Source organism: Oncorhynchus keta, chromosome 31 (genome assembly GCF_023373465.1).
Source record: "Oncorhynchus keta strain PuntledgeMale-10-30-2019 chromosome 31, Oket_V2, whole genome shotgun sequence".
NCBI classification, from domain to species: domain Eukaryota; kingdom Metazoa; phylum Chordata; class Actinopteri; order Salmoniformes; family Salmonidae; genus Oncorhynchus; species Oncorhynchus keta.
In genome coordinates, this window is record NC_068451.1 from 7,705,464 (window position 1) to 7,777,306 (window position 71,843).

A 71,843-nucleotide genomic window follows, 5' to 3' on the forward strand; every position below is an offset into this window, starting at 1 on the left:
AACAGAACAATGACTCAAAACACATCTTCAGGTTGTGTGAGTGATATTTGACCAAGGAGGGTGATGAGTGCTGCATCAGATGACCTGGCCTCCACAATCAGCTGACCTCAACCCACTTGAGATGCCTTCGTATGAGTTGGACTGCAAAGTGAAGGAAAAGCAGCCAACAAGTGCTCAGCATACGTGGGAACTCCTTCAAGACTGTTGGAAAAGCAGTCCAGGTGAAGCTGGTTGAGAGAATGCTGATAGAGTGCAAAGCTGTCGTCAAGGCAAAGGGTGGCAACTTTGAAGAAACTCAAAATATATTTTGATTTGTTTAACACTTTTGTTTACTACATGATTTCATGTGTCATTTCATGTGTCATTATTCTACAATGTAGAAAATAGTACAAAATAAAGAAAAACCCTTGAATGAGTAGGTGTGTCAACTTTTGATTGGTACTGTAGGGTTGGTTGGTGGTGCATTTTTCTGTTTGTATCAATATGTAACATTATACACTACCGCACAATAGGTGGCGGCATGCACAAACAAAATGTGTGAATGCCATGATACTGAAGTGTCTTGTGTAGGCTTAGCGAGCCTATCTGTCCATGTGATGGTGTATGTGTGTGTGTGTGTGTGTGTGTGTGTCTTCAAACCAAACCATTAAAAAAATATGGAAATCAATGGTTTGAAAATGTCACAAGTGTCATTCATTTCATTAGTACTATTTCACAACTTGCCTGGTTGTTTCAGTTAGGTGTGCCTATGCAAAGTCACTCAAAGGTGGTACTGAAACCCAACTGTCTGATGGGTTTTGAAAATGTGATATCTTTCACTACCTTGGTTGTTAGTGAAAGTTGGACTTTAAAAGCCCCATCTAAGTAATCATTTCAAATGTGTAAGCATTCATCTCCCCTTCATTGTCTGTCATCTTGAATTGAATGAGTGCACACATTCATTTGAATCAGAATACAGATTTTCTTTTAGTCATGTACATGTTCTGTCAAGTATTTGATTGTGGATACTCCACCCCTTCCCTTCTTAGGAAGGTTTTTCATTTTGTGATAAGTGTGCACCCTAAATGTTTGTACATTTATTTTAAACATTGTTTAAAATGGTTCAGTGGTCTGTTTTACTGGAATGACTTGTTTAAAAATGTGTGGTTTCTAAAGTGGGGAACAAAATAATAATTTATGCACTTTTATGATTTTGGGTAGGCAAAAGCTCTGCTCATTCTATAATATACTGTATAATATGGGATTTTACATAGAATAAAACTCATGTCTGTCCCAGTGCAGTTGAACTAGGTGCCCTTCATGGTTTCAATGTTGTGCAAATGAAATGCTACAGACTGAGTTCTATAACTACTGAATGGTTACACCTTTTATTCTACATATTATTTTTCAGTCCAATACCAGGCTGAGAATATTTGGCCAATAGCTCGGTTTACTTGTATTCTCCTGTTAGTGTTTGTTGGCCTTCAGCACACCTTAAGCTGCATTTAGACATCTAGCCCAATTCTGATTTTTTTCTTCTTCTCTAATTGGTCTTTTAACCAATCAGATCAGCTCTGAAAAAGATCTGATGTGATTGGTCAAAATATGAATTAGTGCACCACACTCATTCCACAAAGGGCCAAGTGTCTGCGGGTTTTCGCTCCTCCTGTACCTGATTGATGAATTAAGGTCACTTATTAGATAGCAACTCCCTCACCTGGTTGTCTAAATCAAATCAAATCAAATTTTATTGGTCCCATACACATGGTTAGCAGATGTTAATGCGAGGTTAGCTAAATGCTTGTGCTTCTAGTTCCGACCATGCAGTAATATTTAATTAACAAGTAATCTAACAATTTCACAACAACTACCTTATACACACAAGTGTAAAGGAATTAATAAGAATATGTACATATAAATATATGGATGAGCGATGGCCGAACGGCATAGGCAAGATGCAGTAGATGGTATAGAGTACAGTATATACATGAGTAATGTAGGTTATATAAACATTATATAAAGTGGCATTGTTTAAAGTGACTAGTGACACATTTATTACATCCAATTTTTATTATTAAAAAGTGGCTAGAGATTTGAGTCAGTATGTTGGCAGCAGCCACTCAATGTTAGTGATCGCTGTTTAACAGTCTGATGGCCTTGAGATAGAAGCTGTTTTTCAGTCTCTCGGTCCCAACAACCCCCGATGCACCTGTACTGACCTCGCCTTCTGGATGATAATGCGGTGAACAGGCAGTGGCTCGGGTGGTTGTTGTCCTTGATCATCTTTTTGGCCTTCCTGTGACATCGGGTGATGTAGGTGTCCTGGAGGGCAGGTAGTTTGCCCCCGGTGATGCGTTGTGCAGATCTCTCTACCCTCTGGAGAGCCTTACGGTTGCCCTACCAGGCGGTGATACAGCCCGACAGGATGCTCTCGATTGTGCATCTGTAGATGTTTGTGAGTGTTTTTGGTGACAAGACACATTTCTTCAGCCTCCTGAGGTTGAAGCCTCCTGAGGTTGAAGAGGCGCTGTTACGCGTTCTTCACCACACTGTCTGTGTGGGTGGACCATTTCAGTTTGTCTGTGATGTGTACGCCCTCACCTCCTCCCTGTAGGCCATCTCGTCGTTGATGGTACTCAAGCCTATCACTGTTATGTCGGCTGCAAACTTGATGATTGAGTTGGAGGCGTGCATGGCCAGACAGTCATGGGTGAACGGGGAGTACAGGAGAGGGCTGAGAACGCACCCTTGTGGGGCCCCAGTGTTGAGGATAAGCGGGTTGGAGATGTTGTTTCCTACTCTCACCACCTGGGGGCATCCCGTCAAAGTCCAGGACCCAGTTGCACAGGGCATGGTCGAGATCCAGGGTCTCGAGCTTAATGACGAGTTTGGGGGGTACTATGGTGTTAAATGTTGAGCTGTTGTCGATGAACAGCATTCTTACATAGGTATTCCTCTTGTCCAGATGGGTTAGGGCAGTGTACATCTGTGGACCTATTGGGGTGGTAAGCAAATTGGAGTGGGTCTAGGGTGTCAGGTAGGGTGGAGGTGATATGATCCTTGACTAGTCTCTCAAAGCACTTCATGATGATGGAAGTGAATGCTACGGGTCTTAATTGAAAGGAAGAAAACAAAAACCAGCAGACACTAGGCCCTCCATGGAATGAGTTGGACATCCCTGTATTAGTGAGAAAAATATCAGAAGTGGGCTGCCTGTCTATACACATCCTGAGGTCTCTTGTCTAGCTGGAGGGTCCATTCGGAACGCCATCAACCGGGCAACATGGACCACAACCACTTGGGTCAGTCTGGTAGGTCCACTTTAAAGACAGGGTTTGAGAATATGTGTCTCTGGCGCCGATGCGTTACGGGATGACCATCACCACATGCATCGCAGCCTGGGTGTGTCACTCCCCGCACCGGAACACCAATGTAGGGCCACTTTCCTTATGTTGATTCTGTTGCAAATAACTTTGTCTGTTGCAAAACGTTTTGCAGCAGAAACCATTTACTCCAAACGGATGGTGTTCTTCGGCTTGCAAGCATCCCCCTTTTCCCTCCAAACATAACAATGATCATTATGGCCAACCAGTTCTATTTTTGTTTCATCAGACCAGAGGACATTTCTCCAAAAAGTACGATCTTTGTCCCCATGTGCAGTTGCAAACAGTCGTCTGACTTTTTTATGGCGGTTTTGGAACAGTGGCTTCTTTCTTGCTGAGCAGCCTTCAAGTTCTGTCAATTATAGAACTGGTTTTTACTGTGGATATAGATATGTTTGTACCTCTTTCCTCCACCATCTTCACAAGGTCTTTTGCTGTTGTTCTGGGATTGATTTGCACTTTTCGCACCAAAGTATGTTCATCTCTAGGAGACAGAACGCGTCTCCTTCCTGAGCGGTATGACGGCTGCGTGGTCCCATGGTGTTTATACTTGCGTACTATTGTTTGTACAGATGAACGTGATACCTTCAGGCTTTTGGAAATTGCTCCCAAGGATGAACCGGACTTGTGGAGGTCTACACATTTTTTCTGAGGTTTTGGCTGATTTCTTTTGATTCCCCCATGATGTCAAGCAAAGATGCACTGAGTTTGAAGGTAGGCCTAGAAATACATCCACAGGTACACCTCCAATTGACTCAAATTATGTCAATCAGAAGCCTCCAAAGCCATGACATAATTTTCTGGAATTTTCCAAGCTGTTAACAAGCACAGTGTGTAAACTTGGCACGTGAATTGTGATACAGTGAACTAATCTGTCTCTAAACAATTGTTGGGAAAATTACTTGTGTCATGCACATGGTAGATGTCCTAACCGACATGCCAAAACAATAGTTTGTTAACTATAAATTCGTGTAGTGGTTGAAAAACGAGTTTTATTGACTCCGACATAAGTCTATGTAAACTTCCGATGTTTTTGGGAGATGCGATGGATCATTGGGGGTCATTTGATATTTCCTTTCTTTTGTTGTTCAGTGAAATCCTCCCATGGGAAGAGTGAACTCATTTGATTAAAGTTTGCAATTTGTAACTACATTTATTTAGTTTTTTATATTGGAAGGATTTATTCATTTGAATTTGTCTACATATGATAAGGTAAAATGTTTGTTTCTGTCCCCATTTGATATGGTAAATATATCCAATGCAAAAAACATCTACATTTAAATGATATTAATATTAATTTGCATAGATTTCCGTTAATTCCCATATATTCCTGTTAATTCCCACGGAAAGTTTCCAGCTCTGAATATTCCCCAAAATGTGCAACCCTAGTCACGCCAGATACTAACTAGTTTTCTGATCCAACAGATGCAGATCTGTGACCAACAGATGCATGTCTGTATTCCCAGTCATGTGAAATCCATAGATACAGGTTCTTTTAGTTGTACATCTTGAATGTAAATTATGCATTAGCGATTCAGTGGTTTGTTTTACAATGTGAAATGAGTTGATGTACCCAACTTTGCTGTTTTGAGTGTGAATTATCACACTGTAGACCTATTCAGTATTTGAAAGGGCACTGTGAAATGATAGACTGTGTATTTTGAATCATATGTGAAATATATATTGAATACTTTTATATTATTCAATCAGTGTTCACTGTTTATTAAATGATGCACAGCAGCATGTTCACAGCACACATAATCAACCACACGTTTTATGTCAAGCAAGTTTATTTAAATAGCCAAGGACTGCCCCCTGCCTGCTACCATTCCAGGTTCACAACTTTTTGCTCCTCCTGATGAGTGACGTAGAGTCCACTGTCAGCGTCTGAAATGGGGGAGGTAGTGAAAAGTGTTTAGTTACTGTGGTCAGGTCACAATTATACAAATAAAACCACCTAAGGTAGAAATAGACAGCTTGTATGACCTGTGCCCCATATTTCACAACTGTATATGCTTATATTTGACACGCTGTACTGACAGATGTGTAGTGTGTTTTTTTTTCAGTGCTACCAACATTAGGTCAAATTACCTCAACCATCTCTCCTCCCTTGAGCTCCTGGACACTGGAGAATTTATCTGTGTTGCACATCAGCTTTCCTCCCTCCAGTCTGACAGTGCACTGTGGGGGCCAGAGAAGAGAGAGGTGATCAGTAATGCGTGGCAATAACGAGTGAAGAAGGAAAAGCTTAGAAACTTGGAAGAGTGTACAAGACATACACTAACTGCAGATACAAGACTATTGGACTTCAGTTCAAACCTGTCGATTTAACATTATATCAGTCAATCAATCAATACTTTCATAAGTATAGATTCAACACAGACAGGTAAATGTGGATTGCCTACCTTGAGCTTTTTGCCATCCATGGTGGTGATGTCGGCCTCTTTGCCGATGGTGAAGGAGTTGGTGACGGACTTGCCAGGGGTTTTGGAGGTGATGACAAAGTCATTGCCGTTCTGCTGGATCTCAGTGATGGGCTTGATGTCTTTGGCCAGCTTGATAACATCTTCTGGGAGGGCTGATAGATGGGCAGGAGGATAACTCATTAGCTTACCTTTTCATTTTGGGTCATAGTTGGGAATCTATAGTTCAATCTCTTGTATTTCCTTGATTCCTTACATCCTCTCTCCTTCTCAAAACTCATTGGATGAGAAGGTCAGAGGGGAGGAACCATTAATCTTCTCTACTCCAATGAGTTTTGAGAAAGAGGACACAAGGAATCAAGCAAATACATTTCAGATTTACCCCTAAACAACCCTATACATGCAATGCAATGGATCTTTAGGAAACTCACAGATGGCCCTGAGAAACTCCTCGTAGTTCTCCTGCGCATACACCTGCCACGTTCCACTGAAGGCCATTTTGTCTGTGTCTGTACCGGTCCGGTTTCTTCTCCTTCACCAAGATGGGCAATAAGAGCCTGAGACAGCTGTGCGAAGCTCAACACAAATGTAGCGATGGCACTGCGTCCCCCACAGCTACTTATATCAGCAGGTAGAGGGGGCTCCGCTCTGTGCATCTGTGTCTAATCAGTAACACAGCCTCTGAAGTAATGTCACCCATTGTTTGAACAACCCAGAGTTCGCTTACATCTCTGTCTGGCATGATCCCAACTTCCAGTTGTCTTGAGATGGGGAAGAGTACGTTATGTCTGAGCCATAAAATTACATATGCATGGGTTTTACTCATCCCAATAGATTGGCTTCTGAAACCTCTGACACGCAGATCTCAAGTTTGTTTCTGAGCACTTATTGCAATACTGTCCTAAATACAGACCTGTGTTTAAATTGCTATGTGAAATCATTTTGAATACTTTAGCTGGGCTTTATCGAGCTTGCCTAGCACAATGGAACCGATAAAATCAGCGCAAAAGTGCAAACCAGGCCACATGGCTCTCCGGGCAGGCTAAAGCAAACTCTGAAATTGTTTGATTAGTATTCGAACCCAGGTCTGATGTCCTGTGGAATCTTCCTAAAAAACAGTGTTCAAATCTACTCCACTGTTTAGCCAGGCAATGGGTGAATGACACCTTGGACAAGAGCTCCTCTATCAGTTCAGAAGACATATTGTAGCTACTCTTTGCTTGCATAATACTTTCCCGCACTTTTATGAGATGCTTCTAATAATCATTGAATTACGAATCCCTCTAGCAGACAATGACATCGGAAGCATGCTGAGGTGAATGAAACGGTGTGAAGCCACTAAGATCAAATTACTTTATTAGCAGCTTTCTTAGAAGCGATTGCAGAGACACATGATATGACAAACGCTCTTATGTGGAAAGCTAACAGGCGAATTAGACCGACTTGAGCTGCAGGTGCCGACTCTTGAGTTAGTGAGATTACAGCCTTAATACAGGGAGGTCAGAGCATAAATTAGGTTGATGTAGAAAAACGCACTTGATGTGTCGTGCACCTATGTAAATCTGCTCCGTGTACATGACTAACATGACACCTCTAGTGAAATACAACATGGGAGATAATTGCAATTGGCATCAAGTCTGCTGCTATCAAGACACGAAATGAACATTTAACGTGCTCGCCTTGGCCAATGAATCCTACCTCCGAGCTTTCTAGCCCCCTGCTCACATGTCCTATTATGAAATTGCTCCAGAAAGAAAGGGGCGACATCATACAATTGTAGCTGACACTCTTGGGTTATTTATTGGTAGTCCAATGACACAAGAAAACAGGTTGTTGTAGGTTTGACTGGACCTCACATTGTCCTAATTGACCGCATTCCGTCTAGCACAAGTAACTTCTTAGTCATTGCTTTACATCCCAATGCCACAAATTAACCGCTTCTAGCATTTCACTCCCCATTAACTCCAATTTAACCCCATGAAAACAAACTGTCTCAACCACACAAACACATCCCACTGGGCACACACTGGTTGAATCAACGTTGTTTTCATGTCATGTGGAACCAGCGTGGAAATTACATTGAATTGACATCTGTACCCAGTTGTAATCGTCTCTTAGTGCAACAAAACCAACACTCCTTCCTTCCCCCCTTTCTTACATCTCCACTGCATCGTGCGCGGGGGCTTCTCGCCATGCTTGTACACGCTCACCGTCACGTTGCGCACAAATATGCTGTAGTTGCCTGATTCCTCGCTAGTCACACTGTTGAGGGTCATAGTGCTGCGCTTGTTCTCGTTGGCGATGTTGAACTGGCCCCCTGAGACAATGCCTTTGTCGTTCCTCAGCCAGAACATCTCTGAGGCAGGTTCACCGTCAGCGAACCAGGTCAAGCACACAGACTGGGGAGGAGAGGGGAAATAGAGATGACATGATTCACAACAGTCAATGTAAATATGAACAATGACAAAACACCACTTGTCACTGTTGACTTGGGCAGGTAAGGCTATTTAAAGAAAAAAACGAATTGGAGAAGGTGCTGATCTATGATCAGTTCCCCCTGTCCATTTAATTGTATTCATTATGATCTAAAAGGCTAAACTGATCCTAGATCAGCACTTCTACTCGTTGGTCTAACAGTACAATTACAAAAATGGGACGTAAAAGGATATTGAAGTGCTAGTGAACATGGTAACCACGTAATAGGACAGTATTATTTAGTAGTTAGCCTACTTTATTCTCCATGATAGCCACCACATCTGGTAGCCCCTTGGTCACCCTGGCCCGATCTAAAGCAACGAGAAGGACATTTACTCCCTTGAATCATCCATAGGAAGCTCATTCAATCATTCCAGTGTACAGAAAATTAAGAAACAATGAAAGAGTATGCTACTCACTTTTCTCAGCAACCGCTCAGCAACCATTTGCAAATGGTTTCAGATCACCATACTATATGTCAACTCATTAATATTGAATATAGAACAGTTTTCTGTTTGTCCATGTGAGAATAGTGATAGAAAATAGTACCTGCAATTGTTTGTGTTAGTGTTTACCACTGCAAGCCATGCTGGGCGCTCACCATCAATATGGTAACGCACTTACTTCAACCTCTGGTATTCCAACAGAGCATCAGCAAAGGCTTTTCAAGAAAGTGATAATTAAATATAGATTACTGAAATGTATTTCGGAAGAATGTAATATTCACCAACTGCCTGTCTTGGAAGATACGAATGTAGATCAAGATTGCAGACAAATTCAATTTTATTTGAGTAATAATAGTCCGATTCTGAGGTTTACATTCTAGTGGTGAAGACATTGACATGAATCTGAAGCAGTAAAATCCCTGTATGAAGGCTATTTCGCTTAACTGCTTTGAGACAATAGTGCTTTTTGAGTGAATCAGACCGGTCAGGCTAACCTTGTCCAGATAGGTCTAGGGAGCGAGTGTGCTTTTCTTGACCATCAAACATCTCCAGAGTGTACTTCCCCTTATCGTTCTCCGTGGGCGCAAAGACCTCGACCCACAGCTTCTGCATACTGCTGCCAGGCGTACACCTCTCCAACTGGTCAATCCTACTCTCCCTGGTACACAATGAAATAGAATATGATAATATGATTCAATAGAATATAATATATTTTTTGTAAAAATCCAACAAAAGATACTTCCATACAAGGCCATGACTATTTATGTCTGATGGCTTTACTTGTTCAGTTTTAAATTTCTTTGTTAAAGCCTTTTACGTTTGTTCTTTTTCAATCCAGTGAGATGAGATGGGATTTGGGATTAAAAGGCTCAGACTGTCTCACTAAGGAAGCTGTGGGGCGATGTGAAGAAAAACAAAAATGCTAAAGCAATTGAGTTTAAATTGGACAACAATCTATGCTGCTTACAGACAAATCACATGATTTCACATGAAATTTCACATTTTCACGTGTAGTTTCATGTTATCACATATTGCGTAACATGTTATCGCATTAACTTAATATGAGATCACATGTGATCACATGAAAACGTGTTTTTGGAGCACCACCTGTGTTCACGTGTAAAATTCATGTGGTTTGTCTGTGTTGGTTTGTCACCAGCTCTCCTAATAGAGAGGTACAGGATGTGCAGGCTCTCCAGACAGGCACCAACACAGCTGATTCAATTAATCAAAGTCTTAATTAGTTAGTTGAATCAGGTGTGTTAATGCTGGACGAGAACAAAAGCCTGCCTGCGCCGTAACTCTGTAGAACCAGGGTTGGCGGTTGGTGCTAACCATAAAAGCTGCCAGCAGGTGGCGATAAAAGTCTAGGTCCCCGTACCATGCTCTGGTGTGAAGTGTCCCTTAGGTGCAGATTTAGGGTCAACTTCCCCTCCCCCAATCCTAGCCTTAACAATTAGTGGGGAAAATGCTAAACTGACCAAAAATCAGCACCTCGGGGCAACTATTCCTTATAGCAAAGGCTGACTGTATAATGTATACAAAGTAGAACCAATGGGCCTGGAGCACAGCCCGTGTGGCAGGGCAGAGTACAGAGGCCAGGCCAGGCAAGGGAACTCACTTGAAGTGCCAGCTGGTCTTCATGTAGCTGATATAGTACTTGAGAGAGCAGTAGAGCTTGAAGCCCATAGCAGTGCATTGAATCCTCACTGGGCCTGTAGACAGCGCTGTGCCACAGAGAGAGGAAAAAGTCAAACTCAGAGAGATGATACTCTGTGACAGAATGTCCTTGTTGGGATATTGACAGTTGACAGGGCATGCTGTCTACACTGTAGACACGGTCCAATACATTTGTATTTGATTCTAACCTGTAGTCAGGATAGGACTTCATCTTAAGTTGTCCCCATCCAAAAACTGTCCATAGAATGCTTGAGAAGTCACTCATGTTTCAGTACTGGACTGCAGCTCATTATCGTCATCCTGCCCGGAAAGACCCCCGTCTACGGTAGGCGGCACCCATAGACATACATATTCACATGATATTCATTGGAATCAATCACATTTATTCATAAAGCCCTTCTTACATCAGCTGATGTCACAAAGTGCTGAACAGAAACCCAGCGTAATAGTATTAGGAAATCTACGCTGAACTTACCCCACTGTTTGCTCAGGAGTTGGAAGAGCTTGTCATACTCTGTAAATAAAGACAGAATAATTATGTCTCCAGACAGTGGGCTTTACTTAAGCAATAAGGTCTGAGGAGGTGTGGTACATGGCAAATATACCACAGCCAAGGGCTGTTCCCCTACTGGCCCCTGGTTCACCTCTGACCTCTGGGCTGGGTCCCTAAGCGCTGTGATTGGCCCACAGTGTTCCTGCCAGGGCCAACAAGAGTCAACAAGAGTGTCTCCCATCTGGCTGACCAAAGTCCATATAGGACATTCTATGAACGCCTGGATATAGCCATTAGCAGTGGTATATTGGGCATATAACACAAACACCCAAGGTGCCTTATTGCTATTATAAACTGGTTACCAACGTAATCAGAACAGTAACAAGTCATTTTTTGTCATACCCCTGATAAATGGTCTGATATTCTACGGCTTTCAGCCAATCAGCATTCAGGGCTCAAACCACCCCGTTTATGATCATCATTAACCTCTATGAATCTTCATTCAAAGACTTAATCATGGACACTCTTACTGACAGTTGTGGCTGCTTTGTATGATGTATTGTTGTCTCTACCTTCTTGACCTTTGTGCTGTTGACTTTGCACAATAATGTTTGTACCATGTTTTTGTGCTGCTACCATGTTGTGCTGCTACCATGTTGTGTTGCTACCATGTTGTTGTCATGTTGTGTTGCTACCATGCTGTATTGTCATATACTGCTGCCTTGTTATGTTGTTGTCTTAGGTCTCTCTTTATGTAGTGTTGTCTCTCTTGTTGTGATGTATGTTTTGTCCTATATTTATATTGTATTAATTTTTTAAATATTTTTAAATCCCAGGCACCCTTCCCCGCAGGAGACCTTTTGCCTTTTGATAGGCTATCATTGTAAGTAAGCATTTGTTCGTGAAATGAAGGTGAAATAAAATAAATAAAAATAATACATGGATGATAATATTACATCATGTGCAGTCTCAGTTTCTGCACCTTCTGAATCATCATGACACATAAAACAATACTAAAACAAACAAATACTGCACAAACAAATACTGCACAAACAAATACTGCAAAAACAAATGCACTTTGAAATTGCCTCATAACAATATAAATTGAGGGACCACATACTGGAACATTTCACCAATATTTCTGTTAGACCGGGGACCGTATTGATAAAGCACTTCAGAGTAGGAGTGCTGATCTAGGATCAGGTCCCCCCAGTTCAAGTGATCATATTCATTAGGATCTACAAAGATAAACTGAGTACTTTACGAACATGGGCCCATGTCTGTGGTTGTCCATGACAGTGCCATGATGTCTCACCTTCATGTAGTAACTCCAGTGTGCTCACATCCTGTCCTCCACCATCAGACGCCACAGCTTTGTAGTGGCCTGCCTCCTCCTTAGTCACCTGAGATTCACCAGAGAGAAAACAAGTCAATCATTATGACACACACGCAGGCATGTCTGGTTCATGTCCACTGAACAAGGCAGTTAAACCCACTGTTCCTAGGCCGTCATTGAAACTAAGAATTTGTTCTTAATTAACTGACCTGCCTAGATAAATAAAGGTACAAAAATAAAAAAATAAAAAACAATGTCCGCACACACACAACCAGTGTGTGCCCAGTGGGTAATTATGCAATGATCTATAAATTCTCTCTCTCAGATTCTCTCTCTCTCTCTCTCTCTCTCTCTCTCTCTCTCTCTCTCTCTCTCTCTCTCTCTCTCTCTCTCTCTCTCTCTCTCTCTCTCTCTCTCTCTCTCTCTCTCTCTCTCTCTCTCTCTCTCTCTCTCTCTCTCTCTCTCTCTCTGTGTGTGTTCTCCTGGGCTTAACCCTATTCCCTCATCTGCCACCATCCCATGAATGTACACCCAGTACTACTGAACATTACTTTACATATTCATTACAATACTGTAAATATGAGGTGGTAGGCAGCTTAGTTAGAGCGGCGGATCTGTAGCCGGAAGGTCGCCAGGTCAAATCTCCACGGTCGCGCTAAATAGTGGGGTGGAGCATAAGTGATATGTGACATTTTGGGCCAGTTTCCTGGACCCAGATTCAGCCTAGTCCTGGATTAAAATCATTCACAATAGAGACTCTCCGTTGAAAGTGTGTTTTAGTCCAGGATTACGTTTAATCTGGGTTCAGGAAACCAGCCCTATGAGGACTGGATGTGGTATGTGTACTTGTTGCACAGTCATGGTGCTGACTCCAGTCTGCTGGTCATACACAGCTGGAGTCTCCACGCCGTCCTTGAACCACTTCAGAGTCGTATCCTTGCTTACGTTGGTCACCTGGACCCAGAATGACAGAGGATTCTAATGATACATCAACACTGTGCACGGAATACATTCATAACGACACACATGCATATTAGAACAGAATCCATGTGATTATTCCATAACGAAGATAACAACAAGATATTGGAGAAATGAATCTATAAATTATAAATAATCTACAAATGACCTTGCATTTGGTTATAAACTCACAGTCCTCTGTCATGGTCCATGACAAAAACTCCAGAAAATAGGGTCCTTGAAAAACAGAGCGATGATTAACTGCGCACACTGGACCAGAGATACAGCGGCCATCTTTGCTGGCACTCAATCAATGAAACTCTCTATATTCTGGTGTGTCAGCACAATATGTTCTAAAGACATAGCTGCCTGTTCAACACTGTTTGCACTCCATAAACGGTTGACGATAGATAGGAAACTAGGGCATTGAGGCGTATTGAATCTGTTTCAGCACATTGGGAACCTATTTTACACAGAAATGAGATATTTATCTACTATTTATCTACTATCTACTGAAAACACATCCTAAACTCTCTGAGAGGATCCGGCACCGTTTCAGATATGACTTTGTTTGTTCCGGCACCTATTTACCCTGACCCGGTACCTCTCGCGGCATGATTTATTCATTGTTTCACTGTTCGCACTGCAGACATTCGAATAAAAGCGATTGGAGTTAAATCAAGTTACCTCCTCATTATTTCTCCCGCCCCCCAAAAGCACCATCAAGTAAAAGCATGGCGATCCTTCTGTGTAATCATCCTATCCTGCCACACTGATTCCAGACCTGCTCTCTTATTTGTACATAGAGGTTATAGGGAGAGTGGGTGGGGTAAGTAACTGATTTGGACACTGGTCTTGGTAGTGGTGGTCAGCTGGTGAAGAAGTCCCTACGTAATCACATTACGTAGCCTAGGCTAGTCGTCTCCCTACTGAATTTGAATTGTGGGAAAGCTAAATAAAAAAAGCCCCCCCCCCCGCCGCGCTCACTATGTGTTCCAGGACCCCCGATTTACAAATGAGGCACTGGATCCAGCCCAGAGGTTAGAGGTGAACCAGGGGCCAATAGGGGAACACTTACCTGACTTTCTCTTGTAGTCCATTCTGTTGGCTATGGACTGAGCCAGTGTCTGACGAAACTCTGCCAAAGACACAACCACAGGGTTACTTCCCTACTAGCACACTGAGGATATACTGTATATATTAACTATCAATAATAAGACAGTAACATTGAATATAATAACCAAATTGATTGGAACAAATCCAGATATCAAGCCAAACACTTACTGCTCTTTAGAGTTCACAGCAATAATAAGCTGCCCTTTTCACACTACTGTGCCGATCTGAAGCAAACAGTGCTGGCTCACCACTTCCAGCAGCTACGGAGGATGAGAAAATAGGCTAGCTCATCACGGCTTGGTTTAGCTCAGCTCGGTTCGGTAGTATGAAAATCCCGGCAGTGAGTTAGGGTGACCAGATGGACTCACTCTCGTCCACGAGCACCAGGGCGAACTGGTTCTTGGCGCGGCCGTCGCAGAGCTGAGCTGTGTAGGGGCCGTCGTCCTCCTTAGACAGCTGGTCAAACAGGATCTCTATCAGCCCGATGGCCTTGTCAAACTTAATCTTACCGGCCGAGAGAGAGAGAGAGAGAGAGGACACACACAAGCACATGAATGTACATACATGTGGACACACACGCAGGCACGCATAACTCACAGTGTGACTTGGCAAGGGTTCTAAAATGAGGGAAATGTGGATTGGTTTATTCACAAAATCCTTATCTATCATTTAGTAATAAACCCTTATCAGTGTTGACGTACACGTATACACACGTGCATGAATGCAATCATGCTATTCCATACCGAGTAACCACATGCAAGACACTGAGTCCAAAAACATGCATGTTGGGTAATATTAGTTTAGCCCCATGGGAAATCCACATCTGTTGCAACAACCTCTGCCTACAGTAATCTTCCAACCTGTGGTTATTTTTTAGGTTGATTTCATAACAAATCAACATTGCTATCATATTGCTACGTACATTCTGGTGAAAATCTTTATGAAGGTGATTTGCGTTTAAATGAAATTGCAAATATGATGGCGAGGGTAACATGTTTGGATTGGGATTGTTTTGTGATTACTTTCTCTTTCTATACAGCCAATACCTCTTACTAATGCAAACTTGAATGAGAAAATATAAATCATTTAGCTATTTTGTGGCACATCTATATTTCACTGGATTTCACTGGAAATGGAAATGGATTCGGAAACACAATCATCTGCATATGTTCCCCAAAAAATGTGTGTACGCAAAATGCAGTAGCTTATGCTTTATGCACACCTCTGGGAGACAAGCTATAACTTGCCTGGACCAGTCTGTTTCTGTTTCAGCCAACTTGTCATCGTCTTCCTATTCATACATTACTTCACCATTGACTTAAGCAGGAACATTCTGACACCCAAGCTAGTTTTAGTAGTTCATTTGAGACATACACACTCTCCTGACAGACTAGTACACACAAGATTTAGTTCTGGGTTCTGAGATTACAACACATAGCCAGTGTTTTGAAGTGCTCCTTTACTGCAGCACCAGAGATCTCTCTGTCGCTGAGAATGAGGCGGAGCTCTGCAGCATTGCTCAGGCTCTCAGTCTGCATCCAAAGACTCACGTTCCCTTTCTCTGACATCTCCACCTGCCACTTGGAGCGCAAGGCTATCACTGTAGGGGGAGGGAACAATGAATAGGGAATAGGTTATGCATTCAGGTTGGCCTCCAAGCTTCAGCAAACTAAAATAATCTAGGAAGGGCGCAATGACAGGAATCATAAAATAGGATTTACCCAACAAAACATCTGAGTGAATAGGTTGTTGAAATTGTGATGTTGAACAATGTATTATAATGCCTGTTTCGATTTGAAACGGAGTACTATCAATTGTTTTAGATTGATAGAGACTTGTATTATTACAGTGACTAAGTCTTACATTGGTGGCAGATGTGCCAGCCGAGCTCGGTCAGTCTCTCCAGATCTATGGGAAAAGAAAGAGAGGGGGAATTACAGGGAGCAGCAATCTTTTGTGCAGGTCGTCTTTCACTTTGAGTATAAAGTGCCTTCCCCAGTGAAGGTGAAACTGGAAGAGATGTCTGGGTTGTCACTCATCTCCACTGTGTACAGGCCCAGGTCCTCTTTAGTGGTGTTTGTGAAGGTGAGGATGGGCCTGGGGATGGACAGAAAGAAGGACAGTTAGCTAAAAGGACGGACACAAGGACAGTAGGCTTAAAGGACAGACCAGGGGACTCAGTAGGCCTGAATGGGACCATAGTGCTCAGTGAAAAGGGAGGACATTTTGCATTGTAGTGTGAGGTGAGGAAGAATCTCCACCGAGTCCGACCCTTTGCTGACTTCTTAACATTAAAGTCTTTCATGGGTTAAATGTCCTCTCACAAATCTACAGGTCTTTTTTTCTCTCTCTGTAATAGACAGACACACACACACACACACACACACACACACACACACACACACACACACACACACACACACACACACACACACACACACACACACACACACACACACACACACACACAGTACCTATTGTTCTCCCACAGTACCCTGGCTCTCCCAGCTTCAATAGCCTCTTTGTAGTTTTTGCTCCAGACAAACGTGCTCTACTCCGTAATTTCAGTGGCCTCAAAGGCCAGGAAGATGAAGCCATCATTGTCCACACCAATCTCTATGTCTCTGGTGCCTGATGGAGAAAGAACATTAATCATAAGTCATTCTGATGATATTGTTCATCAGGGACCTGTGTGGCTAAAATCAAGCCTTATCCCAGACCTGTTTGTGCTCTTTTGCCAACTTCTATGGTCATGTTTACTCCAAACACAAACAGACCTTGAACCAGACTAACTAAATCCCTAAAATGACTCACCTGGTTGGGTCTGGGCTCTGGGCTCTGATAACCTCAGAGGGCAGAGAAGGGATGCCCATTCTAGCCTTGTTGAAGACACACACTCTGAGACGATAGGTCTGACCAGCATAGAGACCTGACACCTGGGAACACAAATACACCAAAATCAATTTGATACTTTTATCAAAAACAAAAACACATTACCTCTATTTTAATGCATCTATATCCTTATTACATAAAACAGGTATATCTCACCAACCTTCAAAACGGCGTCTGCAATTGTCTCTTCATTCACAGCAGTCCAGCTCTGTGATTGGTCTCCCTCGCTCAGCTCCACCAGGTACCCTGTGATTGGTCCTTGCTGTCCTTCGTAGAGAGGCACTGCCCACAGGAGGACTAAGAGAGTTAACCCTCACCTCCCTGAATTCCAGGTCATAAGGGCAGCCTGGGAGCTGAGTGGGGTTAGCATAACACAAAGAGAGAAATATGAGGGAAAAACACACATTTGTTTATCTGTGTCAACCCGTACAGTGTTTCATTCTATACAGTACATGGATTGATAAGTGTCTACTGTGTTAGAAAAATACCAACCAAACCTGGGTTCAAGTACTATTTGAAATCAGTGTTTGGTTCATCCTGACTGGAGTGCCAGGTGGGCAGGGTTTGCACTTTTTTGGATTTTCTATTGTTTACATTGCAACATGCATGCTTATTCAGGCACAGATAACGTATTTGAAATGATTTAAAATCAGGCTAAAACAGGCAGAATATTGTTATTCGTCCTTTTCCCGTCTCATATACTCACCCATAAACAGCCAAGTTGTCTGCGACAGAGCAGGCCATCATAAAGAAACAAACAAATCATAATAATACCATTTTAAAAACAAGTAAAGTGATTTTGCTTAATCTACCCCTTAGTTTTTAGTGCCAGTGCACGGTAGTTCATTTGCTTAACGATTTTCAGTCGCATTTAAATTATTTAAGATACGGGGAGATCGGGATGGATTCAGCTGGATTAATGGGCTGTGCGGGATAAATGGTGTGTGGCTCTCTCCATTTCCAATATGAATATCACAACAGGCAGCCATTTTATGAGAAAGACCATGGGGCCAACACAGCTGGCCACGGCTGTGCACTGAACTGCTCCATTACCGAATGACAGAGTGGGTAGAAAGAGAGAGTGTGTGTTTTAGAGAGGAAATGTATGAACGTGTGTGTGTGTTTTAGAGAGTAAACGTGCATGTAGGTGCGAACTCTTTGCGTGTGTGTACAGTGACCATGTGTGTGCGTGCGTCCGTGTGTATGTGCGTGCATGAGTAAGTGTGTGTGTTTTCATGATGATTGCATCATCCTCACCTGGCTCAGGCATGGTCCACTCCTCATACAGGAAAGCCTCACTGGGCTCAGAGGGTTTACCAACACCAACCACGTTGGCAGCAAAAACACAGAACTGATAGTAATGCCCCCTATCCAGGTTACAGACCTGTAAATAAGACAATACAAAATGAATACAGTTACTGTCCAAATTAAAACCCGGGTTGTGTTCATTAGGGCATACTGTAGAAAAACATTTCAAAATATTTTTATTATTGGTCAAGTTCTTCTGTTTGGTGCCTAAGGAACAATACCCTGGTCATTGAGAAAACAAGGGTCAGCCAGCCCCGAGTTTCAGTATGTCAATTCTTACATAGACAAACTGTGGACAAAACAAAAAAGATACCTTGTAAGGAGAGTTCAACACAGTATCTGGATAACCTCGGGCATCCTGATATTCACAGAGATTCATTTGAAATCTGAGGTTGTGTTCTCACATCCTGATTTAGCCGGGTTTCTTCAACTCCACACATATGGACATGGCGGGGGAGTTGGGTTAACGACGACTGTGGAAGGAGTGTACCTCTGGCTACATGCAGACGCTGTCAGTCGAGACAAAGAAACATTTAGCATTTGATGGTTGAATTTGATTAACGTTCTATTAAAAATGATGGATTTCAGCAAATGAAGAAAGGCACACAGCTACAGAGGACAAACATAGGTACACTGTAAGGTTTGACATATCTACATGTTTAGAAGTATCGACTGACAGCGACTTGACGTAGTCAGAGATACAGTCCGCACACTCTCGTCTCCACTCAAGTCCATTGATGTGATGGACATTGTGCAGTTGAAAAACACTTGGCTAATCCTAACCAAGCCACATACTGTAAAGCCAAGCATAAATTCTGCCAGTGCAGTTTGGAAAAGCCCCATAGAGGCTGGCTTTAGGAAGGGGATTCAGATCATTGATCTCAACCACTTTTTTTCACAGCCACTTTGCCTTTAAAGTCCTTATCGCCTATGAAGTCTTTCTGCTTTAGGGGGACTGAGCCAAGGGACAATGGCTATCAATAGACAAACCTGAGGGGCTTATCTAGGTGTGATGGGAATCACACCATCGAAAGACTATGCCTCCTAAATGTATAGATTGCTCACTAGGCCATCCATACTTAGGTACAACAAAAGCCTCTTTATCAAATCAATATCTAAACAGTGCCGCTTGGAGCTCTGCAGTGAAATATAGCGGGGGCAGGGGAGATGGGGCATTTGTCCCAAAGTGTTTGTCGATTTGACATATCGCCACTAGATGGAATCAGTTCACCTGATTCTGAATCAGTGGAAGTTAAGGCACTGCCATGGAGATGGAGGTGGAATTCCAAACTAAGCGAGATAACAAAAAATCCTAAGGGTTCACATCTCAGACATTCTTCTAATGAGGCTGGATAGGTGGCATGCCTGCCTGACTGCTAAACTGGTGGTGGTGGATGGAAAGGATTCAGGGGGTAAAGTCATTTACATTGGCTTACACAAGCAGGAAGACCGAAGTGCCCTGAGCATGAAGCCTCCGTTGGATCGATATTCTAATTAATCTCATTTACATGGAGGCAGCAAGTGAGCAGCTTGTAAAAATATGAGCAAAAAGCAACTTCAATGATGGGAGGAACTATTATTATAGGAGGGGCTGGTTTAGCCAAACAGAGGGCACTGCGTGTGACCTCTGTGTTTTATAAATGCCTGCAAGCAGATCAATGGCTTTATATGATAAATACCTTGGACATTAGGGCACATCGTAGCAATATGTTTTGCAATGGAAAACGAAAACAAGCGTTTCTTATTGGACATCCCTGTTTCAGTTTGCTTTCGTCCTCCTCCTGAACAAGACCCTAGGCAGTGAAAAAGTACGGTTTGCTCCACACTTCTAAACTATTTTGCAGTGTGGCAGAATTTCAATTGCTTTGTTCTGTTGAGTCTAAAAACAACAATATAACTCTTTTGCACGTCATAAAATTACAGGTCACAGTTGCAAAAAGAGACAGGTGACAATTTTAACTTTCCATTAGTCTCCATGGACACCACTACCCGTTGCCTAGTGACACAGCTAAGGTAGTAGAGGGAATGTGTTTTTTCCTCCAGTATACTTCCACCAGAGCCTTATTATGTTCAGCTCTCTGACCACCACTAATTCTGTTTTCTACATAGATACAAAGACAGTTAGTTCTAATGGAGTGTAATTCCAGGGATAAATGTTTTTTACTGATTTATTACATACATAATTATTATTGGTTATCAGAAGTGAGGGGGACATAATTATCTGGGGGGAATCAGTCAGATAAACACTCCAAACAACCTACCCGACCGTTCCGAGGCGTCCACATGGTAAAATGGTAAAACTGGGGGGGGGGACAAAAATGCATTTTCAGAATGTGGGGGGTTCCCCCACATCCCCAGTGAAAGTTGCACCCCTGTTAGTTATTACATTTGAGTTATTCCACGGCATTGTTGAATAATTGGCTAGGAAGTCATTCTTGAGAGGGCATTACATGTAAATACACGGGACAGTTGGAAAATATATAGGACACCTCTGAAGTAGTTCCAACAATGTGCACCTTTTACCTTTCTAAACTACTGCACCATGCAGAACTTACTTGCTTCAAAGTTACAGAAAGCCAAAACAAAATCAAATCACGGCAGGTAGCCTAGTGGTAAGAGCGTTGGACTAGTAACCGAAAGGTTGCAAGATTGAAACCCTGAGCTGACAAGATAAAAAGCTGTTGTTCTGCCCCTGAACAAAGCAGTCAACCCACTGTTCCTAGGCTGTCATTGAAAATAAGAATTTGTTCTTAACTGGCTTGACTAGTTAAATAAAGGTAAAATATATATGTTTTTTTATTGGTCACAAACACGTGATTAGCAGATGTTATTGCGGGTGTAGCGAAATGCTTGTGTTTCTAGCTCTGACTGTGCAGTAATATCTAACAAGTAATATCTAACAAATTACTCAAATTACTCAACATATACCCAATACACACAAATCTAAGTAGGAATGAATTAAGACTACATACGTATGAAGCGATGTCAGAGCGGAACGATCTAAGATACAGTAGAATAGTATAGAATACAGTATATACATCTGAGTCGAGTAATGCAAGTTAAGTTAACATTGTTAAGTGAATGAGATACCGTAGAATAGTATAGAAAACAGTATATACATATGAGATGAGTAATGCCAGATATGTAAACATTAAGTGACTAAGATATTGCAGGATAGTATAGAATAGAGTATATACATATGAGATGAGTAATGCCAGATATGTAAACATTAAGTGACTAAGATATTGCAGGATAGTATAGAATACAGTATATACATATGAGATGAGTAATGTAAGATATGTAAACATTATTAAAGTGACATTATTGAAGCGGCCAGTGATTTATAGTCTATGCCTATAGACAGCAGCCTCTAATGTGCTAGTGATGTCTGTTTAGCAGTCTGATGGCCTTGAGATAGAAGATATTTTTCAATCTCTCGGTTGGGCAGACCGCACCACCCTCTGGAGAGCTTTGCGGTTGAGGGCAGTGCAGTTGCCATACCAGGCGGTGATACAGCCCGAAAGGATGCTTTCAATTGTGCATCTGTAAATGTTTGTGAGGGTTTTAGGTGACAAGCCAAATTTCTTCAGCCTCCTGAGGTTGAAGAAGCTCTGTTGCGCCGCCTTCACCACACTGTCTGTGTGGGTGGTCCATTTCAGTTTGTCCTTGATGTGTACACCAAGGAACTTGAAGCTTTCCACCTTCTCCACTGCAGTCCCATCAATGTGGATCGGGGGGGTGCACCCTCTGCTGTTTCCTGAAGCCCACGATCATCTCCTTTGTTTTGTTGACATTGAGTGAAAGTGATATTTCCTATCTTCACCACCTGGGGGCTGCCCGTCAGGAAGTCATGGACCCAGTTGCATAGGGCGGGGTTCAGACCCAGGGCCTCGAGCTTAATGATGAGCTTGGAGGGCACTATGGTGTTGAATAATGAGCTATAGTCAATAAACAGCATTCTCTCAAACGTATTCCTCTTGTCCAGATGGGATGGGGCAGCATGCAGAGTGATGGCGATTGCATCGTCTGTGGATCTATTGGGGCGGTAAGCAAATTGAAGTGGGTCTAAGGTGGCAGGTAAGGTAGAGGTGATATGATCCTTGACTAGTCTCTCAAAGCGCTTCATGGATGACAGATGTGAGTGCTACGGGGCGATAGTCATTAAGTTCAGTTACCTTTGCCTTCTTGGGTACAGGAACAATGGTGGCCATCTTGAAGGATGTGGGGACAGCAGACTAGGATAGGGATAGATTGAAAATGCCCTTAAACACACCAGCCAGCTGGTCTAAACACGCTCTGTTGGAAGTGGCTAGGGATGCCGTCAGGGCCGGCAGCCTTGCGAGGGTTAACACATTTAAATGTTTAACTCATGTTAGCCACGGTGAAAAAGAGCCCCAATTACACCATGAGTCATTAATCATGAAACACACCCCTCCAGCCCTTCTGCTTCCCGGGGAGATATTTATTCCTGTCTGTGCGATGTACTGAGAATCCTGCTGGATTTACAGACTACGTCAAAGTATCCCGAGAGAGCCATGTGGAATAAAGTGCTATAGGCCCCGATGTCTCTCTGGAAAGAAATCCTTGGTCTATGCACATCAACTTTGTTATCCAAAGACTGAACATTAGCGAGTAATATACTGGGAAGCGGTGGGTGGTGTGCGCGTCTCCTAAGTCGAACCAGCAGGCCGCCTCGAATGTCTCTCCTCCGCCCTTTTGAGTCAGCCACTGGAATAAGTTAAATTGCTCTGGGGAGAGTGAACAAAGGATCTGCTCCAGTCGTATTCCTGGTCGTAATGCTGGTAGTTCTGGTGAGTTACCGCCGCTCCAATAGTTATTCCCGGCTGTTATGTAATGACACAAAACATTTCCTGAGCTAATCATGTAAAAGTACATAAAAAACTACATACTGCATTGTTGTCTAAGTGCTAGTCGCAATGCTGCCATCTCCGTCGGTGCCATCTTATTGATTCAAACCGAAATAGGATACATTGTAAACGCAGGTCCAACGAGGGAAAACTTAGCTAGCTAGATAGCATTCATTTGTTTTTGCAAATACTTGCGGCATCTGATGACCTAATGTGGTGAATGATGAACATGAATTCATCCTGTTCTTCATGACGCAATTGAAGCTATGCTGTCAAATCTTTCCACATGTTTGTAGTTTGACCAACTGTTTTGAGCAACTGGTATTGTTGAATTTGTTTGTCATAATGGCAGATTTGCTAGCCACAAATTATTTAGCCACAGTAGCTTCTAGCCTAGTGTTTGATATGCAATGCGATCTCCTCTACTGTAATGAACAGTGGTCCTTCTGTAGCTCAGTTGGTAGAGCATGGTGCTTGTAATGCCAGGGTAGTGAGTTCAATCCCCGGGACCACCCATACGTAGAATGTATGCACACATGACTGTAAGTCGCTTTGGATAAAAGTGTCTGATAAATGGCATATATTATATTATATTATTATTAACAACCAGATGTTCTGAAAACCAGATGTGGGGACTCTGCTCAGATGTTTATCTTCCGCCTGCTACGTTGGCTACCTAACTGACTGAACTAATGATTAGGTTTGGTGGGAGGATGAAAAAGTATGAATTTAATTATCAAAATGTAAATATCAATTAAAACATGTCATTTCTACCGGTGAACATGTGCTTCAGTATTATTTTCTTTGGCAACTTTGGTACAGGCAGGATAAATGCCTCCACTCTGTACATTATCTTGGAACTAATGAACACACGGTCAATTATTTACAAGATAATATACAGAGCATCAGCGTTTATCCCTTACTTAACATTACTCTGGTAGAGGGTCTTTGTCATGTGAAGTGTGACCCAACATTCTAACGGCAGTGACACCTGGGTACCAGAACCTTCCTCACCTTGTGCTGCCTCTCCTTGGCAGGCTTGGTGTTGACATTTCTCCAGGAGTCCAGCTCTTTGTCCTTCTGATCCAGGTAGTAGCTTCGTACAGGGTCTCCTCCATTGTTAGCAGGGACTCTCCAGGTGAGAATCATCCCAGAGCCAGTGCAGAGCAACAGGGCGATGGCAGTGGAAGGGGATGGGGCGACTGGGAAGGGGAGATGTATTTGAAAAGAAAGTTTTGGCATACTAGACTTTTCATCAGCCTGCCCAGAGACAAACAAAAAAAGTATTACATTAAGATAGATATTTTGAATGGATAGTGTTTTGAATAAATAGCTAATCAGCTTCTATTATTCTCTATTCCATTCCATTATATTCTATTCTGGCCACTTCCGTGTATCAGGTCAGTTAATTTAAGGCCACACAGGGTTCCAGACACCAAGTATTGGATTTCAGCCATATCACCAACTCGTCCGAGACCAGCTTCGGAATCTGGCATCACTGTGAGTGGCAGCTAAAATGAATGGTCATTACAATGTAGCAGTCTGCAGAGTGCATATTATTATTTTTATTATTATTATTACTATTATCAGACATGATATTATAGGGTAAGACAGCAGTGAGCGGGGTCAGTAGTTATTCATCAGATGCCTAGCTCATCACACATCTATTTATTTCACTGTGTTTGTGGACAAACACAAAACACAAAAATCAGGAGCCTACCCATTAGATCTAATAGCTGTCATCACGTAATGGGTTCATGAGGCTGTTATGAACTAATGGTGAATTGAGGTCAGGAATAGATTGATGAAGAGAAAGAAGAAAACAGAGTAACAAGCCTTGGCTACAAACAAAGACTGACTGAAAAAGAAAATGGACCCCAACTTATTTACATGATCACTTAACATTTTGCATTACACCTCCTTATCCCGTCAGATTAGCCAGTGAAAGTGTGAATAAGAGATCCCTACGAAAGCATTCACAACTATCAACACGCTTCCCCCTCGTCCCTGTCAGGTGTAACTGTTTGATATGACGGCAGGGTCGTATTCATCAGGCACCAAATGGAGGAAAACGGACGGGAAAAAAGGGAGCAACTATCTGAAATTGTTCAATAAGCAACACTAGCTTTATTTGTTTAATTATTTCTTCATTATTTCAGTTTGCCCTAATGAACATGTCCCAGGAGCATGTCCGCCATTGTTGGTCAGTCCGCAGTTTTTTTGTCTGGTACTCACCGAGAACTGCTTTCACCAAGATAGGGGGAGACTCGTTGGAGTAGATACTGTTCCCAGCTCGCCCCACAGACTCAACTCTGAACACACACTCCTTCTTCGACTTCAGACCATGGACTGTAAACCTGAAAGGAAAAAACAAGTAATTTAGGCCTAGGTGTTGCCATGTCAAATTTTACTATGCATATAGTCCTAATGCCTAAGCAATGCTTTCTACATTGGGATGGTTCTCTGGACTAAAAAACAATTGAACTGGAAATGTCAATGGAGCTGGACTAGGCTTAATCTGTGTCCTGGAAACTGGCCCATCATGTTCTGTTGTAGAATAATAATTATAATAATAATAGATAATAATTATCCAACACACAATAGAAGCAGCATTCAAAAAAGAGGATCTCAGTTCATTTAAATGGGTTCAGTACTGTACTTGGTGTGGGTGGTTGGCTTGTTGTTGATCGTCCTCCACTCTTGCTTCCCAGCCTCGCTGTAGTACAGGTAGTATCCCAGAATGCCCTCTTTCTCCACGGGCACCTGCCACTGAAGCAGGACAGCAGAATCTGTGTCTCGGATGGCAAAGACGGAGGTGGCTGGGGCAGGAGCAGCTAACAGGATAACACAGACAACACGGAGCTCAGCTGATTGGCACACTCTTAAGAAAATAAAATCATTCTATCTAAAGCCATCCCTGTAGGAGAAGCCTGTATGGTTCAAGGTAGGACTGTTTTTAAAAACTTCCAAAGAGAAGGTCCTGAAGGAAGAACCAAATCAAATCAAATCAAAATGTATTTGTCACATACACATGGTTAGCAGATGTTAATGCGAGTGTAGCGAAATGCTTGTGCTTCTAGTTCCGACAATGCAGTAATAACCAACAAGTAATCTAACTAACAATTCCAAAACTACTGTCTTATACACAGTGTAAGGGGATAAAGAATATGTACATAAAGATATATGAATGAGTGATGGTACAGAGCAGCATAGGCAAGATACAGTAGATGGTATTGAGTACAGTATATACATATGAGATGAGTATGTAAACAAAGTGGCATAGTTAAAGTGGCTAGTGATACATGTATTACGTAAGGATGCAGTAGATGATATAGAGTACAGTATATACGTATGCATATGAGATGAATAATGTAGGGTATGTAACATTATATTAGGTAGCATTGTTTAAAGTGGCTAGTGATATATTTTACATCATTTCCCATTATTAAAATGGCTGGAGTTGAGTCAGTGTCAGTGTGTTGGCAGCAGCCACTCAATGTTAGTGGTGGCTGTTTACCAGTCTGATGGCCTTGAGATAGAAGGTGTTTTTCAGTCTCTCGGTCCCAGCTTTGATGCACCTGTACTGACCACGCCTTCTGGATGATAGCGGGGTGAACAGGCAGTGGCTCGGGTGGTTGTTGTCCTTGATGATCTTTATGGCCTTCCTGTAACAACGGGTGGTGTAGGTGTCCTGGAGGGCAGGTAGTTTGCCCCCGGTGATGCGTTGTGCAGACCTCACTACCCTCTAGAGAGCCTTACGGTTGTGGGCGGAGCAGTTGCCGTACCAGGCGGTGATACAGCCCGCCAGGATGCTCTCGATTGTGCATCTGTAGAAGTTTGTGAGTGCTTTTGGTGACAAGCCAAATTTCTTCAGCCTCCTGAGGTTGAAGAGGCGCTGCTGCACCTTCTTCACGATGCTGTCTGTGTGAGTGGACCAATTCAGTTTGTCTGTGATGTGTATGCCGAGGAACTTAAAACTTACTACCCTCTCCACTACTGTTCCATCGATGTGGATAGGGGGGTGTTCCCTCTGCTGTTTCCTGAAGTCCACAATCATCTCCTTAGTTTTGTTGACGTTGAGTGTGAGGTTATTTTCCTGACACCACACTCCGAGGGCCCTCACCTCCTCCCTGTAGGCCGTCTCGTTGTTGTTGGTAATCAAGCCTACCACTGTTGTGTCGTCCGCAAACTTGATGATTGAGTTGGAGGCGTGCGTGGCCACGCAGTCGTGGGTGAACAGGGAGTACAGGAGAGGGCTCAGAACGCACCCTTGTGGGGCCCCAGTGTTGAGGATCAGAAAGGTGGAGATGTTGTTGCCTACCCTCACCACCTGGGGGCGGCCCGTCAAGAAGTCCAGTACCCAGTTGCACAGGGCGGGGTCGAGACCCAGGGTCTCGAGCTTGATGACGAGCTTGGAGGGTACTATGGTGTTGAATGCCGAGCTGTAGTCAATGAACAGCATTCTCACATAGGTATTCCTCTTGTCCAGATGGGTTAGGGCAGTGTGCAGTGTGGTTGAGATTGCATCGTCTGTGGACCTATTTGGGCGGTAAGCAAATTGGAGTGGGTCTAGGGTGTCAGGTAGGGTGGAGGTGATATGGTCCTTGACTAGTCTCTCAAAGCACTTCATGATGACGGAAGTGAGTGCTATGGGGCGCTAGTCGTTTAGCTCAGTTACCTTAGCTTTCTTGGGAACAGGAACAATGGTGGCCCTCTTGAAGCATGTGGGGACAGCAGACTGGTATAGGGATTGATTGAATATGTCCGTAAACACACGGGCCAGCTGGTCTGCGCATGCTCTGAGGGCGCGGCTGGGGATGCCGTCTGGGCCTGCAGCCTTGCGAGGGTTAACACGTTTAAATGTCTTACTCACCTCGGCTGCAGTGAAGGAGAGTCCGCATGTTTCCGTTGCAGGCCGTGTCAGTGGCACTGTATTGTCCTCAAAGCGGACAAAAAAGTTATTTAGTCTGCCTGGGAGCAAGACATCCTGGTCCGTGACTGGGCTGGTTTTCTTCTTGTAGTCCGTGATTGACTGTAGACCCTGCCACATACCTCTTGTGTCTGAGCCGTTGAATTGAGATTCTACTTTGTCTCTATACTGACGCTTAGCTTGTTTGATAGCCTTGCGGAGGGAATAGCTGCACTGTTTGTATTCGGTCATGTTACCAGTCACCTTGCCCTGATTAAAAGCAGTGGTTCGCACGGTTTCTGGTTAGGGAATGTTTTAATCATTGCTATGGGAACGACATCTTCAACGCACGTTCTAATGAACTCGCACACCGAATCAGCGTATTAGTCAATGTTGTTATCTGACGCAATACGAAACATATCCCAGTCCACGTAATGGAAGCAGTCTTGGAGTGTGGAGTCAGCTTGGTCGGACCAGCGTTGGACAGACCTCAGCGTGGGAGCCTCTTGTTTTAGTTTCTGTCTGTAGGCAGGGATCAACAAATTGGAGTCGTGGTCAGCTTTTCCGAAAGGAGGGCGGGGCAGGGCCTTATATGCATCGCGGAAGTTAGAGTAACAATGATCCAAGGTTTTTCCACCCCTGGTTGCGCAATCGATATGCTGATAAAATTTAGGGAGTCTTGTTTTCAGATTAGCCTTGTTAAAATCCCCAGCTACAATGAATGCAGCCTCCTCCAATGAATGCAGCCTCCAGATAAATGGATTCCACCCTAGATGAAAAAGGTTAATTGAAGATCCATCGTCCCTGTGTAGAATAACTCTAGAACAGTTTTTTAATATTTCTAACAGTATACACAAATCCATATCAATGGAACTAGTATAACATTAAAGAAAGAATACGTTTGTTCCTCTCCCTCACCTTGGGGTTGTCCCAGTGAGATTGGCAGGCTCGGCTCTGAGGATTCGCTCACGCCATACTTGTTGAAGGAGCGCACCCGGAAGTAGTAGGACTTCCCCTTCTGTAGGTTAAACATGGGGAACCTGGGAGAGCCCACCGTGATGTCCATGCTGGCCAGCTGCCAACTGTTTTTCCCTGCAATGGACTGATGGACAGAAGGAAGTACGAACAGAGAGAGAGACAGGCAGGCAGAAAGGGACAGAGAGGTAGATGGAAAGAGAAGTAGACAGACAGGCAGGCAGAAAGGGACAGAGAGGTAGATGGAAAGAGAAGTAGACAGACAGGCAGGCAGAAAGGGACAGAGAGGTAGATGGAAAGAGAAGTAGACAGACAGGCAGGCAGAAAGGGACAGAGAGGTAGATGGAAAGAGAAGTAGACAGACAGGCAGGCAGAAAGGGACAGAGAGGTAGATGGAAAGAGAAGTAGACAGACAGGCAGGCAGAAAGGGACAGACAGGCAGGCAGAAAGGGACAGAGAGGCAGGCAGAAAGGGACAGAGAGGTAGATGGAAAGAGAAGTAGACAGACAGACAGACAGACAGACAGACAGACAGACAGACAGACAGACAGACAGACAGACAGACAGACAGACAGACAGACAGACAGACAGACAGACAGACAGTGAATCACTCAATTCTATTAATCAAATTGTTTTTCACTGTTGTGTAGTATCTTTTCTTCTGCTCCATTAACTTGGCTCCCATATCTTTTAGTCATTTAAAAAAAAATGTACATTTGAATAAAACCCAGTGTTTAAAAGGAGATCAGCAATTATAAAGTGCATGCCCAAGGGTGAGCCGAGGATATTTGAATATTCCTGGGTGGAACAGAAGCGGGAGATCTTGATCATTTCAGATGCTTTTGATGGATTGGACAGTTTTATTACTGAGTTACTTATAAAAGTCCAATAAAAATAAATTTCCTGTGGCAGTTTGCCACTTTTCTTCTCATTATTGGAACTGCAAGCTGTTGGGCATCTAGAATGCAGAGTCCTGGTTGATATTGAAGAACTGGGGCACTTTGGGGAAGATGTAAAATTAATGATCCCTCCCAGCACTTTAATTCTTTAGCGAACGTTTTATTTTTCTGGGCGGCCATTTTGATAAACCAGAACTTTGACAAACTCATTGTAAGACATTCATCAAAATAGGAACACTTGTGTCCTGTATAGTTTGCCATGTATGAACACACCCACAACATGTACTATAAAACCTCATCGTTAAAACTAAACCAGAACAAAACTGTGGCTAATTCACAACCGCGAACCTATAAAACCAAGAGTTATACTTTTAATCACCCCAAAAGCCTAGAGACAGAGCTTTGACCCAGCTAACAATTATAGGGAGAGAGAACGTTTTTGTAATGTTACGCATAATGTTCCCCTAATGTTTGTGTCCAGTTTTCCGTTAGTTTGGGAATCATTCTGTCTATGTTATCTAAAACCTTGTGAGAATTATTTTATGTACGTTTTGGTGTTAAAGTTGGGAGAACATTCCCTTAATGTCAAACATAACTTATCAAGAATGTGGTTGCAACGTTCTCAGATTATACAACATTAATGTCCTAGACGTGTTTTATGGGACATTGCAAGAACATTAATGCGTCCCGTTTTTGAGGGTTAGGAGAATATTCCATCAACCTTTCGATACCTTTAGGGCATGTGTTCTTGCAGAGGCCCTGTCCAGAAGAAACCCTAACCACCACCCCTCCCTAGGCACTTGTGTAGATCTGAAACAACTGGTTCAGTGAATACACTTTGAAGTAAATCTCAACTCTGTTAAAAGTACCCTGAGAAAAATATTTTATTGATCACAGCGATTCAGGGCTATCATTAAAACAGGTTAATATAACCCACCAATATTAGACAACTACACAGAAAGCCTTTAAATTGCTGAAATAAGTAAATCAAATCAATGATAAGAGAATAGTCCAATTAACTGACACCTGACACAGACGTGGTGGCGCATCGGGAAGATAGAAGTACGGTGACCTAAGAGGTTGTGGGGTCACAATCCCAGGTTAGGACATGTTGAATAATAATCACTGTATAAATGAACATGCACAATGTAATGATGTGTGTAAGTTGAAAACACTATGTTAAAAGCACCTGTGTGTGAGTATCCCTAACCTTGGCAACAGACAAAGAGCTATAAACTTAGCATCAGCAGTTCACCAATCAGGGCCTTGATTGGCTTGGCATCAATAAGTGATGTGTAATTATTATAATTTTTTTTTTTTTTGGCTCATGTATGTTCTTGCAAAGTTCTCATTTAACTTGTCTAGAACATTCACATCTTGTGTTCTGAGAACATGTCGACCTTGTTATGTTTGTGCTTGGTGGAACTTTGATGGAATATTCTCCTGACCCCAGAGAACTGGATACGTAAATATTTTGTTCTTGCAACGTTCCAATGAAATGTGTCCAGAACATACACCGAGTGTACAAAACATTAGGAACACCTTCCGAATAATGAGTTCCACCCCCACTGTGCCCTCAGAACAGACTCAATTTGTCAGGGCATGAACTCTACAAGGTGTCAAAAGCGTTCCACAGGGATGGTGGCCCATGTTGACTCCAATGCTTCCCACAGTTGTGTCAAGTTGGCTGGATGTCCTTTGGGTGGTGGACCATTCTTGACACACATAGGAAACTGTTGAGCGTGAAAAACACAGCAGGGTTGCAGTTCTTGACACACTCAAACCAGTGCGCCTGGCACCTACAACCATACCCCTTTCAAGGGAACTAAAATATTTTGTCTTACCCATTCAGCCTCTGAAAGTCACACATACACAATCATTGTCTCAAGGCTTAAAAATAATTCTTGAACCTGTCTCATCCCCTTCATCTACACTGATTGAAGTGGATTTAACAGGTGACATCAATAAGGGATCATAGGTTTCACATTGATTCACCTGGTCAGTCTATGTCATGGAAATGTTTTGTACTCTTAATATCTTAAATTCTGAGAACATGGTTACCACGTTCCGGGTATGTTCTATTTGACATTAAAGGAATGGTCTCTTGGAAACATTCCTTGCACATCACGGGAACGTTTGTTGGTAGTTCATGAAAAAGCAAATTAACTAGCGACGCCAAAACGCACGCCACGAGAGAGCAACTTCAAGGTCTCTCAGTTTTTAATGAGTGCACCGATGCCCACCTAAACTGACACCGGCAGCCATATAAGTGTTTTCCCCCTCCCCTTTAATCTTTAATTAGCATAGTGGTCAGAGCTCTTCATTAATTTGGCCCTGAGTCTAAAGTTAGTCTACAGAACAGTAAAACAGGTCAATGGGAAGCTGCGGGCTGACACTACACGCACTGAGATGGCCGGGTTGAGGGTTAATTGGACCTGCGTTTTAATGAGTGTTTAGGTGGTCTGTGTGTGTGTGTGTGTGTGTGTGTGTGTGTGTGTGTGTGTGTGTGTGTGTGTGTGTGTGTGTGTGTGTGTGTGTGTGTGTGTGTGTGTGTGTGTGTGTGTGTGTGTGTGTGTGTGTGCCTGTGAGTCTCTGTATTGTGCGTATGAGTAGGAGCACGGGCCTTAACTCACCCCCTCCACATAGAAGGTAAGTTGCTCCTTGCCTCTCGGCACTGGCTCAGTCCAGCTAAGCACGGCGTAGTTGTCACTCACCTCACAGGCATGGACACCAGTGGGAGGGAATGGGACTTTCATCTGACCTGAGGTCAGAGGGAAGAAGGGAGGAAGGGTGTAGAAGATAGTAAAGGGTCATGGTCTGAAGGAGAAAATGTTTTGAGATAGGGAGGTGTACTATCTGAATGTCCAATAGGAACACATATTTTCCTTTTCTATTGCAAATATTTTTGCTACGGTGTACCCTGCTAAACAAGACCCAGAGCATTGGATCACATGACCAAGCAAGGGTCAGATATAAAATCTGTTTTTTTTATAATGAGAAACACACACACACACACACACACACACACACACACACACACACACACACACACACACACACACACACACACACACACACACACACACACACACACACACACACACACACACACACACACACACTGTTATTGATTCATTGAAACCTAAAGCTGTACCAGGGTGCCTCGAAACGAGAGTATGGCAGTCTATGAGGTTGAGGTAGTACTTTATTTCTCATCATAATAGTACACCATTCCCTGGTGTTTCCATGGTCTTTGCCTCCTCCTCCCTCTTTGAGCTACACCAGGGGCATGTTATGATCCCTATTCAGAGAGAAGCACTCTGACTACCCTGGGCTATAATGTGCATTTACTAGGACACCATAGAGAATAGTCCACTTAATGGAACAAAAGACATTGCTTTCACAAAGCTATTAACATGATGGAAGATATGAAGGAACATGACGTTGTTATATTAAATATCATAGGTGACATTGCCACGGATGGGTTTTGTAGTAAAAAAAGATAGTGAAAGACAAGTGTTTCCAATGACAACAGTGTGCGCATTGCCTGATTTTGACCAGTTGTTAGTAGGCATTGCCTGATTTTGACCAGTTGTTAGTAGGCATTGCCTGATTTTGACCAGTTGTTAGTAGGCATTGCCTGATTTTGACCAGTTGTTAGTAGGCATTGCCTGATTTTGACCAGTTGTTAGTAGGCATTGCCTGATTTTGACCAGTTGTTAGTAGGCATTGCCTGATTTTGACCAGTTGTTAGTAGGCATTGCCTGATTTTGACCAGTTGTTAGTAGGCATTGCCTGATTTTGACCAGTTGTTAGTAGGCATTGCCTGATTTTGACCAGTTGTTAGTAGGCATTGCCTGATTTTGACCAGTTGTTAGTAGGCATTGCCTGATTTTGACCAGTTGTTAGTAGGCATTGCCTGATTTTGACCAGTTGTTAGTAGGCATTGCCTGATTTTGACCAGTTGTTAGTAGGCATTGCCTGATTTTGACCAGTTGTTAATAGGCATTGCCTGATTTTGACCAGTTGTTAGTAGGCATTGCCTGATTTTGACCAGTTGTTAGTAGGCATTGCCTGATTTTGACCAGTTGTTAGTAGGCATTGCCTGATTTTGACCAGTTGTTAGTAGGCATTGCCTGATTTTGACCAGTTGTTAGTAGGCATTGCCTGATTTTGACCAGTTGTTAGTAGGCATTGCCTGATTTTGACCAGTTGTTAGTAGGCATTGCCTGATTTTGACCAGTTGTTAGTAGGCATTGCCTGATTTTGACCAGTTGTTAGTAGGCATTGCCTGATTTTGACCAGTTGTTAGTAGGCATTGCCTGATTTTGACCAGTTGTTAGTAGGCATTGCCTGATTTTGACCAGTTGTTAGTAGGCATTGCCTGATTTTGACCAGTTGTTAGTAGGCATTGCCTGATTTTGACCAGTTGTTAGTAGGCATTGCCTGATTTTGACCAGTTGTTAGTAGGCATTGCCTGATTTTGACCAGTTGTTAGTAGGCATTGCCTGATTTTGACCAGTTGTTAGTAGGCATTGCCTGCCTGATTTTGACCAGTTGTTAGTAGGCATTGCCTGATTTTGACCAGTTGTTAGTAGGCATTGCCTGATTTTGACCAGTTGTTAGTAGGCATTGCCTGATTTTGACCAGTTGTTAGTAGGCATTGCCTGATTTTGACCAGTTGTTAGTAGGCATTGCCTGATTTTGACCAGTTGTTAATAGGCATTGCCTGATTTTGACCAGTTGTTAATAGGCATTGCCTGATTTTGACCAGTTGTTAATAGGCATTGCCTGATTTTGACCAGTTGTTAATAGGCATTGCCTGATTTTGACCAGTTGTTAATAGGCATTGCCTGATTTTGACCAGTTGTTAATAGGCATTGCCTGATTTTGACCAGTTGTTAATAGGCATTGCCTGATTTTGACCAGTTGTTAATAGGCATTGCCTGATTTTGACCAGTTGTTAATAGGCATTGCCTGATTTTGACCAGTTGTTAGTAGGCATTGCCTGATTTTGACCAGTTGTTAGTAGGCATTGCCTGATTTTGACCAGTTGTTAGTAGGCATTGCCTGATTTTGACCAGTTGTTAGTAGGCATTGCCTGATTTTGACCAGTTGTTAGTAGGCATTGCCTGATTTTGACCAGTTGTTAGTAGGCATTGCCTGATTTTGACCAGTTGTTAGTAGGCATTGCCTGATTTTGACCAGTTGTTAGTAGGCATTGCCTGATTTTGACCAGTTGTTAGTAGGCATTGCCTGATTTTGACCAGTTGTTAGTAGGCATTGCCTGATTTTGACCAGTTGTTAGTAGGCATTGCCTGATTTTGACCAGTTGTTAGTAGGCATTGCCTGATTTTGACCAGTTGTTAATAGGCATTGCCTGATTTTGACCAGTTGTTAGTAGGCATTGCCTGATTTTGACCAGTTGTTAGTAGGCATTGCCTGATTTTGACCAGTTGTTAGTAGGCATTGCCTGATTTTGACCAGTTGTTAGTAGGCATTGCCTGATTTTGACCAGTTGTTAATAGGCATTGCCTGATTTTGACCAGTTGTTAGTAGGCATTGCCTGATTTTGACCAGTTGTTAGTAGGCATTGCCTGATTTTGACCAGTTGTTAGTAGGCATTGCCTGATTTTGACCAGTTGTTAGTAGGCATTGCCTGATTTTGACCAGTTGTTAGTAGGCATTGCCTGATTTTGACCAGTTGTTAATAGGCATTGCCTGATTTTGACCAGTTGTTAATAGGCATTGCCTGATTTTGACCAGTTGTTAATAGGCATTGCCTGATTTTGACCAGTTGTTAATAGGCATTGCCTGATTTTGACCAGTTGTTAATAGGCATTGCCTGATTTTGACCAGTTGTTAATAGGCATTGCCTGATTTTGACCAGTTGTTAATAGGCATTGCCTGATTTTGACCAGTTGTTAGTAGGCATTGCCTGATTTTGACCAGTTGTTAATAGGCATTGCCTGATTTTGACCAGTTGTTAGTAGGCATTGCCTGATTTTGACCAGTTGTTAGTAGGCATTGCCTGATTTTGACCAGTTGTTAGTAGGCATTGCCTGATTTTGACCAGTTGTTAGTAGGCATTGCCTGATTTTGACCAGTTGTTAGTAGGCATTGCCTGATTTTGACCAGTTGTTAGTAGGCATTGCCTGATTTTGACCAGTTGTTAGTAGGCATTGCCTGATTTTGACCAGTTGTTAGTAGGCATTGCCTGATTTTGACCAGTTGTTAGTAGGCATTGCCTGATTTTGACCAGTTGTTAGTAGGCATTGCCTGATTTTGACCAGTTGTTAGTAGGCATTGCCTGATTTTGACCAGTTGTTAGTAGGCATTGCCTGATTTTGACCAGTTGTTAGTAGGCATTGCCTGATTTTGACCAGTTGTTAGTAGGCATTGCCTGATTTTGACCAGTTGTTAGTAGGCATTGCCTGATTTTGACCAGTTGTTAGTAGGCATTGCCTGATTTTGACCAGTTGTTAATAGGCATTGCCTGATTTTGACCAGTTGTTAATAGGCATTGCCTGATTTTGACCAGTTGTTAATAGGCATTGCCTGATTTTGACCAGTTGTTAATAGGCATTGCCTGATTTTGACCAGTTGTTAATAGGCATTGCCTGATTTTGACCAGTTGTTAATAGGCATTGCCTGATTTTGACCAGTTGTTAATAGGCATTGCCTGATTTTGACCAGTTGTTAATAGGCATTGCCTGATTTTGACCAGTTGTTAGTAGGCATTGCCTGATTTTGACCAGTTGTTAGTAGGCATTGCCTGATTTTGACCAGTTGTTAGTAGGCATTGCCTGATTTTGACCAGTTGTTAGTAGGCATTGCCTGATTTTGACCAGTTGTTAATAGGCATTGCCTGATTTTGACCAGTTGTTAATAGGCATTGCCTGATTTTGACCAGTTGTTAGTAGGCATTGCCTGATTTTGACCAGTTGTTAGTAGGCATTGCCTGATTTTGACCAGTGGTTAGTAGGCATTGCCTGATTTTGACCAGTTGTTAATAGGCATTGCCTGATTTTGACCAGTTGTTAATAGGCATTGCCTGATTTTGACCAGTTGTTAATAGGCATTGCCTGATTTTGACCAGTTGTTAGTAGGCATTGCCTGATTTTGACCAGTTGTTAGTAGGCATTGCCTGATTTTGACCAGTTGTTAGTAGGCATTGCCTGATTTTGACCAGTTGTTAGTAGGCATTGCCTGATTTTGACCAGTTGTTAGTAGGCATTGCCTGATTTTGACCAGTTGTTAGTAGGCATTGCCTGATTTTGACCAGTTGTTAATAGGCATTGCCTGATTTTGACCAGTTGTTAATAGGCATTGCCTGATTTTGACCAGTTGTTAATAGGCATTGCCTGATTTTGACCAGTTGTTAATAGGCATTGCCTGATTTTGACCAGTTGTTAGTAGGCATTGCCTGATTTTGACCAGTTGTTAATAGGCATTGCCTGATTTTGACCAGTTGTTAGTAGGCATTGCCTGATTTTGACCAGTTGTTAATAGGCATTGCCTGATTTTGACCAGTTGTTAGTAGGCATTGCCTGATTTTGACCAGTTGTTAATAGGCATTGCCTGATTTTGACCAGTTGTTAGTAGGCATTGCCTGATTTTGACCAGTTGTTAGTAGGCATTGCCTGATTTTGACCAGTTGTTAGTAGGCATTGCCTGATTTTGACCAGTTGTTAGTAGGCATTGCCTGATTTTGACCAGTTGTTAGTAGGCATTGCCTGATTTTGACCAGTTGTTAGTAGGCATTGCCTGATTTTGACCAGTTGTTAGTAGGCATTGCCTGTCTGCTAATTGGTTGATGATGTCATTGAAAACACTTATCTTTTTCTATCTTTTTTTACGACAAAACACAGAAACACAGCATTTTCACACATGTTGATGTTGGTGCTGATTTATGAATATGTTAGTAGGCAAATGCCTGATTTTGACCAGTGTTACAGGTTCTTTTTGACCCGTGTTAAAAGTGTTACCTGATTTTGACCAGTGTTCCTCCCCATTGCCTGATTTTGACCAGTTGTTAAAAGGCATTGCCTGATTTTGACCAGTTGTTATACATTGCCTGATTTTGAAATACCAGTTGTTAACCTAGGCATTGCCTGATTTTGACCAGTTGTTAGTAGGCATTGCCTGATTTTGACAAACTGTTAGTAGGCATTGCCTGATTTTGACCAGTGCTTAGTAGGCATTGCCTGATTTTGACCAGTTGTTAATAGGCATTGCCTGATTTTGACCAGTTGTTAAATAGGCATTGCCTAAAAACCAGTAAATAAAAGGCATTGCCTGATTTTGACCAGTTGTTAATAGGCATTGGATTTTGACCAGTTGTTAGTAGGCATTGCCTGATTTTGAGGGTAAGTTAGCTAGGGATACCTGATTTTGAAAAGGCTGTTAGTAGGCATTGCTGATTTTGACCAGTTGTTATGAAGGCATTGCCTGATTTTGACCTTTGTTAGTAGGTATTGCCTGATTTTGACCAGTTTGTGTAGGCATTGTTCCTGATTTTGACCAGTTGTTAGTAGGCATTGCCTGATTTTGACCAGTTGTTAGTAGGCTTCCCTGATTTTGACCAGTTGTTACCAGGCATTGCCTGATTTTGACCAGTTGTTAGTAGGCATTGCCTGATTTTGACCAGTTGTTAGTAGGCATTGCCTGATTTTGACCAGTTGTTGTGGCATTATCTGATTTTGACCAGTTGTTCCTAGGCATCCTGACACCAGTTCCCTGGATTTCTCAGCAAACGCTATCATTTGACCAGATGCGCCCAAAGTCCCTGGGTCAGATTTTCTGACCAGTTGTCTGTCCTGGTGCTGTTGTAAACTGTATTCATTAAACCATTTGAAACTTGCATCTTCATTCGCCTCTGTGAAAGTGTCACAGAACGTTCCTGACCAAACCATGGATGCAGCGAAAACAAAACTGAAAATCATTTCCACATTCCACTTATACTGGATTTCAAAGGAGAACATCTCCAGCACAGGTCGGGCAGTAAAAAAAATCCCTTCAAGAGAGGAATGCCCATCATGATCCAACTGTTAGAAATGCAGAACATGGTTTCAATGCAATTGCCAGAGTCAACAATTGTAAATGAGAGAGCCGGATTCCCAGCTAGAGCCTACGGCTACCGACACCAGAAGGGTTATTAAGGTGATCCTGACTTTGAGAGCCTTTCTTACAGATGTTCCATGCATTTTGACTCGTTGCAGCCACGGACCTTCAACCGTGAACAGTCTAATAGCATTCGATTTTGACTCACACTGCTATCAGGCAAAGCAGCTCTTTGGGGAACGGCGGTGTGGGCGAACCAGGACCCATGCTGCACCTCTTTCCAGACACTCTCCTGAGGAGATGAGAAGGGTCTTAATAGGGCCGTGGCGGGTAGGAGGCGGACCAGACTTAATCGCTGACCTTCGCCAAGGAGACCGTTCAGTATCGGAATACTCCATCCAATTCCGCACTCTGGCCGCAGAGTGTCAGTGGAACGAGGAGCGCAGTGGGACATGTTCCTGCATGGGCTGGAGGACCGGATCCAGAAGGAGATTTATGTTCTGGACCTTCCCAGGAGTTTAAATGGACTAGTGGAACTAGCCTTGAGGGTCGGCGCTCGTCTGAGTCAGTTGTTAGTAGGCATGCCTAACAGACCGTATTACGACACGGAGGCCGGGCATGCCAGTTGTTAACACGCCATTCAGCCTCCGCTCACGAACCCATGCAGCTGGGGAGAGCTCGCCTCTCCCGGGAAGACCAGTTGTTAGTAGGCGGAGATTGCTCTGTCTCTGACCAGTGGTAGAGCGGGCATTGCCTCCATTCCTGCCCGGTAAAAGATCAGGCCAGGTAGTAAACATGAGGCTACTATCGGATTTTGACCAGTTGTTAAGACCTCATCATCTACTCTCCTCCCGGCAAGACTAAGATGGGCCACCCAGTTGTTAGTAGGCACCCAAGCCTTACTGGACTCAGGAGCAGAGGGTAATTTCATGGACTTCAGTTGTTAGTAGGCACTCCTGATTCCTATCACCTCACTCACGCACAAGATATCCGTCAACGCTCTCAATGGTCAAGAACTCCCCAACATTTCTCACACCACTGAACCTATCACACTCATCACTTCTGACAATCACACTGAGACACTATCATTTCTACTCATGGACTCACCCCTTGCACCATTAGTTCTGACCACCCTTGGCTCACCTAACACAACCCCAGAGTTGACTGGGGTCATAACTCTATATCCATGTGGTTAACAAGTGTCTTGAGTCCTGTTTAGTGTCTGCCTGTTCGTCTGTGTCTGATTCTGTGTTTCTAGAGGAGGCAGTGGATTTGTCTAACGTGCCCGTTGAATACCTCTACTTGAAGGAGGTGTTCAGTAAGTCCCGTGCTGCTTCTCTTCCTCCGCATCGTCCCTATGACTGTGCAATAGAATTATTGCCAGGTGAGTCTCCGCCTTAAGGCAAGTTATATTCACTCTCTGTTCCTGAGAGGAGGCTATGGAGAGATACATCTCTGATTCTCTGGCATCTGGATTCATTCGTCCTTCCTCTTCTCCAGCGGGGCGGGGTTCTTCTTTGTGGGAAGGACGGATCTCTGATTTTGCGTTGATTAGTGGGTTGAATAACATCACAGTGAAGAATACCTATCCCTTACCTGTTGATGTCCTCAGCCTTTGAAAGGTTACAGGGAGCATCCGTGTTCACTAAGTTGGATTTACGTAATGCATATCATTTGGTTTTGCATAAGGGGGACGAATGGAAGACATTGCGTTTAACACCCCCAGTTGTTAGGGCATTGCCTGAATTTTGGTCATGCCTTTTGGGCTATCCAACTCCCCAGCGGTTTTCCAGGCACTGCGTCAATGACGTGCTGAGAGATATGATTGATCAGTTCATATATGTTTACCTGGATGACATACTGATTTTTTCTTCTTCTCTCCAGGAACACGTTAGCACGTCAGACGAGTGCTTCAGAGGTTGTTGGAGAATGGACTGATTTTGTCAAGACGGAGAAATGCATTTTTCATGCACAATAGTTCCATTTTTACATCGTCTCGACTGAAGGTATTCGCATGGATCCTGACAAGGTTAAAGCTGTGGTGGATTGGCCAAGCCCAGATTCCCGAAGGCCCTACAGAGGTTTCTAGGATTCGCCAATTTCTGACCAGTTTCGTTAACTTTAGTCAGATGCCTCCTCTTACCGCCTTAACCTCCCCAGAGTGCCGTTCAGGTGGTTACAGGAGGCTGCATTCGCCAAACTCAGAGCCGCTTTGTTTGGCTCCCATCCTCATAGCTTGCCTGATTTTGCGTCAGTTCGTAGTAGAGGTGGACGCCTGATTTTGAGGTGGGGGTAGGTGCGGATACTTTCTCAACGTTCCTCTTCTGACGACAAGATGCACCCTTGTGCGTTCCTTTCCCATCGGTTATCACCTGCGGAACGCAGTTGTTAGTAGACATTGGCAACAGAGAGTTGTTGGCAGTGAAGTTAGCACTGGAGGAGTGGCGCCATTGGTTAGAGGGTTCGGGGGTACCTTTTATAGTTTGGACCGATCACAAAAATTTGGAATATATCAGAACCGCTTTTGACTCAACTCCAGACAGGCGCGGTGGGCACTCTTTTTTCGGACGTTTTGACTTCTCTCTCTAGGCATCGCCCGGGTTCCAAGAATGTCAAACCCGATTCCCTGCATTTTGACCATTCCGAACGCCCATCCACTCCCGGTACATCCTACCCGGGTTTGACCAGTGGTATCCACACTCACATGGGAGGTTGAATTTGAGGTGTCAAAACGGCCTTAGAAGGGGTAACGCCTCCCGCCCAGGTTGCCCGCCTAATCGGTTGTTTGTGCCGGAGGGGTGTCGGTCCGATGTTATTCGTGGGGCCATTGCTCCAACGTAGTTGTCATCCAGGAGTCAGCCGATTTTGCTTTTGGTTAGTAGGCAACGCTTTTTGGCCACTGATGGCTCGTGACATTCACAGTTTTGTCTTGGCTTGCTCGGTTTGTGCCACTGGGAAGACTTCTAATCGACCCCAGATGGGTTACTCCAACCATTGCTGTCGGTCCCTTCGAGACCCTGGTCCCACATCGCGCTGATTTTGTTACCAGCCTCCCGCCCTCCCAGGGCAAGACGGTGGTGTTGACCGTGGTGGACCTGTTCTGACCGGCTCATTTTATTCCCTTGCCTAAATTACCATCTGCCAAGGAGACAGCGGTAGCTGATTTTGATCACGTTTTAGCTTACATGGCCTGCCGATGGACGTAGTTTCTGACAGGGGCCCCAATTTGTGTCCAAGTTTTGGCAAGAGTTTTGTAGGTTACTGGGAGCGAGTGTCAGCCTGTCTTCAGGGTTTCATCCCCAGAGCAACGGTCAAACGGATTTTGACCAAGATTTGGAGAGGTTGCGATGTTTGGTTTCTAAGAATCCCTCTTCCTGTTGTTAATAACTCTCTATGGTTGACCAGTACGCTCACAATTGCCTGATTTTGCCAGTGGCAGCTACGGGCCTTGCCTGTTTTGAGTGTAGTTTAGGTTACCAGCCACCTATTTTGACTTTCCCAGTACGGAGTCCGAGGTCACTGTTCCTTCCGCTCACGCTTTCATCCAGAGGTGCCGATTTTGACGCATGGAGCAGAGCCTGTGAGACTCTTTTCCGGGTGGGGGCGCCTGATTTGACCAAGGCTAAGGCCGATCGCCTGATCGAAGCCTCCGGTATACGTCGTTGGCCAAAGAGTGGGCTTTCTACTAAGAACATTCCACTCCGATCCGTTGTTAACAAACTTGCCCCCAAATTTTGACCCGTTCAGAGTCACCAGGATTTAGACCGGTGGCGGTCCGGCTCAAGATTCCTCCAGTTGTATAGGAGAATTCATCCTGACCAGTTGTTAGTAGGCATCTAAAATAAAACCTGTTGTTTCAGGCATTGCCTAACCCGACCGTCCCGGTTCCCCCGCCGCCACGACTTGTTGATGGGAACCCACCTTTTCTAGGCAATTGTATTTTGACTCTAGAAGGAGGGGATTGGATTCCAGTACCTGGTGGACTGGGAGGGTTACGGCCCGGAGGAGAGAAGTTGGGTACCTGCTAGGGACATTCTGGATCACTCCTTTTCTATGATTTCAATCGACAGGTAACACAGCATTTTCTGGGAACGCCAAGAGGCGTTCTGGGGGGTATGTCACGGTTCATGAATCCACTGCCTCTCTTCTCTTTCTCTGTCTCTCTCTCTCTCCCGTGTTTGTGTAACGTGGTTCCCAATCTCGGCCTGATTGTCTGCGCCAGCTGGAACCACTTATCTTCCCTTATATATGTTCTGTAACCAGTGTTTCTTGTTGTCAGATCGTTGTTACTTCCCTGAGGTTGTGTAGAAATGTGTCTGTGCTCTTCTCTCGCCGCCCTTGTGTGGATTATCTGCTGTGCTCCTTCCTACCCATCCGGACACACTCCCCTGGATTTCTCAGCACGCTATCATTGGAAGATGCGCCCTAGTCCCTGGGTCGGATTCCGTCTGAGTACAGTCTGTCTGTCCTGTTGCTGTTGTAAACTGTATTCATTAAACCATCGTTGCTTGCATCTTGCATCCGCCTCTGTGTTGTCACACATAGCTACAAACACGGTTATTAATAGTACTACAATGATAATATATGTGGTTTCTCACTTTCCAGCTGATCTTTGGTGATGGTGATCTCTCTACCTCTGTCCACCTTGATAACTGATTGAGAAGAAAAAGAGAGAGAGAAATAAAGGAAGGAAACGCATGATAGCACAATGACTAGATGACATGGAAGAAGCCGTCCATCCAATGCCAGCATGCCAGGGCTCAGCAGAGAGAAAGGTAGAGAGAGAGAGAGAGAGAGAGAGATGGGGGAAACAGTCAGAGGCAAGCCAACCTTCTGGCCGTATTTCATCTGTGCCTAATGACCCACAGCATCTGACCAGAGCACCTATCTGTCCTCTCCGCTACACTTTCTCTCTCATAGCCCCCACCCACAGCGCACACATGAACGCACGTACTCACACACATGCATACTGTATGTTCTCGTGCATGGAACTTAGCCCACACACACACACACACACACACACACACACACACACACACACACACACACACACACACACACACACACACACACACACACACACACACACACACACACACACACACACACACACACACACACACACACACACACACGCACACAATATATACTCTATGTGTTCTATTTAGCCTATGTTATGTCTCTCTCTATATAATGACCTCTACCCAGAGTGTGTTCGGTGTGTAAATCTGAGTGTGCAGATTACCCATAGTTCTAGTGTGTTCTAAAGGGTCGGTGGTGTTGACAGGCTCGGTGTCCTTAGAGGGGCGTCCCACAACTGCCTGGTTGACGGCACACACCCTGAACTGGTAGATGGTGCTGTCATTCAGACCCCTCAAAGGGTAGTGACATGCATGCCTTCTGAATGGTGTCATTGCAACTCACTCACTGCCCACTACCAATGTCACACCTGGGAATAGGGAGAGAGAGAGTGGAAGAGAGCGAGGGAGAGTGAGGGCGAGAGAGAAAGAGACCATGTGAGATGGGGAAGGAGAAGATCAGAGACATAAAAAAAAAAAATCACAAATGTATGACTTCCAAAATAGTTTTTAGCGCAACATTCCCCAATTTTGTTATTTCTCCATGAAATATAATTTTGTCATTATAAAATACATTTGTAAACATTTTTGATTGCATAAAAGAAAAACACATTTCAGGCAACAAAGGACAATAATTTTTCAACCCAAATATATATAAGTCTCACAACTCATTTATAAGAAAAAGTGAAGTAGAAAAGCAGCCGTCAAATGCTGATAAATCAATACTGAACATGAAGCAATGCCACCTGGGAAAGCAAACAAAGTAAGGAAATAGCATGAGAGAACATTAAGCTGTGTATGTGTTGCTAGGCAACTGGAAGGTTAGGTCTCTGATAGGTCTTTCTCTGATGCATATTATATATATATATATATATATATATATATATATATATATATATATATATATATATATGATTATACATATATTGTATAAGACATCAGAGAGAGACCTAACATTAGTCTTTAATGTGCCCTCTGCATGCATGATAGAGAAGATGTGTAAGTACGATGAAAGTATGCATACACACACACACACACACACACACACACACACACACACACACACACACACACACACACACACACACACACACACACACACACACACACACACACACACACATTGATCAGCTTCAGTGATTAGTGAGCACCTGCTACCTATGGGAGGACTTTGATGCTGTTAACGCTGTGTTCCATGTTGAATTATTATCACGCATATCATCCATCTTCTTTGGGCTTTGCCAAATGGATATTACATCAAAGTTGGCTGGGGTTTTATCTGCCCGATCCAATTTCCTCACACACAGCAGAGTAAGATGTGGCCCAACAGTTTAGTCTCGTTGGCTGTGCGTTGTTGATTTTGAGTAAACAACGATAGCTCATATCTAAGATAACTCTTTTCGTTTCGATTGAACGTACACCTGAGTAGATCTAGTCATTATCCGTGATATATTGAGAGCGCACGTTGCACTTTGAGAATTTACCCTGAGAGTAGTTTATTGCCATTTACCTCCTCAGAGTAATTCTAATCCCCTTTTCACACTATAGTGCTAACGCAAAACTCACTGTTTTGGCCTTGGGCAGCAGGTAGCCTAGTGGTTAGAGCATTGGGCCAGCAACCAAAAGGTTGCTAGATCGAATTCTTGAGCTGACAAGGTAAAAATCTGTCGTTCTGCCCCTGAACAAGGCAGTTAACCCACTGTTCCTAGGCTGTCATTGTAAATAAGAATTTGTTCTTAACTGACTTGCCTAGTTATGTATATATTTTCAGGTATGCAGGCCAGCTTGGCTTAGTAGTGTGAAAAGGTTATACCTCAACCTATGTCCTTGGTATGGTATCCATACAAAGGCCTCTCAACATTTACATAACACTGGCTAACTGTGAACTTTAACACCTTCTCACAAAGCAATTGTTTTGAATACTGTATGCAGTGGATGTTGATTCTGCTCTTCACAAGTCCTCACTGTCAGCACTAGCTATGGAAACACAAAAGCACCTCTCCACAAAGTAACCCTCCACTTGGTAGGCTCCATCAGCACTGGGAGGCTCATAGGTGAGGAAGAGATAGTCCTTTTGTACGTCAGAAACCTTCAGGGCCAGAGGAGAGCCTGGGCCACCATACACGACTGCAGACGCATCTGAGTAGGGGAGGGTATGGGGAAGGCATGAAAGAAGAGGGGAGGGAGGGAGGGAGGGAGCATAAGAAAATAAAAAGATAATTACTTGACACATTGGAAAGAATTTACAAAAAAAACTGAGCAAACCAGAATGCTATCTGGCCCTAAACAGAATACCTGACCACTGTGACTGACACAAAATTAAGGAAATCTTTGACTATGTACAGACTCAGTGAGCATAGCCTTGCTAATGAGAAAGGCAGACCTGGCTCTCAAGAGAAGACAGGCTATGTGCACACTGCCCACAAAATGAGGTGGAAACTGATCTGCACTTCCTAACCTCCTGCCAAATGTATGACCATATTAGAGACACACATTTCCCTCAGATTACATAAACCCACAAAGAATAAAAAATAAAAATAAATCAAATTTTGATAAATTCCCATATCTATTGGATGAAATACCACAGTGTGCCATCACTGCAGCCAGATGTGAGACCTGTTGCCACAAGAAAAGGGCAACCAGTGAAGAACAAACACCATTGTAAATACAACCTATATTTATGTTAATTTATTTCTCTTTTGTACTTTAACTATTTGCACATCATTACAACACTGCAAATATACATAATATGACATTTGAAATGCCTTTATTATTTTGGAACTTTTGTGTGTAATGTTTACTGTTTTGTTAATTTCACTTGGTTTGTCATTGTAAACATGTTTTTCCCCATGCCAATAAATCCCTTTAAAATGAAATTGAATTGAAAGGCTGGAGAGGGAGAGGACACGGAGAGAAAGAGAGGGAGACAGGAACATGGGGAGAAACGCAGAGGGAAAGAGATATGGAGAAAAGGGAGAAAGAGAGTGAGAGAAAGTGAGGGAGAGAAGGATTTTGATAAACTCCCATATCTACTGGGTGAAATACCACAGTGTGCCATCAGAGCGGCAGGATTTGTGACCTGTTGCCACACGAAAAGGTCAACCAGTGAAGAACAAACACCATTGTAAATACAACCCATATTTCTGCTTATTTATTTTCCCTTTTGTACTTTAACCATTTGTACATCGTTACAACACCGTATATATACATAATATGACATTTGTAACATCTTTAATATTTTTGGAACTTCTGTGTAATGTTTACTGTTCATTATTTTTATTGTTTATTTCACTTTTGTATTTTATCTACTTCACTTGCTTTGGCAATGTTAACGTATGTTTCCCATGCCAATAAAGCCCCTTGAATTGAAGGAGTAGAAATTAGAGGGGGCGAGATGGGGGAGAGAGGGAGGCTTGAAAGCCAGCAAGGTAATGTAATCCACAGCCGTTCAATTGAACCCTCCCACAAAGTCAGTCTGGAGCAGCCATGTGAAAGCATGGCCAGGGAAGGATGATGCATTGTCTGGAGGTAAGGTGAACAGGTCATCAAATCTGCATTCGTTATAAAGACAGAGCAAAGGAGAGCAGTAAAACAGAGACAGAGAAAAAGAGAGAGAGAGAGAGATAGGTAGAGACGGAGAGATAGGAGTGAGAGATAGGAGAGAGAGAGAGAGAGATAGGTAGAGACGGAGAGATAGGAGTGAGAGATAGGAGAGTGAGAGAAGGGAATGAGGGAATTATGTTAAGAGGATTAAAGAGATAAGATGTGACATGTATTAGACCCGTTTTCTATTCTCGGAGGCGTTTGAGAGACTGTTGCTTTTGCACTATCAAAAAGAGTAGAGAAATGTCAAGTAAAATGTCTTCCCAACTCTCTTACAGTTTGTGCTGCAAGTGTGAGAAATTGAAGTTGGAATCCGTTGCGGTGAAACTGCCACGTCCGTTTGCAACATTACAACAATAAAATACGTTACTTCAAGCCACAAACCCTTTTTTCACCCTCGGACATCATTGCACGCGTCATAGAGCAGCAATAACAATAACAAATAAATGTGCCTTGGGCGACCAGTGGCGCTGTTTCACTTTTCGCAGATCTCAGCTTTAAGGCCGATGAGTCATGACCAATTGCCTAGGTATCAGCATGACTGGTCATAAATGTCATTGCGGTCAAATGTCAGACATCTCACTATTTTGACATATTCTCTTGAGACCATTTTGAACTAGTAGACAGCCTCAGTCCATAATTTTGCTTTGCTGTACTCGGTGGTGAAGAGGTCCCTCCCCCCCTCCCTCCCTCCCTCCCTCCCTCCCTCCCTCCCTCCCTCCCTCCCTCCCTCCCTCCCTCCCTCCCTCCCTCCCTCCCTCCCTCCCTCCCTCTGATAAGCTATAAGGCTAAACCAAACACAGCCCTTGTCTCTTCTCTCTTACCTCCCATTTGTAATGCAAATTCAGAAAAAAGTCCACTTCCACTCCCTCATGACTCTAACTCAAGCAGGAGTTAAGCACCAAGATTTTTTAATAAGACAGAAAATACAATGCAGTGTTAGTGATATTGAGGTCTCACTCTGGCTGGGAGTTTGCAGTGGTGGGGATGAGGGAGAGAGGAGGGGCAAGGGGGTGGGGAGGTGTGGGCGACTGGTGTCATTAAATATTCAGTGGACGTATATATGTATATATGCCATTTAGCAGACGCTTTTATCCAAAGCCCAACCACAGTCATGTGGGTCCCAGACATTCTACGTATGGGTGGTCCGGCAACTTTGGGAAAATGCTACCCACTACCCTGGCGTTGCAAGATCCATAACAGGTCACCAACTGTGCCACAGAAGGACCATGGATTGACTGTGAATGTGGTGGGTTTAAATTAACTGCCACCAAGTGTTAGGTTTGTTTTCACCAGAAAAACTACTGCTAAACCCAACCACAGACACCTGTGGGTCCCAGACTTATCTCAAGGCCTTCCGGCAACTTTGGGAAAATGCTACTTTTATTGTAGTGTTGGCTAGTTGCTTGAAGATCATAACAGGTCAGCTGGCAGCTCCCTTGAACCTACTTGGCAAAAATGTGGTTTCTTATTAGGTTGCCTTAATGTTGGTATAGTGCCCCTACTGAGGGAAGCACGAAGGGCGGTCTGAATCTCACCACTGCCACCAAGGTATGGTGGGGGTCCTACTTCATTTATGCCAGTTTTCTTGGGGCCCAGCACCTTCTAGCAAGTGACGTACTTTACACCAGAATAATACAAAGAAGCTGAGGCAACAAAAAACACCCCACTGGGCACACATTGTTTGAATCAATGTTGTTTCCACATCATTTCTGTTGAACGAACATGGAATAGATGTTGATTTGACGTCTGTGCCCAAGTGGGGCTTTTTTTTGAGATTCACCTGAATTTTCACTGATTGTACAAAACATTAGTAACAGACTGAGGTAAATCCAGGTGAAAGCTATGATCCCTAATTCATGTCACTTTCTAAATCCACTTCAATCAGTGTAGATGAAGGGCAGGAGACAGGTTAAATAAATATTTTTAAGCCTTGAAACAAATGAAACATGGATTGTGTGTGTGTGCCATTCAGATAGTGAATGTTCAAGACAAAAGATTTAAGTGCCTTTGAACGGGGTATGGTAGTAGGTGCCAGGCGCACTGATTTGAGTGTGTCAAGAACTGCAACGCTGCTGGGGTTTTCACACTCAACAGTTTCCCATGTGTAGCAAGAATGGTCCAACACCCAAAGGACATCCAGCCAACTTGACACAACTGTGGGAAGCATTGGAGTCAACACGGGCCAGCATCCCTGTGGAACGCTTTCAACACCTTGTAGAGTCCATGCTCCGATTATTTTTTTTATTTTTTAACTAGGCAAGTCAGTTAAGAACAAATTCTTATTTTCAATGACGGCCTAGGAACAGTGGGTTAACTGCCTGTTCAGGGGCAGAACGACAGGTTTGTACCTTGTCAGCTCGGGGATATGAACTTGCAACCTTTCGGTTACTAGTCCAACGCTCTAATTGAGGCTGTTCTGAGGGCGAAAGGGGGTGGAACTCAATATAAGGAAGGTGTTCCTAATGTTTTGTACACTCAGTGTATAAAGTATGGCTTGTATGCAGTTCAGACGATACAGCCAACAATTCCAATAATAGTTGATATTTGGGAAGGATTCTTGCTAGCCTAGTCTAAGATCTGTTTGTACTATCTTGCCAACTCCTATAGTCACTGTCGATAGGAGTTGACAAGACCCCACAAACAGATCTGGGACCAAGCTAATACCCACTTCCACTCACCATCTCTGAACCAGGCCACGTCCTGTTGGAAGGGCAGCAGGGCTGAGGAGAAGGCACACTGCAGGGTCAGACTCTCCCCCTCTTTCGCCCAGGTCGGAGGGAAGCTGAACTCAATAGAGCCTCCCGCTCCAGCATTGCAACTACAGAGGAAGAGGAGGAGGGGTGGGGGAAGGAGGAAGAGTAAGACTATAAGGAAGAAGGAAAAGGAGGAGGTGTAGGTGGGAAAGTTGGGCGAAGAAGAGAAATAACCGACAGGCAAGAACAAACATATAGATGGGAAATAATCCACCAATAAGATAACTCATTTTCTCACCATCTCCAACCTCATGATGACGTTATGTCAGATGAAGTTGAGGTTTGCCATCTGCGTACTATGGAGGACACTGGTGTTATCCCATTATTCTTGGCAAGCAATGAATAAGAAGCCTTGGTCTCCCTCAGATTCTCTCACTTGTGGCAGCAGAGTGAAAATGCCCAATGCAAAGAAGACCTTAATTAACTGGACGAAGGCCCAGATGCGCCAACTGGCATGTACTAGTAATGGAAGGGGGGATATTTTTCATCTTCAGGAATGCATGCACGCACGCACACAAGCACGAAGGACACACACACACACACACACACACACACACACACACACACACACACACACACACACACACACACACACACACACACACACACACACACACACACACACACACACACACACACACACACACACACACACACTTACTCCTTCTCTGGCACGCATGCACCGCCCTCACAAGGGGATAAACATAGAATTAATGAGAGACAGGAATTGAGAAAGTATTCAGACCCCTTGACTTTTTCCACATTTTGTGATGTTAAAGCATATTCTAAAACTGATTACATGTATTGTTTTCCTCATCAATCTACACACAATACCCCATAATAAAAACAGTTTTTTAGAAAAAAATAAAAAACTTATTTGCACAAGTATTCAGACCCTTGGCTATGAGACTCTGGAAAGGCCTGTTCATATAAAGGTCCCACAGTTGACAGTGCATGTCAGAGCAAAAACCAAGCCATGAGGTCGAAAGAATTGTCCGTAGAGCTCCAAGACATGATTGTGTCGAGGCACAGATCTGGGGAAGGCTACCAAAAAGTTTCTGCAGCATTGAAGATCCTCAAGAACACAGAGGCCTCCATCATTCTTAAATGGAAGAAGTTTGAAACCTCCAAGTCTCCTAGTGCTAGTGCTGGCTGCCCAGCCAAACTGAGCAATCGGAGTAGAAGGGCCTTGGTCAGGGAGGTGACCAAGAATGCGATGGTCACTCTGACAGAGCTCAGGAGTTCCTCTGTGGAAACCTTCCAGAAGGACACCCATCTCTGCAGCACTCCACTAATCAGGCCTTTATGGTAGAGTGTCCATATGGAAGCCACTCCTCAGTAAAATGTACATGACAGCCTGCTTGGAGTTTGCCAAAAGCCACCTAAAGACTCTCAGACCATGAGAAACCAGATTCTCTGGTCTGATGAAACCAAGACTGAACTCTTTGGCCTGAATGCCAGGTGTCATATCTGGAGGAAACCTGGAACCATCCCTACGGTGAAGCATGGTGGTGGCAGCATCATGCTGTGGGGATGTTTTTCAGTGGCAGGGACTGGGAAACTAGTCAGGATCGAGACAAAGATGAACGGAGAAAAGTACAGAGAGATCCTTGATGAAAACCTGCTCCAGACCATTCAGGACCTCAGACTGGGGCCAAGGTTGACTTTCCAACATGACAAAGACCCTAAGCACACAGCCAAGACAATGCAGGATTGGCTTCGGGACAAGTCTCTGAATGCCCTTGAGTGGCCCAGCCAGAGCACGGACTTGAACCCGATCGAACATCTCTGGAGAGACCACAAAGTAGCTGTGGAGCGATGCTCCCCATACAACCTGACAGAGGTTCAGGGGATCTGAAGAGAAGAATGTATGCCAAGCTTGTAGCGTCATACCCATGAAGACTCAAGGCTGTAATCGCTGCCAAAGGTGCTTCAGCAAAGTACTGATTAAAGGGTCTGATGTATGTAAATGTAATATATATATTATTTTTTGCTTTGTCATTATGGGTTATTGTGTGTAGATTTATGAGAAGAAGAAAAAAAAACGGTATAATCCATTTTAGAATAAGGCTGTAACAAAACAAAATGTGAAAAAAGTCAAGGGGTTTGAAATCTTTCTGAATGCACTGTATGAAGAGTTCATTTCCAAAAGTCTATATCCACAAATGTTTCACATTTTTGTTTTTTTTCATCATAAATGATCGCTTATGGGTGCCTTCATATGTGTGTCAAATGTTATTACTCTTCTCAGATTTTAGATGTGTATGAAAATGTGTTTTCGCAAAATGCTACATATCAATTATTTAGCTGGAATGGAATGTTTGTATCCTGTATATTTGACTGTGATATGTGGTTGTCTCTCCTAGCTATCTTAATAAGATGAATGCAATTACTCTAAGCCACTCTGGATAAGAGCTAAATGACTAAAATGTCAAATGTCAACGTTCTACAAACAGATCTCATATTACTGGAGTGAATAATGTTCTTAAAAACATGTTTTGAATATTGTATGTATCATATGTACAGTTATTTATAAGCAATTTAGTTATTTGTTACATTTGACTGTGTAAAACCTATCAGTACTACTTATTTCTCTGAGAGTGAGGCGGATATGTAGCATTTAGCGGGGGAAAAAAACATGATTATGTGTCTCTTTGAAACATAACAATCAAGTGATAGATGTTAAACAAATACATGTCTGTCACTGAACAACCCCATGCCATGACTAAATAGTGAAAAAACACACCAATCTTTTTCATAATGTATTTAAACAATATAATCTAACTTACGAACATGAAACTCTTCCTTTTCGGAGGTCCCCTTTTCCGTCTACAAAACAGGGTCTGGCCTAATTGTGAGATAAAACTGAAAACTACCAGGCCTAGTCAGATCCCATTCCCACCAACAGATCTGAAAGGTCACAGACATGCTTCCATAATGAACTTTGTCTCAATTACAGACCAGGGCAATCATTCGCATGCACATCAATTTAATAACTCCCCATCTCTCCCCAACTTTCTCTCTATTTCAATCATTCCCTGCACGTCCCCATCATGATTATGATAAATGTGCTGGGGTTGCCCTTATTTCTAGGGAGTAATCCACATTGGATAATAGTGTCTGTCTCCCTGCTCCACATGGCATAATGAAGTCTCAGCACCACACTAATGTCATTCTGCAATTCAAATCCCATTTTCTCCTCAGCAAGTGTGTATGAATGGCATTACATGCTGATAAAGCTTCATTCAGAATGATTGCAAGTTCATTTCAAACATGCAGAGGACACCACCGTCTGAGTCCATTGATTGTGACTTGCACACCACTTTAAACAGTGTGTGACACAGTGAGTTTGTTATTGTCAATAACAGTTTGCTCCAGTTGTGTGTGATGCTGACACAATCTAGGAAGAGCAAGTCATTTACTAAGGCAACACAGCAGTGCGAAACAATATAGATAAATAATCTGTTGGTTATTAGTCAGTGTCTAATCACTACTCCGCATGGTCTCCCTGTGGGTGCAACCAGCCTCTCTACTAGCTCTGTATGTAGGTGGAAGAGGGACATAGCCTATATAACATTACATTTGATTTGATTTATAGGGCTCCCTAAGCTGCCAGCAAATGTGACCAAATCGCACACTCTCTCTATGTGAAATGACTCTGACTGGCGCTGAAATGGCAGCGATTCGTTCACCTGCCCCTCCCAATCAACTCCTTTATACACAGGCGCACACACACACACACACACACACACACACACACACACACACACACACACACACACACACACACACACACACACACACACACACACACACACACACACACGCACGCACACACGCGCACACACGCACACACACACACACACACACACACTCCCTCAACACACACTCCGATGAACCATAAGCATCCCTTCGCCATCCAATCCTCCTTGTATCCAGTCAGCCAAACCATGTCAGAGCACATGTAGCAGAGCCTCAGAGTCGTGTCTTCAAAGGCTCCGTCTTAGCGGAGGAGAAGAGAGTGAACTCCAAAAGGCTGCAGAGAAATTAAGAAGGACATTTTTCATTAGACTCTGCATGAAACTTACTTGGGGTCCAGGATTGCTCGATTGTGGCCTCGGCTCCTTGATATGCTGAATCGTGGAGTGGGGGGGACAAGGAGGAGGGAGAGAGAGAGAGGTGTGGGGAGAGTGCAGAGAGATAGAGGGAAAGGAGAGAGAAAGAGAGACAAATCAATCCTGGCAAGGCCACTTTTATACACGTCACAACTAATATTCCCTTTAACCCATTTAAACAATCGAAGGAGAACGTGAGCAGGTGAAATATGGATGATAGGTGAATAGGAGCGCTTGGCCCCTTGAAGTGTCTCATTACTCCTTTGCCATTTAATTGATCTACGAGGGGAAGGAGTGTCCCGATATTTTCGGGGCACCCTCACACTGTTTCTAGGCCATTAAGAAGCTTGGGGAAAAGATTCAGAATTGAATGAATGAATTACTCTTGTAATATTATTAACATCCCTTCTGACATCCCTTCTGATTCAAATTTGATTTGATTTGATTTTCTGTCAACAGAGTTGTTGTGGTGGTGTAACGAAAGGTCCAAAGTTCTGTTAATGTGGGCGGTAGACTGCAGACACCGTAGGTTTTTGGTTAGTTAATAAGTGGACTAACCCATTTAATATTCAGATGTTTTATAGGGGCAGTGAAATGTGTTGTTTTATAGTGTCAGCCATAGTAGTACAGCATCCCTGGGGCAAATTATGTTTAAGTGCCTTGCTCAAAGGCACATCGGCAGATTTCTGACCTTATCTGGTAGGGTATTCAAACCAGCTGTCACTTGTGCTCCCTCTCTGGCCTCTAGGTCACCAGGCTGCTCGTTATGGCGCACACCTGTCACCATCGTTAGGCGCTTCAGCGCATTATGCAGCTCACCTGGACTCCATCACCTCCTTGATTATCTGCCCTATATGTCACTCCCTTTGGTTCCTTCCCCAGGCGTCATTGTTTCTGTTTCTGTGTCATGTCTGTGCTTTGTTCGTGTTTTGTATTATGTTACATTTATTAATTAAATGTATTCACTCCCTGAACTTGCTTCCCGACTCTCAGCGCACGAGTCTCAGTTACACCAGCGACCTTCCAGTTACTGGCCCAATGCTCTTAGCGCGTTTCATCACTCGTAATGGCATGTAATGTAATGCACTAATCAGCTTAGATTGAAGGTGTAGGCTATTGATATGGTCTAGAACACCAGTCATCTAGGTGCAATACGTCACTACAGATGGAAACTGGATCAAGATTATTTAGAAATAATTGGTATGGATGAATGGTGATTTAAATCCCATAGAAGTATGAATGAGCATCCCTTTAGGTTGTCTCACATGAGTAAAACAAGTATGGACTAGTATGGAACAGGAAAGGGGAAATGTGACATGGTTACCCGGTTGGAGCGAGCGGTCGCATTCGCACTTCGCTCTGCAGGTTGTATAACTTTTTCATTACATTTCATTATAGTACAACGGTTGATTTGTCTAATCTTAGCAATTCTTCTTAGCTAGCTACATAGCCGTCCTTGTATCAGAGATAATTGCATAATTATCGTATTTCGTCGCCCTAACGTAGCCTTCACTGCTATTCGCCCAGGAGCTAGCAAACGCTAGCTAACGCACACAGATTAGCATCACTGTAGTGCTATTCACTCAACTGTACGACTTGATTAGTTTACTGTTAGCTAGCTACATAATCTTAGCCATTCTTCTTAGCTAGCTACATAGCCGTCCTTGTATCAGAGATAATTGCATTAATTATCGTATTTCGTATTTCGTCGCCCTAACGTAGCCTTCACTGCTATTCGCCCAGGAGCTAGCAACGCTAGCTAACGCACACAGATTAGCATCACTGTAGTGCTATTCACTCAACTGTACGACTTGATTAGTTCAGTGTTAGCTAGCTACATAGCTGTCTTTGTTTCCAAGATAATTGTGTAGTTTAGTGTGTGTAGCCTTGGAGTGATTATCTTAATTCACTGAGGTTCGCTAGCCAGCTATTTGTCGTCCTTAACGTAGGAGACTCTGCTAGCTAGCCAACAGCTAACAGCTAGCCAACGTCTACTGAATAGAACCCAACAACCCGGTCGCATTCACAGGTAGTATCACATTTTCATTTCATTACAGTACAACGGTTTGATTTGTTTGATCGTAGCTAGCTACATAGCTAGCTACATAGCCGTCTTTGTTTCAAAGATAATTGTGTAGTCTAGACCGATTTCCTAGGTTAGCTAGCCAGCTATTGTCGTTCTTTTAACTCAACGTAACGTAAACAACACTGCTAGCTAGCCAGCTAGCCCCGAACAGCAGCACTGTAGAAATTATTACACTCAACGGAACGACTTGATTAGTGTAGTGTCAACAACGCAGCTACTGCCAGCTAGCCTACTTTAGCAGTACTGTATCATTTTAATCATTTTAGTCAATAAGATTCTTGCTACGTAAGCTTAACTTTCTGAACATTCGAGACGTGTAGTCCGCTTGTCATTCAATTTCCTTGCATTAGCGTAGCCTTTTCTGTAGCCTGTCAACTATGTGTCTGTCTATCCCTGTTCTCTCCTCTCTGCACAGACCATACAAACGCTCCACACCGCGTGGCCGCGACCACCCTAACCTGGTGGTCCCAGCGCGTACGACCCACGTGGAGTTCCAGGTCTCTGGTAGCCTCTGGAACTGCCAATCTGCGGCCAACAAGGCAGAGTTCATCTCAGCCTATGCCTCCCTCCAGTCCCTTGACTTCTTGGCACTGACGGAAACATGGATCACCACAGATAACACTGCTACTCCTACTGCTCTCTCCTCGTCCGCCCACGTGTTCTCGCACACCCCGAGAGCTTCTGGTCAGCGGGGTGGTGGCACCGGGATCCTCATCTCTCCCAAGTGGTCTTTCTCTCTTTCTCCCCTTACCCATCTGTCTATTGCCTCCTTTGAATTCCATGCTGTCACAGTTACCAGCCCTTTCAAGCTTAACATCCTTATCATTTATCGCCCTCCAGGTTCCCTCGGAGAGTTCATCAATGAGCTTGATGCCTTGATAAGCTCCTTTCCTGAGGACGGCTCACCTCTCACAGTTCTGGGCGACTTTAACCTCCCCACGTCTACCTTTGACTCATTCCTCTCTGCCTCCTTCTTTCCACTCCTCTCCTCTTTTGACCTCACCCTCTCACCTTCCCCCTACTCACAAGGCAGGCAATACGCTTGACCTCATCTTTACTAGATGCTGTTCTTCCACTAACCTCATTGCAACTCCTCCAAGTCTCCGACCACTACCTTGTATCCTTTTCCCTCTCGCTCTCATCCAACACTTCCCACACTGCCCCTACTCGGATGGTATCGCGCCGTCCCAACCTTCGCTCTCTCTCCCCCGCTACTCTCTCCTCTTCCATCCTATCTTCTCTTCCCTCTGCTCAAACTTTCTCCAACCTATCTCCTGATTCTGCCTCCTCAACCCTCCTCTCCTCCCTTACTGCATCCTTTGACTCCCTATGTCCCCTATCCTCCAGGCCGGCTCGGTCCTCCCCTCCCGCCTCCGTGGCTCGACGACTCATTGCGAGCTCACAGAACAGGGCTCCGGGCAGCCGAGCGGAAATGGAGGAAAACTCGCCTCCCTGCGGACCTGGCATCCTTTCACTCCCTCCTCTCTACATTTTCCTCCTCTGTCTCTGCTGCTAAAGCCACTTTCTACCACTCTAAATTCCAAGCATCTGCCTCTAACCCTAGGAAGCTCTTTGCCACCTTCTCCTCCCTCCTGAATCCTCCCCCCTCCCTCCTCCCTCTCTGCAGATGACTTCGTCAACCATTTTGAAAAGAAGGTCGATGACATCCGATCCTCGTTTGCTAAGTCAAACGACACTGCTGGTTCTGCCCACACTGCCCTACCCTATGCTCTGACCTCTTTCTCCCCTCTCTCTCCAGATGAAATCTCGCGTCTTGTGACGGCCGGCCGCCCAACAACCTGCCCGCTTGACCCTATCCCCTCCTCTCTTCTCCAGACCATTTCCGGAGACCTTCTCCCTTACCTCACCTCGCTCATCAACTCATCCCTGACCGCTGGCTACGTCCCTCCCGTCTTCAAGAGAGCGAGAGTTGCACCCCTTCTGAAAAAACCTACACTCGATCCCTCCGATGTCAACAACTACAGACCAGTATCCCTTCTCTCTTTTCTCTCCAAAACTCTTGAGCGTGCCGTCCTTGGCCAGCTCTACCGCTATCTCTCTCAGAATGACCTTCTTGATCCAAATCAGTCAGGTTTCAAGACTAGTCATTCAACTGAGACTGCTCTTCTCTGTATCACGGAGGCGCTCCGCACTGCTAAAGCTAACTCTCTCTCCTCTGCTCTCATCCTTCTAGACCTATCGGCTGCCTTCGATACTGTGAACCATCAGATCCTCCTCTCCACCCTCTCCGAGTTGGGCATCTCCGGCGCGGCCCACGCTTGGATTGCGTCCTACCTGACAGGTCGCTCCTACCAGGTGGCGTGGCGAGAATCTGTCTCCTCACCACGCGCTCTCACCACTGGTGTCCCCCAGGGCTCTGTTCTAGGCCCTCTCTTATTCTCGCTATACACCAAGTCACTTGGCTCTGTCATAACCTCACATGGTCTCTCCTATCATTGCTATGCAGACGACACACAATTAATCTTCTCCTTTCCCCCTTCTGATGACCAGGTGGCGAATCGCATCTCTGCATGTCTGGCAGACATATCAGTGTGGATGACGGATCACCACCTCAAGCTGAACCTCAGCAAGACGGAGCTCCTCTTCCTCCCGGGGAAGGACTGCCCGTTCCATGATCTCGCCATCACGGTTGACAACTCCATTGTGTCCTCCTCCCAGAGCGCTAAGAACCTTGGCGTGATCCTGGACAACACCCTGACGTTCTCAACTAACATCAAGGCGGTGTCCCGTTCCTGTAGGTTCATGCTCTACAACATCCGCAGAGTACGACCCTGCCTCACACAGGAAGCGGCGCAGGTCCTAATCCAGGCACTTGTCATCTCCCGTCTTGATTACTGCAACTCGCTGTTGGCTGGGCTCCCTGCCTGTGCCATTAAACCCCTACAACTCATCCAGAACGCCGCAGCCCGTCTGGTGTTCAACCTTCCCAAGTTCTCTCACGTCACCCCGCTCCTCCGCTCTCTCCACTGGCTTCCAGTTGAAGCTCGCATCCGCTACAAGACCATGGTGCTCGCCACGGAGCTGTGAGGGGAACGGCACCTCAGTACCTCCAGGCTCTGATCAGGCCCTACACCCAAACAAGGGCACTGCGTTCATCCACCTCTGGCCTGCTCGCCTCCCTACCACTGAGGAAGTACAGTTCCCGCTCAGCCCAGTCAAAACTGTTCGCTGCTCTGGCCCCCAATGGTGGAACAAACTCCTCACGACGCCAGGACAGCGGAGTCAATCACCACCTTCCGGAGACACCTGAAACCCCACCTCTTCAAGGAATACCTAGGATAGGGTAAGTAAGGGTAAGTAATCCTTCTCACCCCCCTTCTCACCCCCCAACAAGATTTAGATGCAAGTGGCTGTTCCACTGGTTGTCATAAGGTGTATGCACCAATTTGTAAGTCGCTCTGGATAAGAGCGTCTGCTAAATGACTTAAATGTAAAAATGTAAATGAATGTGAGACAGAGGAGCAATCTGCATGCAGGAATACCAAGTCCATGAAAGCTGTCAGAATCAGCAGCTATTTACAGTTGACCACCAGAGTAGCAATGGTAGTAGCTTCACCCAGAGAACTCCTGGCAACCACCTTGTACTCCCCAGCATCCTCAACAGAGCACCTGGGGATGGGGAAGGGTGATGACTCATATGTTTGTGCCACCTTCTTGGCTCCAGGCTGAGCCCAAAGCTAAATCACAAGACATGTCAACATTCTCATCTACAGTGCCTTCAGAAAATATTGTTACAACCTGAATTTAAAATGGATTAAATGTATATGTTTTTGAATGACATCTTTGTACCCCACACATACAATTATCTATAAGGTCCCTCAGTTGAGCAGTGAATTTCAAACACAGATTCAACCACAAAGACCAGGGAGGTTTTCCAATGCATTGCAAACAAGGGCTCCTATGGGTAAAAAAAGAGCAGACATTGAATAACCCTTTGTGCACATTGAAGGTATTAATAATATTTTGGGTAGTGAATTAATTCACTCAGTCACTACAAAGATACAGGTGTCCTTCCAAACTCAGTTGCTGGAGAGGAAGGAAACGGCTCAGGAATTCCACCATGAGGCCAATGGTAAACTTTAAAACAGTTACAGAGTTTAATGGCTGTGAGAAAACTGAGGATGGATCAACAACATTGTAGTTACTCCACAATACTAACCTAATTTACAGAGTCAAAATAAGGAAGCCTGTACAGAATAAAACATATTCCAAAACATGCATCCTGTTTGCAACAAGGCACTAAAATACAAGGTATTGTGTGTAGATGGGTGAGAAAAAAATATATTTAATCAATTTTTAATTCAGCCTGTAACACAACAAAATGTGGACTAAGTCAAGGGGTGTGAATACTTTCTGAAGACGGTTCACTCTCATATTCACTCAGAAGGAAGGAGGAGGAAATGGAAGAGGGGATTGGAAGTAACTACCACGTCTTGAACAACAGGGTGCTAAAGGCACACATATGAAAATCCTTTCGTTTACCTTCTGATTTCCAGCGAGTTGAGGCCAAACTTCTTCTTCAGACTGTAGTTCCAGGCCTGGCCATAGGTACCCAGAGGTGTCCCATCCTTATTCCTGGGATGGAGAGAGTTAATAACAGTCCAAATGACTAACAAAACTTAACATAAACGAACAAAAATCCCAATTAAATGTAAACATGACCACTGTTATGCAATGTTCCTGCCCAATGCTAATTATGCTAATCTATGCAACGCAACAGTTAACATGACTCCTTTAGCATATAGATGGCTTTTGATCTCACATTTCTTCTTGAGCTCCGTCTCAGTCGAGTCAAGACTCTCGGAGCTCATTGGGATGCATGCGTCCCGTGTGGGATTGTTCAACTCATAAGCCGCAGGTCATCTGGTCCACAGCTCTGACTATGCTCAGGCATGAATACTGAACACATATTCTTTTCATCAGCTAGTCTTTTAGTGCATCTGCTTATCAAGGATGATGGTTATACACATTGCCAAGGCTTATACCGAAGCAAATAAGGTAATTTCACCCACAAATATCAGAGCAATATTCCAATTCAGGAATCAAAGGTTAACATGACAAAAACCTGTGTAGCTACATAATAAGCATACTGTAACCTATCCGTCTTCAGAGATTTTCAATTAGCCTGTCTACGCAAGGCCATGTGGTCACAGCGTTGGCGGACATAATGCTGTTCCCTGATACACCAACTCCTTGTGACACTGAGGCTGTCCTAATCATGGAAATATAAATAAGCAATAACGCACGAGGGGGTGTGGTATATGGCCAATATACCACCGCTAAGGGCTGTTCTTAAGGACGACGCAACGCGGAGTGCCTGGATACGGCCCTTAGCCGTGGCCTTATACCACAAACCCCTGAGGTGCCTTGCAGCTATTTTAAACTGGTTACAAACGTAATTAGAACAGTTTAAAGAAATGTTTTGTCATACCAATGGTATACGGTCTGATATAGCACGACTTTCAGCCAATCAGCATTCAGTGCTCGAACCACCCAGTTTATCATGATATTTATATGGTCCTGATATGGACATCTTACATAATCTTATAATAGATCACTGATATTGCAGAATTTGTGCATATACTACAGGCTTGCCAGTACTGTAGTTCTATTGTGTTAAACTCATATAGACTCAATACACCTTGTTTCTTGTTGTCTCCATGTAACGTCGTTCCTCGTTTGTAGAAAGAGAGTCGGACCGAAATGCAGCGTAGTGGTTACTTATGACTTTAATAGAAAAAAGTGACACATGAAATAACGATACAAAATACAAAACAACAAACGGAATGTGAAACCTAATTACAGCCTATCTGGTGAAACTACACAGAGACAGGAACAATCACCCACGAAATACAAAGCGAAACCAGGCTACCTAAATACGGTTCCCAATCAGAGACAACGAGAATCACCTGACTCTGATTGAGAACCGCCTCAGGCAGCCAAGCCCATACAACGCCCCTACTCAGCCGCAATCCCAATAATACAAAAACTCCAATACGAAATACAACAACATAAACCCATGTCACACCCTGGCCTGACCAAATAATAAAGAAAACACAAAATACTAAGACCAAGGCGTGACACTCCAAAGCAGAAACAAGATCATGAGCAACAAATGTTGTTGTCAAGGCAACACTGCAGCCTCTCTGAGATAACAGTTTAACTGTGAGGATGTCGTTGGAGGAAGAAGGGGAAAGGACAAATTGGACAAAGCACAAAGAATACAGCGATATAAATCATGCAACATGTGCCTGCCAAAAGTCGATACAATATATCACCTTCAAGTAGGTTTTGGTTTTGCTAAGGCTTTGTGTATGGGGATGGTTGGTATGGTTATGCATCTGCCTCTGTTGCCAGTGGTTGCGTTTTTGAATCCAGCGTTAAAAAGTAGTTTTTTGTTGTTTTGTTTTTAAGCTTTACATGTCGGCCCCAGCCTCGAACTCAGTTCCTGTATGTAGCAAACTGACCTGCTCTGCCCATTCATCACCATTTACCCATTGTTGTCTTAGCGCTCCTGATCAATACCTGTGATTGCTTTATGCATCTCCCGAATGTCAATATGCTTTGTCTACTGCTGTCTTGGCTAGTCCTGATTGTTTTACTTCACTGTAGAGCCTTCAGATCCACTCCAAATGCCTTAGATAGCTCTTTTGTCCCACCCCACACACATACGGAGACTCACCTGGCTTAACTGGTGCCTCCAGAGACGAAACCTCTCTCATTGTCACTCAACACCTAGGTTTACCTCCACTGTACTCACATCCTACCATACCATTGTCTGTAAATTATGACCTGAATCTATTCTACCACACCCAGTAATCTGCTCCTTTTATTCTCTGTCCCCAACACACTAGACAACCAATTCTTATAGCCTTTAGCCGTACCCTTATCCTACTCCTCCTCTGTTCCTCTGGTGATGTAGAGCTTAACCCAGGCCCTGTAGCCCCCAGTTCCACTCCTATTCCCCAGGCGCTATCATTTGTTGACTTCTGTAACCGTAAAAGTCTTGGTTTCATGCATGTTAACATCAGAAGCCTCCTCCCTAAGCTTGTTTTATTCACTGCTTTAGCACACTCCGCTAACCCTGATGTCCTAGCCATGTCTGAATCCTGGCTTAGGATGGCCAATAAAATTCTGAAATTTCCATCCCCAACTACAAATCTTTCCGTCAAGATAAAACTGCAAATGGGGGTGGAGTTGAAATTTACTGCAGAGTTCTGTCATGCAATCCAGGTCTGTGCGCAAACAGTTCGAGCTTCTACTACTAAAGCACCTTATACCACCCACCACTGCGACTTGTATGCTCCAGCTGGCTGGCCCTCGCTACATATTCGTCGCCAGACCCACTGGCTCCAGGTCATCTACAAGGCCATGCTAGGCAAAGCTCCGCCATATCTCAGTTCACTGGTCACGATGGCAACACCCATCCGTAGCACGCGCTCCAGCAGGTGTATCTCATTGATCATCCCTAAAGCCAACACCTCATTCGGCCCCCTTTCGTTCCAGTACTCTGCTGCCTGTGACTGGAACGAATTGCAAAAATCGCTGAAGTTGGAGACTTTTATCTCCCTCACCAACTTCAAACATCAGCTAGCTGAGCAGCTAACCAATCGCTGCAGCTGTACATAATCTATTAGTAAATAGCGCACCCATTTTCACCTACCTCATCCCCACAGTTTTTATTTATTTACTTTTCTGCTCTTTTGCACACCAATATCTCTACCTGTACATGATCATCTGATCATTTATCACTCCAGTGTTAATCTGCAATATTGTAATTATTCGCCTACCTCCTCATGCCTTTTGCACACATTGTATATAGACTCCCCTTTTTTCTCTGTGTTATTGACTTGCTAATTGTTTACTCCATGTGTAACTCTGTGTTGTCTGTTCACACTGCTACGCTTTATCTTGGCCAGGTCGCAGTTGCAAATGAGAACCTGTTCTCAACTAGCCTACCTGGTTAAATAAAGGTGAAATAAAAAATAAATAAAAAATACTTTTAAAAATCCACCTTTCCAGAAATCAGTCTCTCACTGTTGCTGCTTATTATAGACCCCCCTCAGCCCCCAGCTGCGCCCTGGACACCATATGTGAATTAATTGGCCCCCATTTATCTTAAGAGTTCGTACTGTTAGGTGACCTAAACTGGGATATGCTTAACACCCCGGCGGTCCTACAATCTAAACTAGATGCCCTCAATCTCACACAAATTATCAAGGACCCTACCAGGTACAACCTAAATCCAATAACACCCTCGTAGATATCACCCTGACCTAACCGCCCTCTAAATACACCTCTGCTGTCTTCAACCAGGATCTCAGCGATCATTGCCTCATTGCCTGCGTCAGTAATGGGTTCGCGGTCAAACGACCGCCCCTCATCACTGTCAAACCCTCCCTAAAACATGTCAGCAAGCAGGCCTTTCTAATCGACCTGGCCCGGGTATCCTGGAAGGATATTGACCTCATTCCGTCAGTAGTGGATGCATGGTTATTCTGTCATGCCCAGATCTGTTTCACTTGTCCTTGTGATTGTCTCCACCCCCTCCATGTGTCGCTTATTTTCCCAATTGTATTTATCCCTGTGTTTCCTGTCTCTCTGTGCCAGTTCGTCTTGTATGTTTCCAAGTTTTTCCGTTCTCCTGTTTTTTTTGCATTCTCCTTTTTCTAGTCCTCCCAGTTTTGACCCATGCTTGTTTCTGGACTTTGTACCCGCCTGCCTGACCATTCTGCCTGCCTTGACCACGAGCCTGTCTGCCACTCTGTACCTCATGGACTCTGATCTGTTTTTTACCTTTTGCCTGTCCACGAACATTCTCTTGCCTACCCCTTCGGATGAATTAACATTGTAAGACTCCAACCATCTGCCTCCTGTGTACGCATTTGGGTCTCTCCTTGTGCCTTGATATATTCTTTAAAAGTGCCTTCCTCACCATCTTAAATCAGCATGCCCCATTCAAAAAAATTGAGAACTAAGAACAGATATAGCACTTGGCTCACTCCAGACTTGACTGCCCTTGACCAGCACAAAAACATCCTGTGGCGTACTGCATTAGCATCGAATAGCCCCCGCAATATGCAACTTTTCATGGAAGTTAGGAACCAATATACACAGGCAGTTAGGAAAGCAAAGGTTTTTCTAACAAAAATTTGCATCATGTAGCACAAACTCCAAAATGTTCTGGGACACTGTAATGTCCATGGAGAATAAGAGCACCTCATCCCAGATGCCCACTGCACTAAGGCGAGGAGACACTGTCACCACCGATGAATCTACGATAATCGTGAATTTCAATAAGCATTTTTCTATGGCTGGCCATGCTTTCCACCTGGCTACCCCTACACTGGTCAACAGCTCTGCATCCCCCACAGCAACTTCACCAAGCCTCCCCATTTCTCCTTCACCCAAATCCAGATAGCTGATATTTTGAATGAGCTGCGAAATCTGGACCCCTACAAATCAGCTGGGCTAGACAATCTGGACCCTCTCTTTCTAAAATGATCTGCCGCAATTGTTGCAACCCCACTCGTAGCTATGATGTGGGCCTGCCCCAAAGGTCAATACCTCCTGTTCAGCCTGTACATTAATGATCTGCCTTCTGTCTGTACTGGGTCTGAAGTTCAAATGTATGCAGATGATACAGTGATATATGTGCATGCAAAGAGCAAACAACAAGCTGCACAAGAACTCACTACTGTAATGGTCCAGGTTACAAAGTGGCTCAGTGACTCGTGTTTGCATCTCAATGTGAAAAAAACTGTTTGCATGTTCTTCACAAAGAGGGCAACAGATGCTACTGAGCCAGATGTCTATGTGTCAGGGGAGAAGCTCCAGGTGGTATCCGATTTTAAGTACCTTGGCATCATACTTGATTCCAACCTCTCTTTTAAAAAGCATGTGAAAAAGGTAATTCAAATAACTAAATTCAATCTAGCTAATTTCCGATTTATACGAAATTGTTTGACTACAGAGGTAGCAAAACTGTACTTCAAATCTATGATACTCCCCCACTTAACATACAGCTTGACTAGTTGGGCCCAAGCTTGCTGTACAACATTAAAACCTATTCAGTCTGTCTACAAACAGGCTCTCAAAGTGCTTGATAGGAAGCCCAATAGCCATCATCATTGTCACATCCTTAGAAAACATGAGCTCTTGAGTTGGGAAAATCTTGTGCAATACACCGACGCATGTCTTGTATTCAAGATCCTTAATGGCCTGGCTCCCCTCCACTCAATATTTTTGTTAAACAGAAAACCCAGACATATGGCAGCAGATCCACAAGGTCTGCCATGAGAGGTGACTGTATAGTTCCCCTAAGGAAAAGCACCTTTAGTAAATCTGCATTCTCTGTGAGAGCTTCCCATGTCTGGAATACACTGCCATCAGACACACATAACTGCACCACATATCACACTTTCACAAAATGCTTGAAGACATGGCTAAAGGTCAATCAGATTTGTGAACATGGTCCCTAGCTGTGTGTTGCCGCTTTCCATGTTGTCTGTAGCTTGTGAGGTATGGAAACACTTTGTTGCTTTTATGAATTTTGTCTTGCTGCTTTTTGTTCTATGTTGCTCTGTCTGTATGCTATGTCTTGCTTGTCCTATGTTGCTATGTTGCTATGTCTATGGTGCTATTGTCTATATTGTAATTGTTTTTAATAACCTGCCCAGGGACTGCGGTTGAAAATTAGCCGGCTGGCTAAAACCGGCACTTTTACTGAAACGTTGATTAATGTGCACTGTCCCTGTAAAAATAAAACAAACTAAACTAAACTAAACTATTACTAGCTTGTTCAAGCTCTCATTTGTATCGTCTGAGATCCCTAAAGATTGAAAAGCTGCTGCGGTCATCCCCCTCTTCAAAGGGAGAGACACTAGACCCAAACTGTTACAGACCTATATTTATCCTACCCTGCCTTTCTAAAGTCTTCGATAGCCAAGTTAACAAACAGATCACTGACCATCTCGAATCCCACCGTACCATCTCCGCTATGCAATCTGGTTTCCGAGGTGGTCATGGGTGCACCTCAGCCATTCTCAAGGTCCAAAATGATATCATAACCGACATCGATAAAAGACAATACTGTGCAGCCGTCTTCATCGACTTGGCCAAGGCTTTCGACTTTGTCAATCACTGCATTCTTATCGGCAGACTCAACGGCCTTGGTTTCTCAAATGACTGCCTCACCTAGTTCACCAACTACTTCTCAGATAGAGTTCAGTGTGTCAAATCGGAGGGCCTGTTGTCCGGACCTCTGGCAGTCTCTATGGGGGTGTATACATCAAAATGAAGCTCTTGCTGCTGGTGATTCTCTGATCCACCTCTACGCAGACGACACCATTCTGTATGCTTCTGGCCGTTCTTTGGACACTGTGTTAACAAACCTCCAGACGAGCTTCAATGTCATACAACACTCCTTCCGTGGCATCCAACTGCTCTGAAATGCAAGTAAAACTAAATGCATGCTCTTCAACCGATCGCTGCCCGCACCTGCCCTCCCGTCTAGCATCACTACTCTGGACGGTTCTGACTTAAGAACATGTTAACAACTACAAATACGTAGGTGTCTGGTTAGACTGTAAACTCTCCCTCCAGACTCACATTAAGCATCTCCAATCCAAAATTAAGTCTAGAATCGGCTTCTTATTTCGCAACAAAGCATTCTTCACTCATGCTGCCAAACATACCGTCGTAAAACTGACCATCCTACCGATCCTCGAATTTGGCGATGTCGTTTACAAAACAGCCTCCAACACTCTACTCAGCAAATTGGATGCAGTTTACCGATCAATTTACCAATTCTGCCACTTGGAGGCCATTTGGGTACATTTGGGCAAATCACGAAGGACATTCTTGAAGTTATCAGTCTGAAACTCTGCACATACACAGTTGCCCTCTTGTGGACACCATCTAAATGACCTCCTTTCTTTTGTATTTCAAAGATGATTGTAAAAAAGAAACACAAAAAAAAAAAAAATCATTTTTTTCTTTTACCAGATCTAATGTGTTATATTCTCCTACATTCATTTCACATTTCCACAAACTTCACAGTGTTTCCTTTCAAAGGGTATCAAGAATATGCATTTCCAGTTAGATTTGGGTAAGTCATTTTAGGCGAAAATTGAAAAACAGGGGCGGATCCTTTTAAAGATTCCGAGTTAATGCCTAAACTCAACCATAACCCTACAAATGAGGGGTTCATGCCTAAACTTAACCTTAAACACTTTGAAATGAAACATTTGGAACAACTTGAAAATTTGACATTTGAGAAACATGGATCAAATCAAATCAAATTTGATTGGTCACATACACATGGTTAGAAGATGTTAATGCGAGTGTAGCGAAATGCTCATGCTTCTAGTTCCGACCATGCAGTAATATCTAACAAGTAATCTAACAATTCCACAACAACAACCTTATACACACAAGTGTAAAGGGATGAATAAGAATATGTACATATAAATATATGGATGTGCGACGGCCGTGCAGCATAGGCAAGATGCAGTTGATGGTATAGAGTACAGTATATACATATAAGATGAGTAATGTAGAGTATGTAAACATTATATAAAGTGACATTGTTTAAAGTGACTAGTAATACATTTATTACATCCTATTATTAAAGTGGCTAGAGATGAGTCTGTATGTTGGCAGCAGCTACTCAATGTTAGTGATGGCTGTTTAACAATCTGATGGCCTTGAGATAGAAACTGTTTTTCAGTCTCTCGGTCCCAACTTTGATGCACCTGTATAAATAAATTCATTAAAAATCCTACAATGTGATTTTCTGGATTTTTTTTCTCATTTTGTCTGTCATAGTTGAAGTGTACCTATGATGAAAATTACAGGCCTCTCATCTTTTTAAGTGGGAGAACTTGCACAATTGGTGGCTGACTAAATACTTTTTTGCCCCACTGTATGTATTAGATTCCCTAAATCCCATAACCACATTTCAAAGGTAAGTACAGTCTTCAATTTCCAAAATTGCAATATGAGCCTTTTGGCTTATAGAGTACAAAGAGAGACAGCTTCTCCTCCTGGTTATTCCCATCAACTGTACCAAACAGAGCGATCAATGGGTCTGGGGCTAGAACTCTATCAAAGGCTTTAGATAAGTAATACAAAATGAGAGCCCAGTAAGCATGTAATTTAGGACATGTCTGAAATAAGTGGGTCAACGTCCCCTCATCCTGCTTGCACCTCTCACACAGTGGTGAGGTGTCCGGGAATATTGTATGCAGTTTTACTTTTGAGTAATGTAACCTGTGTATCACCTTAAACTGAACAAGGTCGTGTCTGGCATTCACTGAACTGTGGTTTATATTCCTGAGAGCTTCTACCCAGTCCTCATCTGAGATTTCTGAACCAAGTTCTTGTTCCCAAGCCCTTTGAATAGTGTCTGTGGATACCTCTATGTGGGCCTGTAGCTCATCATACAGTCTAGTGACCAACCCTTTTGAATGGGGTTTGACAAGGATCAGGCTATCTAATGTAGGACTATTTGGCTTTATGCCACACTGTGGGATATGTGTCCTTAAGAAATTCCTGATTTGGAGGTGTTGTTGGCATGTTGAACTTTCCCTGTAATTGTTGAAATGAAGCTAACTGACCATCCATGTATAAATTAACAATTGTTGTGAGCCCCTTCTCCCTCCACTGTGAAAACACCACATCATCCAATGCAGGGTGGAAAGCATGATTCAGGCAAATCGGGCTGTCAATGTAATCAGTGTGTTACGAAAATACCTAATCTGTTTCCAGATCTTAAGAGTATGACAAATGACTGGGTTAGAGTCATAAGTGGCTTTTTTCACATATGATGGACTATTAACAAGTGCAGGGTGTGAGGAACGTTGACAGGAGCCCTGCTCAATCAAAAGCCATGCAGGCATATCCTTCTGTCTCGTCGCAGGTAAACTTTCCCTCCAGAAAGACACAATGTTCAGATTAGCAGCCCAATAATAATGTTTAAAGTGAGGAAGGCCAAAGCCCCCCTCTATCTTGTACTTGCATAAATGCTTCTTTGAAATTCTGGCTGCCTTGTTATCCCATAAAAAAAATGGAATTACTATTAAATCCAGTTTCTTAAAATAGCTTTGTGGTATGAATTTGGGTAGACATTGGAAGAGGTAAAGAAACCTGGGTAGGACAACCATTTTAATAGCGTTTATACGACCATCCAAGGAGATAGGCAGAGTTTTCCAAAAATCTATATTTTGTTTAAGCTGATCATTTTTCATGTCCCAATTCACTTTCAATGGCTGATCAAGGTCTCTTGTCACTACAATGCCAAGGATTGTGAACCTGTCCATCACTGTTCTAAATGCACAGGCCATGACATTGGCATCAATTCGCTTTTTTGCCAGTTTGTCTTGTAGCCAGAGGAGGAGCCGAATGTATTTATCAAGTTAAGTAAGGGGGGAATAGAAGTTTTAGGCTTGGATAAAAACAAAAGAACATTGTCTGCATAGGAAAGGTTTTAATAGTCACCGTGGGTACAACATCTCCGATGCTCGTGCTAATAAACTCGCTCAGCGAGTCAGCGTATACATCAATGTTGTTCTCTGAGGAGAGATTGACATGCATATTATTAATGTTAGCAATATCGTCTGCTATTATGCTCAGTAATTTTCCGTCCAAGTTGTCAGACCCCGGTGGCTTATCATTGTTGATAGACAACAATCTTTTTTTCACCTCTTCCACACTCACTTACGGAATTCAAAATGACAATGCTTGTCTTTCATAATTTGATCATATATACTTAGATGTGTTGTGTCAGCGTTTGTTGCTGGCATGTCGTGCCTAAGTTTGCTAATCTTGCCAACATTTTTTTTTTAAGTAGTTGGCAATATCAGTCGGGTTTGTGATGAATGAGCCATCTGATTCAATGAACGATGGAGCTCAGTTAGCCTTTTTCCCAAAATGTCATTTAAGGTGCTCCAAAGCATTTACTATCATTCTTTATGTCATATAT

The 71,843-nt window shown here is 43.6% G+C and overlaps 3 protein-coding genes across 23 annotated transcripts; all 3 read right to left on the bottom strand.

Annotated features, from left to right (window-relative positions):
• Window positions 1-5,134: 5,134 nt before the first annotated feature.
• LOC118364300 (fatty acid-binding protein 10-A, liver basic-like) lies at window positions 5,135-6,398 on the bottom strand. Its single transcript, XM_035745729.2, has 4 exons — window positions 6,217-6,398; window positions 5,768-5,940; window positions 5,454-5,543; window positions 5,135-5,249 (listed from the first exon to the last, which is right to left on the bottom strand). The coding sequence occupies exons 1-4, from the start codon at window positions 6,281-6,283 to the stop codon at window positions 5,199-5,201; spliced, it is 381 nt and encodes a 126-aa protein (XP_035601622.1). The 5' UTR covers window positions 6,284-6,398; the 3' UTR covers window positions 5,135-5,198.
• A 1,161-nt stretch (window positions 6,399-7,559) lies between these two features.
• LOC127906066 (myomesin-3-like) lies at window positions 7,560-9,350 on the bottom strand. Of its 3 annotated transcripts, none has more exons than XM_052489412.1 (4): window positions 9,201-9,350; window positions 8,885-8,921; window positions 8,516-8,571; window positions 7,560-8,184 (listed from the first exon to the last, which is right to left on the bottom strand). In XM_052489412.1, the coding sequence occupies exons 3-4, from the start codon at window positions 8,525-8,527 to the stop codon at window positions 7,900-7,902; spliced, it is 297 nt and encodes a 98-aa protein (XP_052345372.1). In that variant the 5' UTR covers window positions 8,528-8,571; window positions 8,885-8,921; window positions 9,201-9,350; the 3' UTR covers window positions 7,560-7,899. The 3 variants fall into 3 exon arrangements, with proteins under 3 accessions (XP_052345372.1, XP_052345373.1, XP_052345371.1); XM_052489413.1 differs by having other exon boundaries at window positions 8,862-8,921; XM_052489411.1 differs by having other exon boundaries at window positions 8,680-8,921.
• Window positions 9,351-10,861: 1,511 nt separating this feature from the next.
• On the bottom strand, window positions 10,862-46,420 carry LOC118364298 (M-protein, striated muscle-like). Of its 19 annotated transcripts, none has more exons than XM_052489402.1 (22): window positions 46,277-46,420; window positions 44,447-44,650; window positions 43,800-43,853; window positions 32,772-32,899; window positions 29,184-29,367; window positions 26,016-26,190; window positions 25,592-25,713; window positions 24,371-24,558; window positions 22,664-22,723; window positions 20,750-20,788; window positions 18,438-18,564; window positions 17,887-17,905; window positions 17,341-17,533; window positions 17,103-17,224; window positions 16,763-16,919; window positions 16,152-16,385; window positions 15,690-15,888; window positions 14,657-14,792; window positions 14,457-14,548; window positions 14,251-14,310; window positions 12,195-12,282; window positions 10,862-10,900 (listed from the first exon to the last, which is right to left on the bottom strand). In XM_052489402.1, exons 2-13 carry the CDS (start codon window positions 44,613-44,615, stop codon window positions 17,494-17,496), a joined length of 1,305 nt encoding a protein of 434 aa, XP_052345362.1. In that variant the 5' UTR covers window positions 44,616-44,650; window positions 46,277-46,420; the 3' UTR covers window positions 10,862-10,900; window positions 12,195-12,282; window positions 14,251-14,310; window positions 14,457-14,548; window positions 14,657-14,792; window positions 15,690-15,888; window positions 16,152-16,385; window positions 16,763-16,919; window positions 17,103-17,224; window positions 17,341-17,493. The 19 variants fall into 19 exon arrangements, with proteins under 19 accessions (XP_052345362.1, XP_052345361.1, XP_052345351.1 ...); XM_052489399.1 differs by lacking the exon at window positions 10,862-10,900 and adding an exon at window positions 13,062-13,169 and having other exon boundaries at window positions 12,262-12,282; window positions 13,365-14,310; XM_052489397.1 differs by lacking the exons at window positions 10,862-10,900; window positions 12,195-12,282 and adding exons at window positions 12,519-13,169; window positions 13,365-13,409.
• Window positions 46,421-71,843: the final 25,423 nt, after the last annotated feature.

Bases quoted from the DNA above. Each gene is read 5' to 3' on its own strand.
- LOC118364300 (XM_035745729.2), bottom strand. From the start codon at position 6,283: ATGGCCTTCAGTGGAACGTGGCAGGTGTATGCGCAGGAGAACTACGAG. The intron at 5,544-5,767 runs GTAGGCAATCCA...TGGCCCCCACAG, and splicing joins TGGATGGCAAAAAGCTCAAG to TGCACTGTCAGACTGGAGGG. The intron at 5,250-5,453 runs GTAATTTGACCT...CCCCCATTTCAG, and splicing joins AGGGAGGAGAGATGGTTGAG to ACGCTGACAGTGGACTCTAC.
- LOC118364298 (XM_052489401.1), bottom strand. From the start codon at position 44,615: ATGACACCATTCAGAAGGCATGCATGTCACTACCCTTTGAGGGGTCTG. The intron at 29,368-32,771 runs GTGAGTTAAGGC...TCTGTCCATCAG, and splicing joins TTACCTTCTATGTGGAGGGG to TCCATTGCAGGGAAAAACAG. The intron at 24,559-25,591 runs GTGAGTACCAGA...TCCCCTTCCCAG, and splicing joins CTTGGTGAAAGCAGTTCTCG to TCGCCCCATCCCCTTCCACT.